Here is a 72089-nt window from a genome sequence, read left to right on the forward strand (position 1 = left end):
TTTTGGTAGCCGTAAATCTTTCTTACATTTTAAACTTTTAAACAACATGCCAAATGGATGTCAAAGTTGACCGCTGAACAAAATTGCAGGTGCAATCTGATCAAAGATGGTGGATTGTGCTTTTGTTTAACATCAGCTTTTAGGGCATCAAATTATCGTTTTGCTACGAACACACATCATGTAAGTCGATGATTATCACGCCGTAAAAGACCAATCATTTTGATGGATCTTTCAGAGACCTCTGTCAACGTTTAACAATTCAACAAGGCAACGAAGTAAATCGAATCTGGTACATTGTTGACATAATGGCTACTTATCTAGCAAATGATATCAAGCCAAAAGATGCATCTGAGGCACCACAGAGACATGTATGTAGTATCGAGTTTCTTCCTAGATTTCTTTTGTCAGAAAGTTCGACTACATGCGCCCTTTATGTTCATCATCAACCGCTTCGTTTCCTCAAGAATAATCCAAATATGGATGCGGAAAAAGTTCTCAAAAAGGGCTCATCTTGCGCTATTGAAAGATACTCTCCTCGTTCATGTTTAAACGATACTCTCTGGGAACTTCCTAGTAAGTTTCAAGTTATTTTAAGTTGATAAAACAAAGATGTGGTGTACGGAATTTTGATGATATAGACTAAAAAGAGGGAGGTAGATGTAAATTTTGCATCAGCACGGGTTATGAAATAAATTACCCAAAAATTGTATTACTGATTTTGGAATTCCGGTGATGGCTTTCACTGACCATAGAGGAATAATGATCAGAAGTGGTTGGTCATCGGAGATATTGAACCTTAAAATACCCTTACATTTGTACTTTGTTAAAAACAGAAAAAATCGTGTTTACTTAAGCGAGAGGTACGGGAAAAAATGAAATGAAAAAGTTAAAATAATTCTATTTTCTTAAATGAATTTTCAGTTTGTCACAGCAGCAATGCAAAATTAGCTAAATACTTATGCAAAAACTGCAGGAAATGAGGGTTTTCCCGTAGGGACCCTATATCTCCTAGGAAATTAAATATTATGACCTATTATTTTCACACATTCGTTAATTCATGATACTTAGCATTTGTGCCAAGTTTGAGCCAAATCGGTGACTTGAGGTTTATGGCCCCTGCCCGGTTCTGCCCGGTTTTCTCGTGTGGACACGCTTTTAAGATGGCTGGATATTGGCCGAGTTTTTTTTTGCGTTTTTGTGGGACTAAACAAAATTGGAGTACATAACACGGAAATTGAACGAGGTAAATATCTAGCCATCTTGACCGCACAAGTAGGCGAAGAAAGGGTTTCTGAAATAGCAAATGTATTTCGCCGCATAAGAATAGGGAAAAAAAGCCAACTATTGCAGCACAATATAGAGGATCGTTTATGTTTTCTTTGTTTTGACTGTCTTCCGCCACTTTTTGCAACTACATTGCCCAAAAATCACGAGCTTAGCAATTCCCTTCTTGCGCGGGATCGAAGCGAGTCCATCATAGGCTTATCTTGCCCGCTCGGGTAGCCAATCAGAACATAGAATTTGCGTCGTATTGCCCACGGACACTACCAGTGATATAGACGTCTTCTCCAAGTTGTCTTTCATTGATAGACTTCTTTGGCCGCGGTACCAAGCATCAGCTGCTGGAAAATCCCAACAGGCAAAGCCACATAATTCTGCTATCATCCGTAGCTATAGAAACATTTCTAATCGTGTTATGGGTGCGCAAGTCGACGCATTCAGTAAAAGTGCTGCACGTTTTTTATCCTTTCTTAAATCTAGTTCTCCTATCACAAAAGTGCTTGTTTCTTCATATAAGTTGTGCTCGCGGTAGGCTCTTCCCAACGAGGTCTTTGCGTTTTCCGTTGTTGAGAAATTGTTTGCAATTTTCGCTTGATCGTTTTAAAGGCTATTTCATTTCACTGGTGAAATTTTTTCTTTACTAGCACTCTCCATCAAATCAAACAATAGCGTATGATTTCTTATAATAGATATTAACAATTTCCATGATTCGAGCAGTGAAAAGTACAAATTTCACAACGAAGCCGTTTACTGTAGATGGCAATCAAGGTTCGTTGGGATCTTGATAATGTTCAATCACCACCTGTTTGTTTTCAAGTGTCTTTGCTGATGTGCATTGAAAATTCCGGCCTTAAGTCTCTATTTTTGTGTTCTTTGTTTATTAACTATGTCTTTTTAAAGCGTCATAAAACGGCAAGGTTAAGAATCGAAAGAACTTTGTGACAGTACGCTACCTTGGAACTTACCCATGATGCCTTGCAAGTTTGAATTCATAGTTTCGCTCAAGTTTTCTTTCAAATCAAATGAGAAAATCCTGGCTTTTAGCCAAAACATTGTTTTGAAATGCTGTTAAATGTCACATGTACTGACTTAATTGCTATAATAAATAAAGAAGGAATTGGAAGTAACCGTTTTATCGTCAGCCTCGTTTCCATGTTAAGCGTTAATTTTTCAAAAATAAACGAGTACAACATAAAAATTAGGAAAGCTACCATTTCACGATTGCTATCAGGTGAATTTGTAAAGTCTTTCACATACATAACACTCGCATGTCGTCAGATAACACTCAGATAACACTCGCATGTTTTCCCCCTGAGTGGTACCGAGAAGCTCTCTGCCCATGGACTAATCGTTGAAAGTCTTCAGGTGTTCAGTTATGACTTTACGGCACGACATCAGCTGAAGTAATTTTAGCCGAAGTATCAGAAGAGTTACCTTTTTCTCGACTCATTTGTTTCAATTTGCGAAGTTTCTAGCCCAACCAATTTCCGTGAGTTTTGTAACTGAAACTCTCAATTTCAAGTTGGGAAGAACGTTCTTAACTCAGCTAAGACTCTTTGTTTGTATTAGTGATTTCAAATGGCACATCGTTTACCGTACATTTATCCTCAGGTCTAGTTCACCCTATCTATTTCATTCTGTTGCCAGCTCCATACTTGGTATTCTTCTTATATTTCAATCATTTTGTACTTTGCCTCTGTCTCGCCTTTACTCTAACCCTTGATCTATTAATCTATTTGATCCTTGATCCTTGATCCTTGATTTGACCCTTGATCCTTAATCTATTTTCTATAGCTCTTTGTTGTCTTGTGTTCTGCTAATTGGTTCTTCTAAGTGATGTCACTAGTACATTCAACTCTGCATGAGATCCCTGCTTCGAAGTTAACAAGTTTCATAGGAATGATTAACTGATAAGAAAAATTATCATCTAAACAAGTTAGTTAAAAACGTTATTCATGGATATTCGTGGTCGTAAAATTACAAGATCGGAACAAGACTGAAACAATTTGAGTGAGTCACGTCTGCGCGTAGAATCAGATTGTTTCCCTCTTCAACGTCTTCGGCAAAGAACATTTGACTTATCGATATAATTAAATTGTCCTCTTTGAAGTCCACAATGAAGCTCAATTTTAACCCACAACTTTTTTAAAACTAATAGGTGTTCGAGTACGCAAAGAAAAACAGACACCCTCCACTAGCTTACAGAATGCAAGTAAGTAAGTAGGTAAGTAAGTAAACGTTATCCAAGTGTCGTGTAACTTTAGCATGGTGTTGCTAATTAGAGACACCGAAACATAAATAGCAAAAAGAGACTAATACACATTCTATGAGTAGTAGAAATAAAGAGTTATGTGTATATGCACAATGATAAAAACTGTAGGAATATAGTTTAGGAATGACCAGTGAATGAATGATTGTAATACATGAGTGATTATAGTTTAAGAATGACATAGAACACAGCCAGTTGGACATTTCTCAAGCAAAAGGCTTCCTAGGTTTATTTTCTTAATTTGTCTTTTAAAACTGTTCAAGTCACATTGTGTCTATCATTTTCCGATAATTTAATTTACGACTACAAATAAGGCCCTAGATGTCTGATAGAATGCTTTTCATAGGTTACTGTATTATATCTCGGTATAGCAAAGTCTGGTGTGCGCAAGTTATAATTAGTTTCCATTGCTTGGGACAATTCAGAGATGTACTTTGGAGAGTCCATTTTTGACGTTCAACATTAACGCGATCAGGTCTTGCAGTCTTCTAGTACGTAATGTAATCCTGCTTTCTTTAACAGATGTTTGTATGTTGATGCACTGTCTTTGGAATCCGCTCTCAGTCATTTTTCCTGTATCCTCTCCAATTTCCGCTGGTCAGATGCTTTAAGGAATAGCCAAACGAGTGAGCAATCGGTTTAGCTTCGGGATAGTTACCGCTTTAAACGATGTAACTTCGTCTTTTCGGGAAGTAGGTTCTTTATCATACATAATTTACATACTTATATTGATGCTCCCTAAATGGGTTTTTCAGCTCAATAAAACTACAAATTTAGAATTTAAGTTAATTAAGGATATAAATACAATAAGATCGTAAATTACAAAATATATATATATATAAGTAAGTGTAAAACGATGAAACATGAAGCAAACTTCTAACTGTTCCAGCTTTAATGTGGCGACGTTTCGGCCTTCGGCCTCTTCCAGGTGGAAAGTATTTACATAGAAATTAAAAACTAAAAATCCTGGTAGGTTTATAGAATGACCTGAATTTATACTAAACGTAAGAAATAAAAATAGTATTGTGTAATGCATTCCAGACCTAAGTAATAGGATATAATAATGAGTTAAAGGCAAGAATGTGCAATAGGCGAAATAACCACGAATGGTTGCGAAGAACTCAATTACATTGTGTAAATGATGCCCTAATTAGGTATTATAGCGGACGCGATTTTTGGATCTGAATTCGCGTCTTTTGTTAAGTCCGTGGGGACTGAGTGTACATAGTTGTGCGGTCCAGTAGGCCTCTCTCGTAAGTAATAATCTATCAATATAAGCTGCGTTCCCTTGGCTGATAATTTTCTCAATAACAATAAAATTAATTTCAGAAATTTCGTGTGTGGTACAATTGAAGTGGACTACAAGCTCGCAGGTTTTTTTGTTTGTTCGCATAGATGACTTGTGATTACGAAAACGCACTTTGAATTCAGTGGAATTCAAAGTGCGTTTTTTCCAGCATTAAAGCTGGAACAGTTAGAAGTTTGCTTCATGTTTCATCGTTTTACACTTACCTAACATTTTCATTGAGGCACTGTATCCTCCGCGGATTCTTCTACTGGGAGCTCATCATTTGGTTTACCTTTTTATTCTGTTTATATATATATATAAATATATATATAACAAGTTAAAAGGCCTCGAGCCAACAGTGACGCCGCGCCAGAAGGATCCAAAAGGATTCACAGTCCAAACCTCGATAAATAATAGGAAAAATATTGGGATCAATGCTGCCATCTGGGCACGGCACACGAAATCGAGTATAACGAGGACGTTAAAAAGAACGAGCGCGTTCTACACGAAATCGAGTATAACGAGCACGTCAAAAAGGACGAGCGCGTTCTACGCGAGATCGAGTATAACGAGCGCGTTGAAAAGAACGACTACGTTAACCTTAAAATCCAATACAACGAGGACGTTAAAAAGAACGTCCTCGTTTATACGATTTCATCGTATGGTTCAACGATCTTTCGTAACATCGTGCTCGTTGTCGAAGAACGTGTTCTTAGACAACGAGCACGAATCAGATCGTTAACGATATTGATCGTTACGAATCAGATCGTTGACGATCTAATCGTCGACCTTAAATCGTGTCAACGGAGCAGAAGTACAGAACGTGGGTTCTACGAAATTCCAGTTAATATCTCGGTTTATTTTCAAATCAAAATATCTTTGTGCAATTACAGAACGTGGGTTTTATGAAATTTCAGGTCAATATTTCACTCGATTTTCCGGTCGTAATATCGTTAGATAACCCACAAAAGGAGGAAATAGAGTAAATAGGGCGGGAAAAGGAAGAATGTAGCTTTGATCATGATGGATGTTCTAAGCGATCATTTGGGAAAGAAAGAGAAAACCACAGTAGATAATTCTTCAAAGACCAGCATTTTATTAAACATTGATCCTTAGGTATTGATCCTTAGGCCAATTTACATCAGCACGTTTTCTTAATAAGATTTTCCCTAACAGGTTTTTTCCAAATATTGGACATGTTCACGGAACAACGCATGACGGGTAATTGCTCGACAAAACCCCTTTTGGGAAAAAAATTCAATGCTTGTTTTAAACTTGCAGAGAATTATTTCATCAATTAAACTATCAACAAAATCACTATGTCTAATTCTCTCCTTTGCGACTCATCGTGATTAAAAAATTGACACATGATACTTCAAAGTTATCTTTATTTAATTGTTTTCCAGCCTCAGGAGAATTTGTTTGTCATTTCCAGCAATATCCCTAAATATTGCACTTGGCGGGACTCTAACTGAGACGTTTTCTCCACTATACATCCGGACGACGACACCAGCGTCTCTTTCTTGGGCAGTGAGTATGCTCTGGTTTGAAAAATAAATACAAAACATATTATATTCCTGCGTTTTATTGAAAACAACATGCAACAATCATCATAAAAACATCCACGAGGCGCAACTTGTGACGATTAAAAGTTCTAACAGGTACGGGCATTCATCACGATCGCAATAAATTCAGAGATTCCTAGCTCAAATAAAACAAATGTTGAAGGTCTAAGTGGATAAAACGTGTCAGTTTAAGAACTGAAAATCGAGTAGTATCAACATATCAAAAGGGAGGAAATTCGTGAAATAAAGCAATCAGTAGGCATCAGAGTAGGATCAACGAAAATTACAGATTAGAGCTTACAACAAATCTTCGTCACAGCCTCTGAAATATGCAGGGCTGTATTAAATAACTGAATAGAAGGTACTGAAAATATTTGACTTTTCTGCGAATACTCCCATTTCGACTCCGCGTGGTCCTATTTTGTCCAAACCTTCGTTTTGTGTTAGAAATCTCGCCATACATAACTCACCTCAAGCTTAAATCTAACCCAGATACAGTTGTTTACGCTTCTATGAAAAATATGGGATACTCTGATAGAAAGTAAGTCTTAATAAATTACCTGCGGAAAAGAACAATTATATTCGGAAACGGCGCATCCAACTGCTTCTATTTCTGGTGCTGGTGCTGCCGTTGCATGACCAGCTGCTGGTGGTATTACTGTTACTGGCGATGCATGCACTTATCGGTACAATTAGTTTGTATCAATGTAGAGCTTTACACTCAAACATAAGAAAAACAAATGTCGGCGAATCTTTCTCAAAAACAAAATGAATCTGGTATTCTTATTTGGTGGATTTAGGCTTGCGAGAAAAGGGTTGGATGGTGAAGCCATGGCATTAAGTTATCACAGAATGTCAGTGTTGAATAATAACAATAATAACTGTTATACCTCTTTCTGTGCATCAGCTGTTTCCTGTAACAAAATAAATACGATGTTAGCTGTAAGCTTCGTTTTGAGTAAATGGACCCTACTTCATCTGAATAAATTAATTGTAAACAAAATTCAAGTGCATTGTAGGTAATGTAATTAATCTTGATGTTAAGCAGTGACATCCTGTAGCCTTTTTCAGTTAATACTTTACCGATGCTTGTAACGCTTCATCTTGTTGGCGTCGCAGTTCTCTATGTGTCCTCTAATTATTGCCGGTCATAAATGGGGTCAGATTGGCCCCATCTCTCAAACAAGCATGTTCACCTGTTTTTTCTATTGTACTTTTCGAAACAGACATTGTTCGTGAACATGTAAAGAAGGTTAAGAAAATAATTGTTCGACAGCTTTTTTTTCTTAGGAATCACCTTTCTTTCTTAAGAATCACCTTTCTTCAGTAGCCAAGTCGGGCTACTGCTATGCACGTTCATAGCGAGTAATTAAAATCGCTTAACATGCCAGCATTTGTCTAGCCCCTTTGAAAGCTACCTGACGATTTTGCTAGCCATGTCATATTGAACGGCACAAACTGACGAAACAAATCTTCTGATATATTTAAAGTACAATGCCACTGGTTATGAATCATGAGCATTGAAAATGCTTTTAAAAAAATACCTCGTGGGGTTTACTCCCGCTAAAGTTGAAATGTTCGTCGCCAGTAGGTTTGCAATCTGACTAGAGGTGTGCCTGGTAGAGAATTGCATATCCTTTTCCTCTCCTTTCCTGTATCAACGTTTCCATACGCGATCTTCGAGGAATTGCTTTCTTCGAGACATCCTCTTGTCGCAAGAGGACAAACGCTCTTGTAACAGATGTGTTTCTGTTTACATTATCTCGCTACCTTTGCAGCAGGGTTGAGGCCTGTGCGTCTACTTCAGATTAATCGATTGGAGCAGAAACTTGGTCTTCAGACATATTCGAATTCCTTTTGAGTAAGTCTCGGCCTTGCGAACGTTTCGCACTGATCAGACGAGGAGAGGGAGGAGACTTGAGTTAATGTCAACTGAACAGCCTTTTTTTTTAAGTGCGACTAGGATATAGAGTAGTCGGAAATTCACGTGGTCGGTAGGAAGAGAAAGGAAGCTTTGTTTTTAAAATGAAATGTGACATTTGAATGAGGGAGTATGCTGATATGAGAGCCTGCAGAGCAAGGGTTTTGGTTTAAGAACTTTCATTTTTCCGGAAGCTTATTGGAAGGCACCCAATTTTAGAGGTTGAAAATAGTTCGTTTGCTTTTGTTTTACGTTGCGTTTTTCACTTTTTGTTTTTTACTTTTACTGAAATTTCACAATTCTTCCTTTTGTGCGAGAGAAGTGTTGTTTGTGACTCTCAAGGACTCAGAGGAAACTGTCATTAAATTTCCTGCCACAAAGGCGAAAGAATCCATTTTTTGTCGTCAAACCAGCTTGCATTTTCGGTTCGCCAATCACAGAACGAGTTGTCGTACTCTTCCGTTGCATTCCAACGGAAATCGGCGAAATTGCGCCATCGGTTCTTGTTGCTCCACCACCTCGAAATAACCTCACGCTGGAGAATAGCCTGTTAAAACCGGCTCGCCAAACACCCAGTTGTCTCCTCTTGCTCTTTGTCCACGGTTTCCCTGTATCTAGATAAAACCGTTGATAATTTATCCTGCTAGGAATATCCCTTGGAGGATTCTCTTTTGCCGTGGGTTTGAATTCTATGTTATCAAAAAATGTCTCATTTGAATTCCTACACGGTCTTTGGAGAATACAGAGCAGTTATATTTCACGTCACTCGATATGTTTTCAGAATTAGCATACATGGATAAGCTTCACTAAAGCAGGCAGTTCCTTCAATATGAAATGTTACCAAAATTTACAAATTTACAAAATATTATAAATATTAAGTATGTTTTAAACAACGTTCAATCTTTGACCCGAGTAATGATTCATTCACTACACCATTAAGTCCTGTTCCCCATGTTTTCTATTTCATTGACGTGTTTTACATGTCGCTATCACCCTTGCTTTGTGGTTGAATTTTTATCTGTACCTACAGAAAAGTCTTTCAATAATGGAAAAAATGTGGCATCTTGGAGGCCCTAGAGAATATTGTCCCTTCGTATACCTGACTTGCTACGTTTTTCTTCCAAAAAAAAAAACCCGAAACAATCTTGAACCAATGATGTACTTAAGACGTGACACTAAACTCCAGTTGTAACAAATTTGAACTCTGGTCAATTTCTAATTTTTGTTCAGATACTTCCGCTCCCCACAGATTGTCCCTGGTGTATTGTTCCTTTAATTGTGTTGTCAGCTAAATTAAGGAAGAAATAACCGGAATTACAGCGAGAAGAGTTAATGTTTTGTCAAGCAAGTTTAACAATTCGTTCCAGACCGATACTTTCTTGTTTAATTGTTAAATGTTAGCATCTTATATTACTCGGAATTCGAGCGGCTAAATCAAGTCTTATATTTACCAAAGCACCCAACTAGCAGCGAACAAAGCTTTTTTCTGATTTCTGTTATGTTGATTTTCGCTAAATTTCTGGTCGATTTTCTTTCAGAGGATTCGGTCAATTTCTCTACAAATGCGGAGGAGGCGACGTTGTGATCAAGTCTTCAGCTTGAGAATAAAGGTGAAGACAGACCGGCACGGACTACCCATGTCGCTTTCGTGGTGGCGTCGCATTATCGCCTTCAAATTGTATGAATGCTCTCACAAACGTGACTTATAGGATTTTCTTTTTTGGTCAATGATCTCATTAACCCTTTCCTGTGTGTTATATTTTACTATCGGTGTTTCGAAAACAAAATATTACAAAAACTTTGGAATATAACAGCCTTTTGCAAATTGAGAGGGCAGCCAGAAAGCATCGTAGAAAGGTCTCTTTCAGGGGTCAACTTTGCCCCAGACAATCGGCTCTTACACATACAGAAAAGGTCACGAACGTTTATTGTCATTTGTCACACCATACCCCCGGCAGTTAAAACAGTTTACACATCCCATCAATGTGTTTGCCCTCATTACTGCCCTTTTGTCAATGATCTCATTGACCCTTTCCCGGTGTGTGTGTGCGGTATTTTACTATCGGCGTTTCGAAAACAAAATACTACAAAAATATTTGAATATGACAGCTTTTCGCAGTTAAGACAACCCAACAACGCGAGAGGGCACCCAGAAAGCATCATAGAAAGGTCTCTGTCAGGCGTTAACTTTGTCTTAAAACTATCGGCTCTTACACATACAGAAAAGCCAAAAGGTCACGAACGTTTACTGTATTTTGTCCCACCACACGATAGTTAAAAATTTAAAAGCACTGGAGTCTGACGTACAATCAGACCTTGCAGAAAACAGTTTTCATAAACCTCCCATCATCTTTTACAAAAAGAAAATATCCCTTCAAGACAGGCAAGTGAGAGGAAAATTGTCATTTAAAGGTGATAATGATAATACCACGCGACCACAACAGCCAGAAAGGGAACCGTGCCGTTCTGTCTTCATCTTTTTTCTCATATACCTTGAATAAGGGACCAACCAGTTAACTCTTGAGGGGGGGGGGGATTTTGAAAAAAATTTCCTGCAAGCGCTTGTTGGAAGAAAACAATTGCATGCAGCCCAAATGTAACAGAAAAAAAAAAGAGCACTTAGAACGGAAAAAAAATATCCTGCCCAGCAGATTGCTAGAAAAAAAATTTCTTGATGACCAGAAATCACCCACCCGCCACCCCTCAAATGTTAAATGGTCGGGCCCCTAACGCTACACTGCAAATTAAACGTAAACAATCATGCATCTTGTCGTCAGGAGAACCTATTCTTATTTACTCAGCATGTTGTTCTTCCACGTTTACGTTAGAACAAGGTTGCGATCTCACGGCTGTAACGAAGAACTTCAGGGAAAGTAATGTGTGTGCGAGTGAGCCTAGTGAACTCGTTCGCAATGACCCTGTGGGTAGCAACTTTCCCTGAAATCAGCAAGAGCTTGTTCAACTGTTGTTACGAGAAAATACAGGTCAAACAATTTTCCAATTATCCAGATCTCCTTAAAAAATGAGTTCTATTGCCCGAAGACACAACTACAACAGAGTCTCCAGGCCGCGTTTAGCTCGATAGATTGCAACAGATGATTGGTCACTGTATCACATTACGTCAGAGGACATAGCTACAATAATTAATAAGGGGACATGGGTACAACGGTACAGATTATTAGGGTGTAAAAAGTGTCCCTCCCCAGTCTGCTTTCGATTATCTCTCCTCGCTCCAGTATCACCTCGCTGTTAATGGCTTGTGCCGCAAAATGAAACCGTTATCCGAGCTCATCAATTTTTGCATTTGCATGGGTCAGATACAAATGGCTAGGTAACACATGTCTTCAAAGGTAATGAACACCTAGATAAAGGAAATTATCCATCCATTTTGGTGTTATCCGTCTTTTGATCTTTGACGCAGTTTTTGGTAATTGTCTCTACCACATGCACCAGTTGAACAAATAGTTATATGTACCACTTGTGAGCCAACTCTGGTCGGCTATTTGAAGTATTGGAAATAAAGTCTTGATGGGAAACGTTCATTGGGTGTTGTATCATGAGATCTCGTTTGGGATTTCGAATTCGACACCCTAACCTACTAGACAACCATATTCTTTATTGTCTGTCATTACAAAGTATTTGCCTGACTAAGAGCCTTTTGGTTCGATGCAGACAGCGTGATAAAATTGTGATAGATTTTTTGATTGGTCTTTGATCTCTTTTTGGGCCCCTCCCTTTTCAAAAGTTTTAAAAGTAACGATGAGTCATGAATGTCGCATGCCACTGAAGCCACTATGTGAACGATGATTTACAGTGATCTCCGTCAAAGTAATTTTTCCCAGAATTCAAACCCTTGGGTGACTCCCGCCAGATGTTTTGCAGATTTCGATTTCCATGCATCAAACCAAAAACTTGAGAAAGAAAATGTTATGAAACTTATGGATGTTACTATTCACACAAATTTAATTTTCATGAACCAATGGCCTGTCTATGTATGCGTTCACTAGTTTATTCCTTTAGATGCTAAACTGAACAATAATTGGTTTATTCTGTCCCATCCAAGCTACTGTTCTTCTGTCTGATACTTTCGTTTGAAAAGTGACTCCGACAAGCTTGAAAAGTTAAGTGATAAGGCACTAAGGAACGTTTTCCATGAAATTCTGATATTCAAGTCTGAGGAGATTATGCTTCATAATAAAATAAGTTATATTATACTATTTCATTAAATATTTTTCAGTTTATTAATATTTATCTTTCAACTTTCAGAAAATGAGACGTGAAGATCATGACAAATGTCCAATTATTTTGCCAACATTTTATCAAACTACGACAACTTATATACCATAATAAAGATCTAAGTAAGGGAAACACATCGGTGTATTTATATTCTCTAAAGGTTTGAATCCACATGTGCTGGAGACGCTAAGAGATTGAAAGGTTGAGGTAGTTAGCCACTAGCCCTGATGCCAAAAAAATTCATTAAAAAAATTAGGTTTTAAGTAAAGAAGCCGCACTTTCACGTATGTGTAGACATGGTTACTTACTATATTTGTACAAGGTTTCATATCATTTGATTAAAAAGTGTAGAAATTATCGCAGTTAGGGCTAAATTTTGGGTAACGACATTAACATCTCTGGAGAATCAGGCAAAAAAAAATATCTCAAAGAAGCCCAAATTTGGTGTGTACATAGTTTGCACCATTCCCTATTCAGTGATTTTAAGTAACGTCCATTCCCTCTAATTTTAGAAATCTGACGTAAAGCAAAAAACCCTTGGTATAGGTATATATCCTACACAAGGCTTGACACAAAACTCAACCTTGAAACTAGGGCTAGATCGCAAAACTGCTAAAACCTTTATTCTTGGGAGTTGAGAGCTGAAATTTTCAGAGGATGTTTATGGCATACTTTCTATTACGTGCACCAAGTTTCAAGTTATTTCAATTAATATTTTGGATTTTTTAGCCCTTTTTCGTCAAATTTGCATATTTTGAGAGAAGTGAGGGTTGGGGCTTAAGGGCTTTTCGCGTTTTTTAAGCACCATCTCATTGAATGTAGACAAGCTATACATCGTTGGAAAGGTCGTATTAAGGACTACAACTTGATGTATTCAAAAGTATTGAAATAATTACTGGGCATGCGCTGGAGACCAAAAAAGCTCGAAAAAAGGGGTTTTTTGAGTCTGTTTTTGTAGGGCTAAGAAACCTTAAAAATCAAACCAAACTGACACGAAATGATATACACATAATTGTCCATTTCCTTAACAATGGTTTGCTGTAATTGGCGTAGAAAAGGGTTGATGTGAGATTTTTTTATGAATTTTCTTGCAACACGAGTCTCATATGTACGCTATGCGGATCTATGTTTTTTGTCTTAAAAAATTCGTAAAAAATTCACTTTTTATCGGTTTTTCGTTACACTTACACCAATGTCATTATAATTGAAAGTACTTTTGATTAAAATTAAAAAAAAGGGATTGATTTTTCCAACCTTTTTCGTCTTCTTTTACACGCCATAAATCTTAAGCGTTTCTATCCATTCAGCTAATACTTACACATACAATGGAACAGTTTCCGTACTTAATGCCTGCTAAGTTTGAAGGCCGGCACAATGAGGGCTTTTGAGTAACAGTAGATTTAACGAGTGCCTGTCCGTTTCACGATTACGCTATTTTCGCCTAACTCCTGACGTTTGAAAAATTCTAAAAAATTAACAAAACATTAACTGTACCTTATTTGACCAGCATAAAATAGGAAATAAAACGACGTTATCTACTATGTTAAATTTTGTTTCCAATTTTAAAACTAAATATTTGCTGTGATTGACAGAAGTCAGCCTAAATTTACAGGTAGCAATCAACATAATTTGCATAAATTAAGAATACCACAAGAAAGACAAATGTCTCATCTCTTATGCCTGTAGGTTTGAAGTTGTTCAACAATAAGGTTATTGAGTTACAGTAGAATGAATGAATGCTACCCCTTGGCCAAAAAATCCAAGATGGCGGACATGAAATAGGATTCCCTCATGGGTACTGCTCTAACTCCTCAATCTGTGATGCTCTTCACTTGCGATTTATGAGAGTACTACAAGAGGTATAGAACTAGGGCGCTGGCTATTATTTTCACGGGGATAGACTACAGCGATACTTTAGTCAGCAATAAACAACCAAGCATTGAACGTTACAATGAAAATATTTGTAAGAAGACCTTTAATTCTATTTTACATGGTAAGAGTAACCGGTTAAATAATCTTTTACCCTCAGCCCATAAGTCGTCTTACCATCTAAGACGATGCAGGCGTTTTGAAACACCACGGTGGAAAACAAATAGGTTCAGGAACACATTTTTAATGAGATCTTGTATTGAGCATGCTTATTATTATTCTTACATTAGTCATACTATTAGATATCTGTTACAATTTTTGTAAATACGCAATTCAGCCCCTTAGAGGGCTGCCATGTATTTATTTGTGAAATAAACCTTTACCTACGCGGTCCATGTGTGGCTATTATGGTCGCGTGGCGTTATCACCTTAAATGATCTTTTTGCTCTCACTTGCATGTCTTGGAAGGATTTTTCCTTTTTGTAAAAGATGATCGGAGGTTTATTGGGGTGCTTATTTCAACTTAACAGCCCATGCACGAACTGTCCAGACCCACCGAGTTGTAGTGTATGCTGGTAATTTTGTGGACCCGGTTACTGGCGTGCATACGCAAGAGGTGGAATCGGCTTGGTCTAGATTAAAATACAAAGTTAAGATGAGGAAAGGCGTCAGGAACTATGATTTGCGATTTTTTCTCAATGAGCATATGTGGCGAGACTGGAGAGGAGAGGCTCACGTTTGCAATAACATTACTGAAGTTCTCTCACGATATCTCACCAACAACCCAGTTTAGGGAATATTGTGACTAATTTTAAAATATGATCTTCTCTCACTTCAATCAAGAACATTCCTGGATAAAATATTAACGAAATGAAGTATAACAACACTCCCCAATCCGCTTGTTCATCGGTGAATTCGTTCGGTAGCATTCCATTGTTTTTAGACAATATACTATTACACAGTAAGCTTCAGTAGTTTGCGTTAAATTAAAGTTAATATTTTTAGGCTCAAAGAGTAATAACTTGTTTTAGTACTGGATGTCTATACAGTTCAACAGTCATTCAAGACTTCTCTTTCAGGAGAGCGGCTAACTCGATTACGCGGCAATTCACTCGCAATTCTGTACCCTCTGCAAACTCGGGAGGGAACATGAAGCCGTGCCCTCTCCGTTCCTTTAACTTGATGTGACTCCGACTGATGATAACTTTCTTGCCATTGTTTCTTATCTTTTCAATGAAGAACCTTGAAAAAATAAAATAAAAGTTTAGCCTGTTTGTCTATTTATTCAACAATTTGCCAAAGTCAGGTAAATTTACAATAGGACAAGGTTATCCCCTACTAGGTAAATTGTTTCGAGTTATTGAAGCTAATTCAAATCTTTGACGAACAACTTGAACTATACGTTAGTGTACAATAATGGACACCGAATCGTTGTTCAACAGTATGAGAAGAACACAGCCTGCCATGATTCATGAATTCTGTTTTCAGTGATATGCAATGTCCTTTTTATCACTGAGAAACTAAAGGGATTGCCTAACCATACGGGTACTATTGAATGGCCGTTGATATACTCACGCGAAAGCAATTCGTATAGATTCGACACCTCTGTAATATTGGAGCCAAAGCTTTCCTCTAGCCAGAACAAGTCTCCACTTCCTAGCAAACGCCTCTATCGGAGGAGAAGCGATGGGCCACTTCCAGTCATTCGGCACCACCCAAGTCAGAACGACAGCATCTTTACTCTCTATTTTCACGTAGACTGTGGCCTGTTTAAAAGAGTGCGCCGATTAGTTGTAAAAGAATCTTCGAGCATTGAAACATTGATTGCACACCAACGTTTTTTCCTAACAATTTTTTTAACGAAATAGTGCTCGTGTTACTCAGATGAAACTAGCAGTTTCTATTTTTTTTTTTATTTCACAAAAGTGGTGAGCAACCCATTAAAGGAGATCGGGATAATTGGAAAATTGTTTGACCTGTATTTTCTCGCAACAACAGATGAACAAGTTCTTGCTGATTGCTAACGTAAACGTGGAAGAACAACATGCTGAATAAATAAGAATAGGTTCTCCTGATGAAAAGATGCATGATTGTTTAAGTTTAATTTGCAGTATAGCTTTAGGGGCCGACCATTTAACATTTGACGGGGGCGGGGTGGGTGGGTGATTTCTGGTCATCAAGAAATTTTTTTTCTAGCAATCTGCTGGGCAGGATATTTTTTCCGTTCTAAGTGCTCTTTTTTTTTCTGTTACATTTGGCCTGCATGCAATTTTTCCCTTCAAACAAGCTGTTGCAGGAAATTTTTTTCAAAATCCCCCATCCCCCCTTAAGAGTTAACTGTTAAATGGTTGGCCCCTTATTCAAAGTCTATGAGAAAAAAGGTGAAGACAGAACGGCACAGTTCCCTTTGTGGCTGTTGTGGTCGCGTGGTATTATCATTATCACCTTTAAATGACAATTTTGCTCTCACTTGCCTGTCTTGAAAGGATTTTTCCTTTTTGTAAAAGATGATCAGAGGTTTATGAAAACTGTTTTCTGCAAGGTCTGATTGTACATCTGACTCTTGTGTTTTTAATTTTTTAACTATCGTGTGGTGTGACAAAATACAGTAAACGTTCGTGACCTTTTGGCTTTTCTGTATGTGTAAGAGCCGATTGTTTAAAGGCAAAGTTGACGCCTGACAGAGACCATTCTATGATGCTTTCTGGGTGCCCTCTCGCGTTATTGGGTTGTCTGAATTGCGAAAGGCTGTCATATTCCGATATTTTTGTAGTATTTTGTTTTCAAAACACCGATAGTAAAAAAACCCACACACGCACACACACACCGGGAAAGGGTTAATGGAATCATTGACAAAACGGCAGTTATGAGGGCAAACACATTGATGGGATGTGTAAACTGTTTTAACTGCCTGGGGTACGGTGTGACAAATGACAATAAACGTTCGTGACCTTTTGGCTTTTCTGTATGTGTAAGAGCCGATTGTCTGGGGCAAAGTTGACCCCCGAAAGAGACCTGTCTATGATTCTTTCTGGCTGCCCTCTCGCTTTGTCGCGTTGTTTGATTTGCAAAAGGCTGTTATATTCCAAAATTTTTGTAACATTTTGTTTTTGAAACACCGATAGTAAAATATAACACACAGGAAAGGGTTAATGAGATCACTGACCAAAAAAGGAAAATCCTATAAGACACGTTTGTGAGAGGAAAAATACAATTTGAAGGCGATAATGCGACGCGACCACAAAAGCGACATGGGTAGTCCGTGCCGGTCTGCCTTCACCTTTATTCTCAAGCAGAAGACTTGATCACAACGTCGTCTCCTCCACATTTGTAGAGAAATTGATCAAATCCTCTGAAAGAAAATCGATAACATAGAACTCAAACACACGGCAAAAGAGAATCCTCCAAGGGATATTCCTTGTAGGATAAATTATCAACGGTTTTATCTATATACAAGGAAACCGTGGACAAAGAGCAAGAAGAGACAACTGGATGTTTGGCGTGCCGGTTTCAACAGGCTATTCTCCAGCGTGAGATTATTTCGAGGTCGTGGAGCAACAAGAACCGATGGCGCAATTTCGCCGATTTCCGTTGGAATACAACGGAAGAGTACGACAACTCGTTCTTTGTTTAGCGAACCGAAAATGCAAGCTGCTTTGACGACAAAAAATGGATTCTTTCGCCTTTGTGGCAGGAAATTCAATGACAGTTATCTGCCAGTTGGCTTGAGAGTCACAAACAACACTTCTCTCGCACTAAAGGAGGAATTGTAAAATTTCAGTAAAAGTGAAAAACAAAAAAGGAAAAACGCAAACTAAAAGAAAACCAAACAAACTATTTTCAATCTCTAAAAAGGGCTGCCTTCCAATAAGCTTCCGGATAAATGAACGTTCTTAAACCAAAAACCCATGCTCTGCAGGCTATCATATCAGCATACTCCGTCGTTCAAATGTCACGTTTCATTTTAAAGACAAAGCTTCCTTTCTCTTCCTACCGACCACGTGAATTTCCGACTACTCTATATCCTAGTCGCACTTAAAAAAAAGGCTGTCGAGTTGACATTAACTCAAGTCCCCTCCCTCTCCTCGTCTGATCAGTGCGAAAGGTTCGCAAGGCCGAGACTTATTCAAAAGGAATTCGAACATGTCTGAAGACCAAGTTTCCGCTCCAATCGATTAATCTGAAGTAGACGCACAGGCCTCAACCCTGCTGCAAAGGTGGCGAGATAATGTAAACAGAAACACATCTGTTACAAGAACGTTTGCCCTCTTGCGAGAAGAGGATGTCTCGAAGAAAGCAATTCCTCGAAGATCGCGTATGGAAACGTTGATACAGGAAAGGAGAGCAAAAGGATATTCAATTCTCTACCAGGCACACCTCTAGTCAGATTGCAAACCTACTGGCTACGAATATTTCAACTTTAGCGGGAGTAAACCCCACGAGGTATTTTATTAACAGCATTTTCAATGCTCGTGATTCATAACCAGTGGTATTGTAAGAAACATATCACAAGATTTGTTTCGTCATTTTTTGCCGTTCAATATGACATGGCTAGCAGAATTGTCAGGTAGCTTTCAAAGGGGCTAGACAAATGCTGGCATGTTAGGCGATTTTAATTACTCGCTATGAACGTGCATAGCAGTAGCCCGACTTGGCTTCAAACGAATTAGGAAAAAGAAAGGTGATTCCTTAGAAAAAAAAGCTGTCGAACAATTATTTTCTTAACCTTCTTTACATGTTCACGAACAATGTCTGTTTCGAAAGGTACAATAGAAAAAACAGGTGAACATGCTTGTTTGAGAGATGGGGCCAATCTAACCCCATTTATGACCGGCAACAATTGGAGGACACATAGAGAACTGCGACGCCAACAAGATAGAGCGTTACAAGCATCGGCAAAGTATTAACTGAAGAAGGCTACAGGATGTCAGTGCTTAACACCAAGATTAATTACATTATCTACAATGCACTTGAATTTTGTTCACAATTAATTTATTCAGATGAAGAAGGTGCATTTACTCAAAACGAAGCTTACAGCTAACACCGTATTTATTTTGTTATAGGAAAAAGCTGATGCACAGTAAGAGTAAGAGTTATTGTTGTTAGTATTCAACACTGACATTCTGTAATAACTTAATGCCATGGCTTCACCATCCAACCTTTTCCCCGCAAGCTTAAATCCACGAAATAAGAATACCAGATTCATTTTGTTTTCGAGAAAGACTCGCCGACATTTGTTTTTCTTATGGTTGAGTGTAAAGCTCTACATTGATATAAACTAATTGTACCGATAGGTGCTTGCATCGCCAGTAGCAGTAATACCACCAGCAGCTGGTCATGCAACGGCAGCAGCAGCAGCAGAAATAGAAGCAGTTGGATGCGCTGTTTTCGAATATAATTGTTCTTTTCCGCAGGTAATTTATTAAGATTTACTTTCTATCAGAGTATCCCATATTTTTCATAGAGGCGTAAACAACTGTATCTGGGTTAGATTTAAGCTTGAGGTGAGTTATGTATGGCGAGATTTCTAACACAGAACGAAGGTTTGGACAAAATAGGACCACGCGGAGTCGAAATGGGAGTATTCGCAGAAAAGTCAAGTTGAGGTGGCTGCTTCAGGTTTCCAGAATTTTCAAGCTATATCATTTTGATGTATCCATACTACCAATTTATATACGCATGGAATAACAGCTTACCATAGAAACACTATAGCGTCGTAAAAACACCCTTTATCTTGGCTTAAATAACAAGTAACTGAAGCACTAGCACGGCCCCCCGTTTTTTTCCTTGAAAAGTAATAAGCATGTCAAGAAAGAACCTTATGCAAATGAAAAAAAAACTTTTAAAAAAATTAATCAAGCGACCTACTTGTAACAATCTGTTGCTCACTGACAATACTTTCTTTCAGACACAAAAACACCAATCTCCGTGAAGGTGGTCAAACCCTCTGGAAACATAATCATTTTGACAGTAGACAATTCAAGATGCGTTGAGGTGAGCAAATTGATGGTAATATTTTCAGTACCTTCTATTCAGTAATTTAATACAGCCCTGCATATTTCAGAAGCTGTGACGAAGATTTGATTTGAGCTCCAATCTGTAATTTTCGTTGATCCTACTCTGATGCCTACTGATTGCTTTATTTCACGAATTCCCTTCCTTATGATATGTTGATGCTACTCGACTGTTCAGTTCTTACACTGACACGTTTTATCCACTTAGACCTTCAACATTTGTTTTATTTGAGCTAGGAATCTCTGAATTTATTGCGATCGTGATGAATGCCCGTACCTGTTAGAACTTTTAATCGTCACAAGTTGCGCCTATACTATTACGAGCCTCGTGGATGTTTTTTATGATGATTGTTGCATGTTGTTTTCAAAAAAATGCAGGAATATAATATATTTTGTATTTATTTTTCAAACCAGAGCATACTCACTGCCCAAGAAAGAGACGCTGGTGTCGTCGTCCGGATGTATAGTGGAGAAAATGTCTCAGTTAGAGTCCCGCCAAGTGCAATATTTAGGGATATTGCTGGAAATGACAAACAAATCTTCCTGAGGCTGGAAAACAATTAAATAAAGATAACTTTGAAGTATCATGTGTCAATTTTTTTATCACGATGAGAGTCGCAAAGGAGAGAATTAGACATAGTGATTTTGTTGATAGTTTAATTGATGCAATAATTCTCTGCTAGTTTAAAACAAGCATGGAATTTTTTTCCCAAAAGGGGTTTTGTCGAGCAATTACCCATCATGCGTTGTTCCATGAACATGTCCAATATTTGGAAAAAACCTGTTAGGGAAAATCGTATCAAGAAAACGTGCTGATGTAAATTGGCCTAGGGATCAGTACCTAAGGATCACTGTTTAATAAAATGCTGGCCTTTGAAGAATCATCTTCTGTGGTTTTCTCTTTCTTTCCCAAATAATCGCTTAGAACATCCATCATCAAATACTGTAAGCTACATTCTTCCTTTTCCCGCCCTATTTACTCTATTTCCTCCTTTTGTGGGTTATCTAACGATATTACGACCGGAAAATCGAATGAAATATTGACCTGAAATTTCATAAAACCCACGTTCTGTAATTGCACAAAGATATTTTGATTTGAAAATAAACCGAGATATTAACTGGAATTTCGTAGAACCCACGTTCTGTACTTCTGCTCCATTGACACGATTTAAGGTCGACGATTAGATCGTCAACGACCTGATTCGTAACGATCAATATCGTTAACGATCTGATTCGTGCTCGTTGTCTAAGAATACGTTCTTCGACAACGAGCACGATGTTATGAAAGATCGTTGAACCATACGATGAAATCGTATAAACGAGGACGTTCTTTTTAACGTCCTCGTTGTACTGGATTTTAAGGTTAACGTGGTCGTTCTATTGAACGCGCTCGTTATACTCGATCTCGTGTAGAACGCGCTCGTTCGTTTTGACGTCCTCGTTATACTCGATTTCGTGTAGAACGCGCTCGTTCTTTTTAACGTCCTCGTTGTACTCGATTTCGTGTGCCGTGCCCAGATGGCAGCATTGATCCAAATATTGTAGTACACGAGGACGGAAAACTTCGAGCTGAGAAAGACATATACTAAAAAAAAAAAGTCTAAGAAAGTTTAACAAAAACGTTTCGGTCCGAGACCTTCATCAGTTGTAATACAATGACTTACAAATTCCTTAAATAGATTTATATAGGGCGTGATGACAAATAGAAACAAAAACAGTAATTACTACGCGAAAAATTATCACAACAAAAAGAAATGGAAAAATTGTCGAATCCACTGAGAATGTTAAGGAACCAGCGTTGACTTAAAAGGCGAGAATTGTACTAAAATTCCCAATTAACGCTGGGACTGGGACCTTTGATGCATATCAAAGCCAACTGATAGTGACCTGTATCTCCCACCATCAAGTGCTCATCCTAAACACGGTTTCAAAGCTATTCCTTACAGCGTGGCGACGAGGTTACAAAGAGATTGCTCCGAACAAGCTTTTCTTGTCCAGAGAATAACCGAATACAAGGGTTATCTGGTTACTCAGGGTTACCCTTCCAAATCAGTGGACGACCAGTTTCGTAAGGCCTCTACCATACCTAGAAGGGATCTAGTTAGGACTCATGCCAGATCTAAGAGGAAATAGTTCCCATTTGTGACCACATTTAATCCAAATATACCTGATGTAAGTCGCATCATTAAAAAACATCTGGGTATTTTGGAATCTAATCCCAAGTTAAAAGAGCTTTTTCCTTCAAATTCCATCATAGCATCCTTTCGCAGATCTAAAAACCTTAAAGAATTGTTGGCGCCATCCCGTTATGGCCCTAACGCTGAAAGCGAAGGGGTTGCTGAGGTCAAGGGATGTTTTAAATGTAATAGAACAAGATGCGATCTTTGTCGCAACTTCTTGGTTGAATCTAATTCCTTTTTAAATTTTCAAACAGGCAAGAGTTACAAGATACGATCGAAACTTTCCTGTGATTCTAAGAACATAATTTATTTGGCTTCGTGCAAGAAATGTCGCCTACAATACATTGGTTCTACAACAAATGACTTTAGAGTTAGATTTCGCAACCACAAGTCTGCTATGGTCACTAAGACAAAGACCTGTGAAGTAGCGGTACATTTTAGCAAAACACCACATGATTTAAGCGATTTCTCATTCCAATGCACTGATCAAGTGCAGGCGACAGTAAACAATTCAGGTAACATCGAGAAACTTCTAATTACCAAAGAAGCATATTGGAGCGCACAGTTGTTCTCTCTGGCACCCGTCGGCTTGAATAAGTAAGCGCCAGGAATTTCACTCCAAATTAATGTGAAGAATTTTTTTCAAATTGGGCTGGCATCAAAGGTCCCAGTCTCAGCGTTGATTGGGAATTTTAGTACAATTCTCGCCTTTCAAGTCAACGCTGGTTCCTTAACATTTTCAGTGGATTGGACAATTTTTCCATTTCTTTTTATTGTGATAATTTTTCGCGTAGTAATTACTGTTTTTGTTTGTATGTGTCATCACGCCCTATATAAATCTATTTAAGGAATTTGTAAGTCACTGTATTACAACTGATGAAGGTCTCGGACCGAAACGTTTTTATTAAACTTTGTTAGACTTTTTTATTTGAGTATATGTCTTTCTTATCTCGAAGTTGTCCGTCCTCGTGTACTACAATATTTTTCCTACTATTTATCGAGGTTTGGACTGTGAATCCTTTTGGATCCTTCTGGCGCGGCGTCACTGTTGGCTCGAGGCCTTTTTAACTCGTTATATATTTATGTATATATACCTCAAGGTTTAGGTTATTTGAACTTTTACAGCAACTCTGAGTTTCATGCCTCTTGCGAAGCAATCGTCAGGCAACTGTTTATATATATATAAACTCTACCGAACTCAGCAAGCACATCTGGACCCTCAAAGACAACAACATCGATCACTTTATTTCCTGGCGCATTCTCTCATCGCACTCACCGTATAACAGCTCAACTAAAAGATGTAACCTCTGCCTCAAAGAAAAATTCCTAATCATCTGCCGGCCCGAACTATCAACACTAAACAAACGTAATGAACTCGTGTCTTCATGCCGCCACAGAAGCAAAGCCCTCCTACGCAACAACTAAACTGTCAATTTCGCGCTGCATAAATTAGACTAGTTAGATCATGCAAATTATATTGTATATAAGCAATGGTAAAGTTTATTCTCACTAAATCCCCTGATGAGTGGGCGACCACGAAACAGGCTTGTAGGGATGAACTTGTAGTTTACTTGTCTTTTTCCTCCCACAATATATACTTCGCTCTACTTCTATGTATTGAGCACTGTTCTACGAAAATCAAGTCATCAACTTAAAATACCTCGATAGCTATTCGGTCAACTTAAAATACCTCGATAGGTTATTCGGTCATTTATTCGCTACTCTGAGTTTCATGCTTCATGCGAAGCAATCATCAGGCGGCTGTTGATCATCAACCTAGTAAGACATTCGCAAAATGACGCCTAGAATTTTAGGGGCATTTTAAGGATTTCATATTATCATTCAAAGAATTCCAGAGTTTGGCTCCTCTGAAAGCAAAAGAGTGCTGCCCTGTTGACAGGCGACATAGGGGTATATCCAAAGCACCAGACGATCGAGTTTGTTTATTATTGACTTGGGAACGTAGTTTAAACATATCAATAGGATAGTTCGGAACAAGTTTGTTAACACATTTATGCATCGTTTAGAATAAGTTTCTCTCTAATAGGAAGCCATTTCAGTGATCGCAGTCCATCCGAAATATGGTCATACTTTCTCAATCTCAGAATAATTCCTCCAGCGAAAGTTTGGACCCTTTGTAACTTGTCAATATTGCTGTTGCTGGTGGTACTCCAGACAGTTGAACAATACTGAAGTTTACTAAAAACAAAGGGATTTATTACTAACAAAAGCGTTTTCCTATCCACGAGATGCTTGATTCTCTTAATTTGCATCAATGTAAAGAGACAGTAGTAGGAAAAGGGGGTTTCTGGCACATTATTTTTTTCAAAAATACCCTGAAAAACAGGGGAATTTTGAAAACTGATTTTTTTCATTTTTTATCTCATTTAAAAAAAAAGAACGATGTTTTTCAGGCAAAATGATTGACGCATTTTTTTCTTTCAAAAATCAAAGAAAAATAAAAGCAAAATTGAAGATTTGATTCAGTGGGTTTCTGGCACATTTTCAAAATACCCTGAAAAACAGGGCAGTTTTGAAAACTGATTTCTTTTCATTTTTTATCTCATTTAAAAAAAGAAAAAAATCAGTTGTGAAAACTGATTTTAATTTTTATCTCATTTAAAAATGAACAACGATGATTTCAAGGCAAAATGATTGGCGCAGTTTCTTTCAAAAATTAAAGAAAAATTGAAGAATTTTGACATTACATTGATTCTCAAGACAATCTCAAAATTCGTTGGAACCATCAGAAAAAACTAATGACAATATCTCAGAAAAAACACATGATCGCGTTATTAATAGGTCACACTTTCTAGCTCTCTGTTGACGATGTTGAGCTGAGCATCAGAAAGAATGAAGATGTGACATTTAACATTTCCTGAACCCGATCCTTTCCTGTTAATTGCAAGATGAACTCCATCTTTTGTATTCACTAATCTCAATCCTGAACCATGAAGATCATTGTCTCTCATGCTTCTAAGATCGATAAAGAGACCGAACCTGTCTCCAGCATAAAAGTCTGTTGCATTCATCGCGCTGTTCTCCTTCCCAAATCTTCTAAAGACTTCTTCCCACATATCTCTTGCCTGCATTCCTTGGCTGTAAATCTTATTTGGAATACCATCAACAGTCAGCTTAACATCAGTGATGTTGGGATTAAACGTCTTTTCACTATTTCTTATTGCTGCTGTGTATGTCTCATAAAAGAGAAGAGGAAGCCCCTTCATAGACCTCCTTGGAACATTGATGCTCTCATTGATGATTGTGTCGGAACCTTTATCTATTGAGATTGCCTTGAGATGAGTGATATGCTCGTACATGAATCTCTTTCCATTTTTGTAGTTAGAAAGGGCTTCATCGGCGAGTTTTTGACTGTGAATGACTTCATACTCAAGCTGGATGTCAGTCAATTTATAATAAAGTTTTGTTGGGTCGGATCCCTTTAGAACACTACAAGCAGGTGCAAGCCTGAGCTCGAAGAGAAGCTCATCCGAAAGAGCTCTCGGAAAAAAGGCTCCATGATCTTTCAAAATATCATGATCCAATGGAATCCTGTACATTTTCCCATTTTCCAGCGCTGCATCTGATTTTCGAAAGATCTTCAGACTGAATACCTTCTCTGAACATGTTTGCCCTCTCATTCTCAGTCAAGAAGAGGTCCTCCCAAAGCTTGAATAAATCATAACCATCAGTGTCTTGCACAATTTCTCCTGCAAACTTCAAAGTCAGTCGATCGACAAGAGCTCTTGCTACATTGTTCACGAGGAAATTGTTTGCATGCCCAGCGACTTCCAAGTTGAAGACGAGTGCAAGCGATCCAGGCACAAGTACTACCCCATTATCAAGTTTTGGAAGTGGAACCCTAAGGACTTCCCTAGGGAAAGCACTATTCGTGTTGAATGTTACTCTGTGAATCACACGGTCTGCCTTGAGAGCGTTTGACATCTTTTTTTCAAAACTCGGGCCAATTCTTTCACTGACTTCCATTTTCATAAAAGATATTATTAAAAAATGGCAGATTTTGGAGATACTGATCCTCTGTTAGAAAATAATGATGATGATGATGATGGTGATGATGATGATGAGGGTGACACAACAACACTTTTTCAACCAGACAAGAATTCAACTCCAGGGCCCTCATGCGAAGAAATTTCAATGACGACAGTGAACAGAGAGCAAGAAAAGGGCTCAAAAACTGCTGAGACATCTTTTATTGAAGGTGATATTTTTGGTTCGCGAGTTTTAACTTCAAATGAGAATGTATGGGAATCACTTACTACAATTTTTCCTGGGGCAAAAGCTTCAGAACTTGAAGTTTCTTATAGCAAGAAAGGAAGGTTGCAGGTGAAGATGTTTGGTCAAGGCAAGAAGACATATCCTTTGTTTACTGAAGAAAGAGGCACAAATGAGCAGAGGTTGAATCCAAGTCTCTCAAAAGAAATTAAAAAATCACCTGGTCCAGAGCGAGAGGTTTTGATTGCACAGAAAGATAAAGAAATTGAGAAGTTGCAACAGTCAATTCAAGATGATCGAGATATTGCTGATGATGAGAATGAAAACCCTGCTGTAAGAGAACGAGCAAGAGAAAAGATAGCAGAAAATCAAGAGCAGATTGATGCTCTTGAGAATGAAAGAGAGAGACTAGAAGAAAGATTATCGCTCCGTGAGAGAGTTAGAAACATCTTCAAAAAGTATGGTTTTACAGTCTCTGCTGTTGTTTTGGCAGTTGGAACAAAGATTGGAGTGATTGTGAGCACATTGACAAAAGGCTTGAAGACTGTTGCAAAAGGGGTGGGGAACGGGCTGAAGACTCTTGGAAAAAAGATCGCTGGAATTTTACCAGGTCTCATTGGTTCAATAGTCGACTTCGTTTTCAGAGCTGCTGGCTCAGTGATCAGCTTTCTCGGACAAAATGCTTGGGTTCTGATACTGGGTGTTACCATATTCATGGTTGAGCGATTTCAAAACAAAAGGCGATGAATCAGGAAGGCAGAGACCAGTCCAACTGAAATCAATCCAACCTTAATTTTATCATGATTTGTATCGCTGTCGCTGTCGCTCACGCTCACGCTATCGCTATCGCTCTCGCTCTTGCTCACGCTTGTCTTCGTAGCCTCAAACTGAACCTCAGTTGAAGTCTTTTGAGAAGTAGGTCTCTTGATTTTTGATGAGCCCCCATTCGTACGCTTAACTCCGACTGATTTCATATCCAAATTCACTGATTTATTGACTCCAAACTTCATCTCAGAACTTGCCTTCTTCAGCTTGTTATTATACCCAACTGTGCTCTGTGTGTTCAAAAGAAGATTTGAAGGCATCAGCCAATTACCTGGTGAGATTGCAAGATCAAGTCTGACTTTCGCCTCATCAACCGCGAGCTGAAACCTCTGTACGCTCTTTGAGATGTCTGTCATTCTGATCGCATCCTCAACTAAAACAAGGAACTCACTCTGTGCCTCTTTCGCACTTCCTGATAAACCCAAGATGGACGATCTTACATTAACTTGTGAACCAAGAATACAATAAACAAATGCCTCAATCGACTGATTCAATCTCGCCATCCTGGCTTGAGCCAAACCTTCTGACCTATCTGCCATGAAAAACTCAAACTGTTTTTCAACTTTAACATTGTCATTCCTTATGAGATAAATCAGATTGCCTTTTTCAGCTTTTCCACCTTCATCGCTGAACTTGTTGTCACCAGGATATGGGATTGCAGTTGCCATAGGTCCAGTATTTGTGACATGAATGAAGACAGATCCGAGACCGTGATTTTTTCCTTCTTTGAAGCGGAAGTCTGTGCTTGACGAAATTCCAAATTCTGAACACAATCTTTTGAACGACGGCTGATCGTAGTTATTTCTCATCTGACTAAAAGTTGTGTCGCCCGGGAGAGCCGATTCACTCTGTATTCCACCCATCTCAGAGAGAATTCTTCTGGTTGTGAAATAAATGTGAAACTGCAGAAACGATTTGATCTGTTCTGGAACCATTTCAAGCAGTTCACGAGAGATTCCACAGCCTGAAGTAGCGCACCACACAGCAAAGTTGAGTTGTTGAGGCCAGTAGCTCATATTCGGCCCAGCAAGCCATCTCTTTGATTCTGCGCCTGAGCTGAGCAGAATCTTCATTCAATTTTGCTTCGAAATATTGATTTGGGGTGACAAATATCTTTATCTCTTCATTAAGGTGACTTTTCAAAGTCTCGTGAAATGGAACTGCTGGAACCTCCTTAATTGCAGAAGGATTCAAAGTGAGCTCGATGGGAAATCCTGCTATTCCAAGCGCACGCTTCATTTCATCACCCCAGTCTTTTCTGATTGATCCTGAGACGCTAGTTTGAACACCATCAGCTCGATTTAAGTAAACTTCTGCTCTCCTTTTTGCTAAAGAATGTTACCTGCACTTTGAACTTGCTCAAATCTGCATACGGATATTGTGCTTGGAAATCATTCCAGGCTTTTGTTCTTTTTTTCTCAGCAATTCTTTTTGCTTCATCTGATCTTAACCACGCAATGAACATTTTAATTTGTTTTTTTAAATCAAAATGGTTTTGTTGACAATTATTGAAGTTTCAAATGATTTCACAGTTCTCTTCAAAGAACCTCTTTTGAATCTTGGCAAGCACATCAGGCTGGTGAACTGTTCTCTTTACAACTCATGGCACAACTTGAGTCGCTCTGGAGAAATATCTATATTTGATGCTCAGGACAATTCATCTGTAAAGACAATTCCTGAAGGAAATTATTCACTGAAAAGCCTTTGCGAAGCCCTTGAGGATAGATTGAAAAACGAAAGAGTCAAAGTACAACTGAATGCCTCAAGGGCAAGTTTGGAAATTAAAAATACTCAAAACAAAAAGATTCTTCTTGATAATGATCTGGCTGATCTTGGAAGTAAACGGTATTTGCAAAAAATAAATTTTGTCAAAACTTTTTCATCATTTAACAACTATCTTGTCCGCTGTGATCTTTTGGATGAGAATGAAAACCTTTTCAATGGAAAGCCGTCACAAGTTCTTGCGTGTTTTGACCCTTTAAGAGGGTTCCCCATCACCGCGAAAAATATCTCAAAGGAATGACATCACATCAATGAAGATTTCTGTGACTGATGAAAATGATAAAATAATTTATTTTAATAGAATGCCAATGAGATTTGAGTTTGAGATAATCTAATTATAAAAAATGTCTGCTGAAAATATTTTACCAAGTGCTCCACCGCTGTATCCTTCTCTCCCAAATTCAGGCTCTGATTTCAGGTTAAAAAGATTTGTGATTGCCAGAAGGAAATTGAAAATGAGATTTCACATCACCAGAAAGTCGCAAAAAAATACAAGAGAGTAAAAGCTGTGTGCCGCATAACATCGTCAGTCACATCCATCACGGCAGCTCTTTTGTCGATAGGTGGTTTCGCAGGTGCTTTGAGCGGTGTGGGAATTATAATTTCTGTGCCTTTGATGAGTATTGCGGGTTTGCTTGCTTTAACGTCTGCCGCGACGACTCTCGCGAACAAAACTCTCGTGAAAAAGACTGAAAAACATGAAAAAACCGTCTCTCTTGCTGAAGCGAAGCAACGAACAATCAGCCGACTCGTGTCAAAGGCCATGAAAGACTCTTCGATAACAGATGATGAATTCGCTTCGATACTGAGCGATCAATATTATTCTCTGAAAAAAGAACTCAGACGAAATTCTCCAGAGAAAGTTGAGGAAGCGAAGCGGGTAGAGAATGCAACTCTCAGAGAGGAAATAAAAAAAGAATACCAAAACAAATTAGGCTCTCTGCTCACACTGGTGCCCCCTACACTCGCAAAGAATTGAGAGTTGAATTCGACAAAAGACCGAGTGGGTTTTCTTTGTTTATTTCAAGACAAAAATCATGAAATTAAAACTTGGTTTCTTCCGCTGTTTCTGGTTTGTTCTTCCGCGACGAGGATGTAAACATGACAAAATTTGTCTGATGCATCAGACAAATTTTCATTGGTGGACGATTTCCATAACAACTCTGACGTCTTTGCGTTGGCTTTTGAAAAAAAACAAAGAAACATTGCAGTTTTCGATACAAAGAGACTTTCGAGAGAAAGATATGCAAATTCGTGTAAAATACAAATAAAGCTATGAAAAATCTAAAGGTGAATTTAAATTATTCAAATTCGCCATCTTTCATCATGTCAAATTTCTCTTACAAATAATTTTTTCTGGTCTGATCTTCTTTTGATGAAATTTCTTTGATTATCCAGCGCATATTTAATAGCAGAAGAATTCGATATTCCACAACCTTTTGCGGCTTCTCCGAGTGATTGATATTCTTTGCGAAAACCGGTTTCATCACTCACTTCAACTTTCCGTTTGTTTTTCAAAGGACAATAGCCGAGCGTTTCTTTCAATTCTTTGCTTGGAATCTTGTTTCTGTATTTTATTCCGCAGCCTTTGGCAATTTCTCTGAAATGTTTTGTGCTTATTGGTAGCAACTGCGTTAGCGACTGCGTTCTCAAATTTGTCTTTTCTTCAATTTTTGAAATTTTTTTTTAAAAATATTTTTAAAATTATATAAAATGTCAGGAAGTCGAGAAGCGAAGCGACAAGAATTAGAAATGGCTGAAGCAGACAAAGAAATCCGCTTTTTCTGTAAATTTCGAGATCCAACAAGAAAAATAAAAACACAAACAGTGAGAAGATTATTAAAACCATTCGAATGGACTCTTGATGATTATGATCTTCTTAGCGACGAAGAAAAGAGAGAAGTTGACAGAAGACTCAGGAAAAGCAAAACTTTTCTCGTTCAAAGGTGCCTTGAAGACAAATATTTTGAACCGAGAAAGGAATATCAAAAATGATTGAGAGACGAGCGTGAAAAGATAACAGGCCATCAATTCACAATGATGTACACAGATTTTGATCTCATTCACAAGATAAAAAATAAATTTTGGAAAAACAGAATAGAAGAAGATAAATTAAGACTGAAGAAAACTTATCGCTTTCCAAAAGATATTGATGAAGACTTCTTTCTGCTTTTGACAGATGAAGAAATAAATAATCAGACCAGAAAAGTTTCACAATGTACTTTGAAAAGAAAAGCAGATTTTTATAATTACTACACTGATCTTATTCCAGCAAATTTCCAAAGCTGAAAAAAATTTATAAAGATATAAATTTTTTATATTTTTATTAAAAAAAATAGAGAACTGGAATGTTAAATAATTAAAAGCCGAGGCAAAACGACTCGGGCTAAAAAAATATTCAAGCCTCAGAAAGCAAGAGTTGATTGAGTTTATAAGAAACATTATTGACCACGCAATTCCAGCAGATTTCAATGCTCCAAATCTCAGACCAACAAGAAATTCTGAGCAGTCGCTGTCGCTTGATCCGCAAGAACAAAGGAGAAGAGAAATAGGAGAAATTGAAGAGATGCTTGGATTGAGACCATACGTCACCAGGAATTCGTGGAGGAATCTCAATGATCCCAAATCGCTATGGAAAAGCAAACAACAAATACATGAATTGAAAGTTTGACAGAGAAAAACCATCAAAATATCTGACTTATCTTGACGCAAACAATCTTTATGGATGGGCAATGTGCAAACCTCTTCCTGTCAGAGGTTTCAAATGGATGAGTCGAGAAGAGATTGGAGACTGGAGAGCGAGCGACTGCATTCTTGAGGTTGATCTTGAATATCCAAAAGAGCTTCATGATCTTCACAACGATTATCCTCTTGCTCCAGAGAGAATCATGATCAACTCAAACAAAGTCGAGAAACTTGTGCCAAACCTGAACGATAAGAAGAAATATATCATTCATCACCAGAATCTCAAACAGTGCCTTGAACTCGGCTTGAGAGTGAAAAAGATTTACAGAGGAATCAAATTTGAAGAAGAACCTTGGCTGAAAAGTTATATAGAGCTCAACACAAATTTGCGCACGAATGCAAAGAATGAATTTGAAAAGGATTTCTTCAAGTTGATGAACAACTCTGTGTTTGGAAAAACAATGGAAAACATCAGGAAACGAGTTGATGTGAGGGCTTCTCAACAATGAAAAGAAAGCACAAAAGCTTTCAGCAAAACCAAACTTCAAGCATTGCACAATATTTGACGAAAATCTCATTGCAATACATATGGGGAGAACATCAATAAAGTTTGACAAGCCAGTTTTCTGTGGAATGGCTATTCTTGATCTCAGCAAGACTTTGATGTACGATTTCCACTACAACTATATAAAAAAGAAATATGAAGATAAAGTCAAGCTTCTTTTCACAGACACTGACAGTCTCATGTATGAGATTGAAACTGAAGACTTTTATAAGGACATAGCAGCAGATGTTGAAGAAAAGTTTGACACCAGCAACTTTCCGAAGGACCACATTTCAAAGATCCCAACTGGTTGTAACAAAAAAGTTGTGGGCATGATGAAAGATGAGGCTGAAGGAAAGATTATTGAGGAGTTTGTTGGATTGAGAGCAAAACTTTACAGCTACAAGATTCTTGAGGGCAAAGAAGAGAAGAAGTGCAAGGGAATCAAGAAGACTGTAATAAAGAAGAATATAACTCACGAAGACTACAAAAAGTGCTTATTTAGCGGAAACATACAAATGAGAAAGATGAATGTAATTAGATCACACAGACATGAGATATTCACTGAGACCATCAACAAAATTGCTCTGAGTGCAAATGATGATAAGAGAATCATAAAAGAAGACAGGATCTCAACTTTTTCACATGGGCACTATAAAATATGAATCCTCAGAATATTCCTTTCAATGCATTAATAGTTGGGCCAACAAATTCAGGAAAGACAAAATATGTCGTCAATCTTTTAAGCAATAAATTCAATCAGAAATTCGATTACACTTTTTTGATTTGTCCAACATTCATCCACAACAAAACTTATGATAAGTTTGGGGATTTAGACAAAGACCTCTTTATCTTGACTCCACTTCAAAACCAGATTGATTTTTGTCTCAAGCTCATTAGTTTTGTTTATGAGGGAACTAATACACTTATCATCCTTGATGACTGTGCGGCTTCAAAGGATGTGAAGCAGAGGACAAATGAACTCGTGAACTTGCATTTAGTGCAAGACATAAGGGAATCAGTGTTTGGGTGCTCACACAGCGCGCAGATGACAAGCATCGCAAAACCATTCAGAGAAAACATTGCTGCACTGGTTCTATTCTACACACCTTCGGCCAAGGATATGAAGGCGACATTTGATGATTATGCAGGTGATTTGTCAAAAGAAGAGCAAATTAAATTAATAGCAAAGCTGAAGAATGAGAAATATTCTCATCTGATTTTATCACTTTGCCATACCTTCGATATAAAATTTGAAAAAGAAATAAAATAGAGATGAGCGAAGCGAGCAAAGAACAAGAAGCAATCACAGATATTATTGCTATGAACATTCTCGAAGCAGAACCCACAAGTGATTCAGATCACCGAGAGCAACTTGATGTTCTCGTTGCGAGTGGAAGAGCAAAGGAAATGATCGGTGTCTCTCTCACCCAGGATCAAGTCAAAAGGCTTTCTGAAAAAGATGTTGAGAAGTAGTTCAAAAGATATGAGGCCACAATCTCTTCAAAGACTTGCGATGCGATAGTCGACACATTTATTCAGCTTTCGTGTAAAGCGTTGGCGTATTTTCTCCCTGTTGATGAAAGAAAACTCATGAAAGACCTGAACGATGACTTCATTGTGAAGAGAGAACTCGGAATGATTGGAGGAAGGTTGAGTTTGAAGTATGGAAAGTACATGGCGATTGCAAGTGCTGCTCTTCTCACTGCCGAAAATGTTGAAGTTCCCTTAAAACCAAATGTGGTTAATGTTGAAGTAGAAAGTAATTGTGAAGAACCTGAAAAAGAACTTGAATAAGAACTTGAATAAGAACTTGAATAAGAACTTGAATAAGAACTTGAATAAGAACTTGAATAAGAACTTGAATAAGAACTTGAATAAGAACTTGAATAAGAACTTGAATAAGAACTTGAATAAGAACTTGAATAAGAACTTGAATAAAAACTTGAATAAGAACTTAAATAAGAACTTAAATAAGGACTTAAAAATAATGACAAGAAATAAAATGGAAGAAAAAGAAACTCAAGATCCAGCAGAGCCGTCGCAGTCGCAGTCGCAGTCGCCGCCAGCACAACAGGTCACTTCAACTGATCAAAATAAGACGAAACCGAAAAAAGATCCAGGGCGTGTCGCTGCTGGGAAATAACTTGCTGAACAGAACAGAAGAGTTAGACAGCAAAGAAAGGTGAGGTCACCAAACCTTGAGCCAAAACCAGAACCAAAACCAGAGCCATCATCATCATCATCATTCTCACTCACTCAAATTCTTTCAGTAACAAGTATTGTTCTTTCCCTGGCTGGACTGTACTATAAAAGGAAAGAGTTGATGGAGCTCGTAAAATCACAACCAAACCCAGAACCAAGGCAAATTGAGCGCATCTCTGCGGGAGATACAGCGGAGTTGCCTCAAATTCCAAAAAGAGTAAAACCAATGGATTGATTTTTTTTGTCTTCCAAATAAAAATGTCTCATAATACACTTGTGAAAACTTTGACTGATTCAGCTACATTGACTGGATTGGCTGCTGGAATTGGATGGGTGGCAAAGAGAGTTATCAAAGAACCGATGACTTCTGATCCGAGTTCAAATCTCATGAACTATGCAAAGTTCACTCTCGTGATCGCTGGATCAATGGCAGCAAAAAAATATCTTGAAAAACAGAAGATTTTGCCATCTGAAGAAATGCATTTAAGTTTGCGGACTAAGTCAATATTCTATGAGATTAATCTCATGATAAAAACTTGCCAGCGATTAATAAAATGGCAAGCATAGCAATAATGATCGGAGGAGCACTCATCAATGCAACTGCATTTGTAGGCGGGAGCTATCTCGCAAAATATTTGAGTGGAGATAAAAATAGTGTTGAAGAAGAGAAGAAGAGACATGATCTTGCTGTAGAAAAGTACCAGGCAGCTTATGAGAAATATCAAGAGAATCGAACAAAGCTTCTCGATTGGATTGCAGCAAACAACCGAATCAAAAAAGAGACAAATCAAAATTTTGTTGATACAGATTATGCTTTAAAGCTTTACAACGAGGCACATAGTGAAGAGCTTGATATGAAAAAATCACATTTTTCTAACTTCTACAAACCGAGCACACAACAGAAACAAGGTGAAATGATTTATGCTGGAGGAATGGCTTTCGCTTTGGGATTGGCTGCAAGTCGATTTTTGTGAAAGCAAAAGAAAATGGAGAGAGAACTTTCAAGGGTTTACTATAGCCCGAAGGGAGTTTGGAAGGGATTGGGTGCAGTGAAAAAGTTGGCAGAAGAAGCTCGGGTTCCTGAAGATGTTGCAAAGCTTTGGCTGATGAGACAAGCCATCTGGTAGATTTATTTGCCTGCACCTAAGCATATCCCACGGCCAACGTTTGATGTTGATTTTCCAAATGCAGTTCATCAGGCCGATTTTCTTTTCCTTCCTCATGATAAACTTTTTAGAAAGGTCTATAAATATGCATTGACAGTGGTCGATGTTGCGAGCAGATTCAAGGATGCTGAACCTCTCACCTCAAAAGAATCTTCTGAGGTCTGAAAGGCTTTCCAGACAATCTACAAGAGAGGACCATTGAGATGGCCAAAAATTCTTCAGGTTGATCCTGGACGTGAATTCATGGGTGAAACAACTAAAGAGATGGCAAAGCATGATGTGAGAATTAGAAGAGGAAATGTAAGCGTTCATAGAGATCAAGGGATAGTTGAGCGATTTAATCGAACTTTGGGTGAGCGCTTTTTTTAGTTTCCAATACAGCCAAGAGATGAACTTCAAAGACAGAACGAGATCAACAGAATGGGTGAAGAGGCTTCCAGAAGTTGTTTCTGCATTAAATCGGGAGGAGACAAGATTGGCTGGAAAGAAACCAATTGACGCAATCAAAGAAAAGGTGGTTAACGCAAAGAGTTCAACTTCTTATTCAAGACCTGTTGGCTTGAAAGAAAAGAGACTTGACTATTAAAAAAACCTGAGATATCTCTATTCTCCTGGCGAGTTAGAAGGTGGAGAAAGAAGAGCAACAGATCCAATCTGGTCTCTAAAAGTTTTCAATATCGAAAAAGCACTTGTGAATGAAAAAGAACCTGTTCTTTACTGTCTGAAAGATGGACCAAAGCGGGGATTTGTCAGAGAAGAGCTTCAGATTGTTCCACCTAAAACTGAGCTACCTCCTGAAGGAATTCGATGAGGAGAATGCTTCATAAGCCTCTATGTGTTTTTTCTGAGATATTTTCATTACTTTTTCTGATGGTTCAAACGAATTTTAAGATTGTCTTGTGAATCAAATCTCAAAATTCTTCAATTTTGCTTTGATTTTCTTTAAAGAAACTTCGCCAATCATTTTGCCTAAAGACATCGTTGTTTTTTTTTGAATGAGATAAAAAATGAAAAAATCAGTTTTCAAAACTGCCCTGTTTTTCAGGCAATTGTGCCAGAAACCCACTGAATCAAATCTTCAATTTTTCTTTGATTTTTGAAAGAAAAAAATGCGTCAATCATTTTGCCTGAAAACATGGTTTTATTTAAATTAGATAAAAAATGAAAAAAATCAGTTTTCAAAACTGCCCTGTGTTTCAGGGTATTTTTGAAAAAAAATGTGCCAGAAACCCACTGAATCAAATCTCAAATTATTCTTCAATTTTTCTTTGATTTTTGAAAGAAAAAAATGCGTCAATCATTTTGCCTGAAAAACATCGTTCTTTTTTTTTTAAATGAGATAAAAAGTGAAAAAAATCAGTTTTCAAAATTGCCCTGTTTTTCAGGGTATTTTTGAAAAAAAAATTTGTCAGAAACCCCCTAGAGACAATTCGAAGCAGTCTTAGTGATATGTTCGTTGTAACTGAGGCATGTGTCGAGAAGAACACCCAAAGCTTTAACAACAGGCACAGGTGTTAATTCTTTATCAAATAGTGTTATTCTGAATGATGACAGTTTCTTCAAAAGTTGTGGTACTCCAACAGCTAGAACTTTGGTTTTGTCCTGCTTGATCAAAAGGGAGTTTTTACAGCACCACGGAGATATTCTCATAAGATCTTTGTTCAAGGCAGAGATAGACCTGGTTAATTCAGCAGGTGAAAAGGACAAGTACAGTTTGCAATCATCGACATAGGAGGCAGATAGACAACGTTAGGAACAGAAAGGAGGTCGTTAACGGAAATTGTGAACAGAACTGGACCTAACATAGAACCTTGCGGAACTCTGAACTCAAGTGGGAGTACTTTAGAAACTCCATCACCAATTCGAACGCACTGTTGTTGGTTAGAAAGGTAACTCTGGCACCAATGCAACGCACTCTGTGAAAAGTCGAAATTTTGTAGCTTGGATAACAAGATGTCATGTCGAATGCTATCAAATGCTTTGGACATATCTAAAAAGACCATGATGGAAACTTTCTTGCTATCCATAGCCTGGAGTAATTAATCAGTAACGTGGAACAGAGCTGTTTCTGTTGAGTGAAGTTTTTTGTTTCCACTCTGATGTACTGCCAATTTATTGTTTCTAATTAGATACTCCATAAGTTGTCCATATACTAACCTTTCAGTAATTTTCGATACAATTGGCAATAATGAGATAGGACGGTAATTGTCAGGGAGGTCTGGGCTGCCGCATTTAAGAAAAGGTGTGACTTCTGCTGTTTTCCATGCACGTGCAAACGTATCGGTGACAAAAGAGTTATTCACAATGCGGGTAATCGTTGTCAGTGTACTGGGTAGACTGTCTTTGAGAATTTTAGAAGATATCTTATCCAATCCTGGAGCCTTGTTAGATGGTAGTCTTCTAATCACCTTTTCCACCGGATTTTCTGTGACTTGGTGGAGCACAAATAATTCGGTGCCAACCTTGGTGGATATACGTAGAGGAGGCGGCGTATCCAAATTTAAGTCTATGACGTAAAGACAAGTCACTAGCTTTTTGAGCAGTAGTGCTGCCAACAGAAGTGAAGAGATCTTTTCATTCGTTAGCTAACCCAGTGAGATCCTCGGAGGCCATAAAACGATCTTGCTGTTTACGTGGTAGACCTCGGTTAATGATTTTCCAGATTGAGTTAGAATTTCCGTTACTATCCAGGATTTGAGTCCTGACGTGAACTTTTTCGGGCACACGGATCTCCCTTTTCACTTCTTGACGAAAAAAATCTGTATCCGTTCCAATGAAGAGAATCATTTCTTTTTCCCGCAAGCTTGCGCCATTGGTCGCGTGTTTTCATTAGTTGACGAATTTCTGGTGTGATGAAGAAGTTAGGTTTAGATGTAATTTAACCCTCTTAACTGGAGCATGTTGATTTAGTACTTCCAAAAACAGTTCGTTGAATACATCAACTTCATCGTTGAGATCGTCAAATAGGCTTATTATGTGAAAAGGCGTATATGACAAATCACACAGAATATTGTCGGCGCTGTAATTAGTATAGCTTCTGATAGTTACGTAACTGGGCTTTATCCTTGGCTTTTTTAACTTCAGCGAGATATGTACGAGGTTATGATCGCTAATAGTTGACATAAGGACGTCGTTTGAGGAAGTCAATTTATCATTCGTAGTCATCATAACATCAGTTAACGATTCGCCATACTCCGTAATTCTGGTTGGTTTATTCATGAATTTAGTGAAGTTAAAGGTCGAAAAAAAAAAACGTTTAAAGCACGAGATTCTACGTCCTCTTGAGAGAGGGTGCAATTGAGGTCGCCCAATATAATGACATAAAGACCTAACAGGAAAGATTCGATAAGACTGTTGGCCAGATTATCTATAAAATCTAATGGGGTACTCTGTGATACACTGTACAGATGAGAAATGACTTATGACAGCGGCTTTGCACTTTTAACCACAGTTGCTGAAAGTTATTATCAGAAACTGAGGATACATTCTCCATTGACAATACTTTATAGTTTTTCTTGATGTAAGCACAAAGTCCGCCACCAGGTTTGTGTGGGCCACGGTCTTGTCTATACAAGGTCCATGTCTCCGATATCGTAAAGATGTCGAGACTATTTGAGACAACAGATTCCTTCAGCAAAATCGTCGACTCCAAGGAATGGATGTTTAGGTGAGCAATCCTGAGGTATGATTTCATGTTGCAATGAAAGCTAATGTTTGCGTTCGTCAATGTTGATGAGGAATTAGAAGTAGAGTTTGGTCCAGGTTGTGGATGAATGTCGCCCCTGAGATTGTTTTCCAGGATAGATAGATTAAAAGGAGCTGTTCCGTTAGCTGAGTATGGAAGCCGTCTTCGAAAAAATCACTTCCGTTTCGTTCTTGTGTGCCATGGTTTCAGTTCAAAATAGCGCTTTCGGCAAAAAAATGCTAAGATCGAGATAAGGCATCGAAGAAGGTTCTAGGGCACCTAGGGTTTTAGGGAAAATCGCCAGTTGAGGCAGTAGCTTTGGCTCTTCAAGTAGCTGAACGGTAAAAACACAAGCAAATCCAGCATAAAAGCAGAGCTCAAAATTAGGCGACCGGCCGCCATCGCTGACCCGCTGACCCTTCATCGACAAGAGGACACCAATTTTGCAGTTTGCTTTCTTACAGAATTGTTGACTGTGTGCACCAGAACTAAGTTTATTATCCATAAGGACTCCTAATAGTGATGATGAACTCGTGTATTCAATTTCTTCATTGTCAATGACAAACATGACCCGCTTGCGCATTCTTTGCTTTTGACGCCAGAAACATTGCCTGGAATTTGCCTTTGTTTGCCAGCAGCAAATTATTTTTATACCAGTCGGATACAATCTTAGCCTCGTTGTTTAACAGAGCAGCATCGTTTTGAATCAGCTGATTAGAGGCACACATTCGATAGTCGTCTGCATACATAGAAAAATCACAGCTTTTAATGCTATAACCTAAGTCATTCTGAAACATGTTCCACAGCAGTGGTCCGAGACATGACTCTTGTGGGCAGTCTTTTCTTATACCGTGCCAAGAGCTGTTAACCCTTCCTTGCCGGTCTGGGAAATTCGATGACACGTCAGAGAAATTATAGGCTTGTAGTCTCTTGACCATGAGCTATGGAAGGACGGAGTCAAATACTTGGCTAATATCAGGGTGTGTTGAGATGGATGAGAATTTGAAACGAGAGCATGAATAAAAACCAATCTGCCGTCGTTAGCTATGCAAGGTTTGCTTACTGTATTGAAAACCTGATCAAACACGGTGCTAACTTTTAAAATGTGCTTGCAATTCCGGATTTAACTACTGGGTGCCTAATTAGATTACGTCGTGACGTAAATGACGATGTTGAGATTTTCACAAAGTTCACCCTGGTTTTTCCTAGTGGATATGAAAAGCCCCAAACTAATTTTTATATCCTCGAAAGTAACACTATCTCCACTTATCATGAGCTTAACCTGAACCAATTCTGAGTTATACAGCATGGGGAAAATAATACTTGAAAATTTGATACGAAATGCCATATTTGGATTTTGAAATATTGGTGATTTTTAAAAGTGCGCCGTGAGCTCAAAATTAAATGAAGTGATCCCGTTTTAGACTCAAGCCATACCTCGATCCCCCCCTATACAAATCTGGAAAACTGATATCAGTTGGCTTTCCTTTGCGCTTTTCATGAGCAAAGTTCATTTGCGTCTACTCCGGGCACATCCTCGGAGACCCAGGGCCTGAGTCGATTTCAAGTTAGTGCATGAAGAGCCCCTGGGGACATTGTCTTACAAGACTAGTTCCAAACGGTCGCAGTCGTTCTGCCATCTGATTGGTGCCAGAAAATCTTTGTGTTTTTCTGCCCAATCAGAGTGAAGTGTGCTTTAGAGTCCTTTCGTGTGTTTTAACATATACTAGTAGCTCAGTTGCTCGCTTGGTTTGTTTGGACCGTGCGACGGAGATTTACTTGAGGTGAAAAGTTTCAGTCTCAGCGCACAATGTAAGAGAAATCGATCATGTCCGCGAAAATCTTACCGGAAATTGTACTGAATACTTTCGCAGGTATCACTAGAGAACGTGTTAAAGTTTGCGAGGTTTGTACACAACACGATGGTTGCAGTCATTGATATGTCGCTTTAAACGTTAAACGAGATTCAAGCTTAAATCTTTCTAGATTTTTTGCATAATTTGCTGTGACTGAAACTTTGCCAATCCCGGGAAGTTATTTCGTCGCACGAGCCACGCAGGTATGTCGAGCAACTGGTTCTTGCGCAACTTTCCGTGCGTGCCAAAATCTAATCTCATCTTCGCTTGATAAAAAAGAAAAGCTGAGCGTGGGAACTTTTGCTGATTAGATGTGGGTAGATGATCCTGTTCTACGAAGCTGACATTTGCAATAAAGTAAACCCGCCCTTTCCATCCAAAATTTCTTGGTCTTTGGTTTTGTTTTTCCCACTGAAAACAGCATCGGATCGATTCCCAATGATCAAAGGTATTTAACTTGGTCTTAAACAATCGACGGAAGAGGTGAAATGACAATGACCAAGGGACAAGAAGAGAATCTGTGGCCTTCCTGGCTCAAGAATTTCAACACTCTAGGCAGCAGTTGAAAGATTAAACTCTTTCCAAAGCCCTTCGGTAACTGCTTGAAAACATCTCTCCTTCCCGCGATGTTCTCGTTAATAAGTTTTTGTTCAGATTTTAATTAGCTGACCGAAAACACAGCTAAGCTTTCTCTTAGCACTTGCTCGAGGTCGTCCACGAACTCAACGTTCTCTGCAACCTTGGCCGTATTGTCTTTGCAACTAAGATTAGATTTTGGTGCGCACAGAAAGCAGAAAGCTACGTAGGCGAATGCGCCAGTTGCTCGACATACCTGCGTGGCCCGTGGGACGAAATAACTTCATGGGATTGGCAAAGTTTCAGTCACAGCAAATTATGCAAAAACTCTAGAAAGATTTAAGCCTAAATCTCCTTTAACGTTTAAAGCGACATATCAATGGCTGCAATCATCGTGTTTTATACAAACCTCGCAAACTTTAAAACACGTTCTCTAGTGATACCTACGAAAGTATTCAGTATAATTTCCGGTAAGATTTTCGCGGACAATCTGATCGACTTCTCTTACATTGTGTGCTGAGACTGAAACTTTTCACCTCAAGCAAATCTCCGTCGCAAGGTCCAGACAAACATAGCGAGCAACTGAGCTACTAGTATATGTCCGTGTTAAAACACACGAAAGGACTCTAAAGCACACTTCACTCTGATTGGGCAGAAAAACACAAAGATTTTCTGTCACCAATCAGATGGCAGAACGAGTGCGACCGTTTGGAACTAGTCTTGTAAGACAATGTCCCCAGGGGCTCTTCATGCCCTAACTTGAAATCGACTCAGCCCTTGGGTCTCCGAGGATGCTCCGGGCACTGATCTCCGCCATTTTACGGCTACTGACGCTCACTTCAATTTTAATGAATTTTCTAGGATAAAGAAGCAAGTCTGGGGAAAAGAGGCCTTGCCACGTTTCTAAACTCCCTATAAGGCATCTCTGACAGGAATATGAGGATAGTCATTTTTCGGTCGATGTACCACTTCTCACGTGGTCTTGGAAAAAAGTCGCTCACAAGAAGACTCAGCACTTTTCACCTTTTGGCCAAATTTTTATGAAACATTGCATTTCACCTAGACTTAATGTTTTCTTACAGATTTCACCGCAATCTAATGGAAAAAGTGCGTTTTTGCCTGTTGACAGATATTTCTTGCAAAACCGGCGCCAATGAGTAAATTGCCTAAGACTGACTGACAGGCTGACTCTTTCACTGATTGACTTGTTGACTTAGAGGCAGACCGACTGCCCAGTTAGTCAGCCAATCAGTCACTGCTTGGCTGACTGACTGGCTAATTGACTGGTTAACTGACCTGCTGGCTGACTAGTAACTGACTGGCTGACCGACTGGCTAACTGACTGACTGACTGGTTACTGACTGGCGACTGACTGGCTGACTGACTCACTGGTAACTGACCAGCTGACTGACTGCCTAACTGATTGGTTGATGACTAACTGCCTGACGGGCATGCAGACAACTGAATTGGCTTGTATGACCTAGAAAATTCCATCTGCTTTAAATGAGCTGGTCACTTCCAGTCAACTCAACTGCCCCAAATGAGCCAATCAGTTCCAATGACCAAACTCCATTAAGTGCCCCAACTGGCTCAAATGACTAAATTGCCTCAAATTACCTAATCAGTAACAAACTGTCCCAAATGACTCAGTCGAATAAGGGAACCCGTTCCAGTGACCCAACTGACTTAATTGACCCTACTGGCTCAAACGACTAAATTGCCTCTGAGTGGCTGACTAAATGGTTGACTGACAGCTTGACTTACTGACTTACTGACTGACTACTTACTTACTTACCTACTGGGGACTGACCAGCTCACTGGTATGTTGACTGACTGGTTGATTGACAGCCTGACTGACCGTTTGAGTGACTGGCTGACTGACTCGCTGTCCGACTTTGCTACTGACTGAATGTTTCGCTGACTGATTTGCTTACCAAGTAGTTCACTGTGGGTGGAATGACGCGCTAACTGACTTTTTGTTTTCAGATACCTTTACAAAATCGTGTTTTTGAGCCCGTTATAGGGCAACCTTAGCACTGGATTTTGTGTTTTATTACCGATATCATCGTCATGTGATAAGAAAATGTGCGTTTCGGCTTGTTTGCACATACTCTTTTGCAAAGCCGTGTTTTTGAGCCCTATTAGGGCGTGTTTTGACCAAAATGAGCGAGTTTTTCGCACTTTCGGCTTAATTTCGTTAAAAACGTTCTTTTCTCGCCTGATTTTTGCCTTTTACTGGTGTTTTCTTGTAGATTCTGTATTAATGTAACTGAAGACATTGCGTTTTGGCCTGTTTCCAGCGTTTTTAGCTGGAAAACAGCTGACTTTACTAAAAGTACAAAACTAGCGCGCTTTAGGGTAAACTTAGCACTTTTTACTTTTTGGCCAAATGTCGCTGAAACATTGCATTTAAGCTGGATTTGACTGTTTTCTTACAGATTTCAACGCAATCAACAGCAGGAAAGGTTTAACTATGGTGTTAAAGATCCTGAGTTTGATGATAATCCTCAGGTTACGCTACGCCCAAATGTTCTCCAATTGGAGGAAGACTGCTCTCACCCTGCCAATTCTCACTTTTACATCGGCATCTGTGCCACTGTACTTCAGTTTTGAAAAATGCCACCTTGGTAAGTAATACTTGTCATGTCTTCTAATTTCTCACCCTTCAGTAATATGGGGTTCTTTTGTTTATGAGGCGCTTGCTCTTAACCCGGTGGACCCTGAGACCAAGACTGGCTGAATTTTCCGCAACCGTGTTAGTCCTCTGTTACATCTGTCGCTGGGTATGGGAGAGACTGAGTGACTGAATAGTGAGTAACTGGCTAACTGACTGCTTGACTGACTGGCTAACTGACTGACTGACTGAGTGAGTTGCTCAATGACTGGGTGACTTGCTAGCTGACTTGGTGGGTTATTAAGTGGCTGACCAACTTGCTAACTGACTGGTTAGCTCATTTCATTTAATTTGAGCTCACGAAACACTTTTAAAAATCACAAATATTTTGAAATCCAAATAGCGCATTTCCTAGCAAATTTTCAATTATCATTTTCCACATATAAAAATTATTTTGGGGCTTTTCATATCCGCACGGAAAAACTAGGCTAAACTGAAAATCGCAACATCGTCATTTAAGACACGACGTGATTTAACTAGCCACCCTGTGGTTAGATCGGGAATTGCAAGCACATTAAGAAGATAGTACAGTGTTCGATCAGAGATTCAATGCAGTAAGCTAACCCTAACCCTAAGATCAAAATACTGCAAAAAGGTTAGTGAAACGGAAGTGATTTCTTCAACCCCAACCCTAACCATAGGTTTAAGTCGAGACTCGCCATAGCTGTCTCCTGAGAGTGTCAAATACCTCAGTCAGGTGATTATAACTTTTTTCTTAAGGAATTAATTGATAAAATCTGCCTATTGTCACTTTATTGCTATTTCATGTCTCTAACTATGGAAGCTTTTATCTAGTTATGGTATTAGTAAAACTAGAAAGTTTTGTGTGAATCTTAGAAAAGAATAGGGATTTAGAAGGGTAGGGTAGTGGTCAAAAGCCTTGCAGGGCTTAATTTGGGATTAGAAAAGAAAGTGCTGGTAACATTTTTTAAACTATTAGGTTAATGAAAAATGTGTTGGGCTCAGCAAGATAATTGCCATCTGGCCACTTGCCCAAGGAAACTGCAGGGCAATGAGAATGCTTCTGACGTGACTTGCTGACAGACTAATGACTGCCTGACCAACTGACCAGTGACTGACTGGCTCACCGATTGATGACTGACTTGCTCACTGACCGGTGACTGAATGACTGATCGACTAACTGGTGCCTTATCCACTGACTGACTTTTGGCTTACCTTGCTGACGGACTAGTGACTGATTGGTTAGCTGACGAGTGACTGACTGGCCGACTGACGAAGGGGTTATTGGCTGTCTGATTTACTGGTGCCTGACCGACTGATAGACTCACTGGTACCCTAGCTGCTGACAGACTTATTGATTGCCTTGATGGCTGAATTAGAAATGACTGGCTAACTGATCAAGTATCTTACTGGCTGACTGATGGTTGACTTCCTCCCCTGGTAACTCATCAGCTGACTGACCAGTGTACTGACTGACTTGTGCCTGAATGGCTAAGTCACTTGTGACTGATTCATTGCCCGACACATTGGTAGCTAATCCGCCGACGGAAATCTTAAGGGCCTTGCTAAACTGCTGGTTACTGACTGGGTTAGTGACTAGTTGGCTGACTAGTAATTTACTAACTGATCAGCTCAGTGGTACCTCAACTACTGACTGGCTCCTTAAGTGCCTTCTTGACGGAATACTGACTGGGTAATTAAGTAGTGACTGACTGCCTAAGTGACAAATGACTGACTGACTGACTAACTCACTGTTACCTGACCCGATGACCTACTCCTTGACTGCCCTGTTAAGGGAATAGCGACTGACTGGCTGACTGACTGACTAACAAATGACAAATGACTGACTGACTGACTAACTCACTGTTACCTGACCCGATGACCTACTCCTTGACTGCCCTGTTAAGGGAATAGCGACTGACTGGCTAACTGACCAGCGTGTTTATGACTTGCTAACTGACCAGTGACTGACTGACTGGTCAACTATCACAGAATAGATAGGGTATCGTACAAATTTTAAAGCAAACGAATTAAAAAATGCTGTTTTGCCTTGTTTCCAGATAGTTGTTGCAAAACCATATTCCTATAGCGAGTTGAGCAAGATCTGGCGCATTTCACTCTTGCCAAGTTTCCAACAAAAGATGGGGTATTGACTGGATTTTCGTTGTTTCTTACGAATTTTAAACCGTAATCAATGAAAAGATGTGGTTTAGATTTGTTTGCAGATAGTTTTTCCAAAACAGTATTTTTATCGTGAGTTGAGAAAGACGGCGCATTTCAGTCTCTGGTCACATTTCGCAGAAAAGATGGGGTATCGACTGGATTTTGGTTGTTTCTAACCAATTTCAACAGAAATTAGTGCAAAAGTGCCATTTTGTGTTATTTCCATATAGCTTTTGCAAAACTGTATTTCCAGCGTGAGTAGGGAAAGACTTGGCGCATTTTACTCTCTGGCCAAATCTCACAGACTGAATTTTAGTGTTTTCTTAGCAATTTGAACCCAAATCAATGAAAAATTGTGGTTTTCGCTTGTTACCAGATAGTTTTTATAAAACCGTATTTCTACCACCAGTTGAACAAGATTTAGCGCATTTCGCTCTGGCCAAGTTTGGAAGAAAAGAGGGATATCGACTGGATCTTCATGTTTGCTGACGAATTTCAATCCTAATCAATAAAAAACTGTGGTCTATGCTTGTTTGCAGATAGTTTTTGCAAAACAGTATGTCTATTGTGAGTTGAGAAAGACTTGGCGCATTTCGCTCTCTGGCCACATTTTGCAGAGAAGATGGGGTAATGACTGAATATTGGTGGTTTCGTACGAATTTCAAATCAATGAAAACCTTTTGTTTTGGCCTGTTTGTAGATAGCTTTTGCCACCCCGGATTTCCAGCGTGAGTTAAGCGAGAGTTGGCCCAATTTCAGTCTCTGGTTAAATCTTAGAGAATAGATGGGGTATCGACTGGCTCTTAGTGATTTCTTAACAATGTCAACCCTACTCGATGAAAAAATACGGTTTAGGCTTGTTTGCAGATAGTTATTGCAAAACAGTATTTCTATCGTGAATTGAGAAAGACTTGGTGCATTTCACTCTCTGGCCACATTTCGCAAAAAGCATGGGGTATCGACTGGATTTAAGTCGTTTGTTACGGATTTCAACACAGATCAGTGCAAAGGTGCCGTTTTCTCTTATTGGTTGATAGTTTTTGCAACACTGTATTTTCGGCGTGAGTTGAGGAAGATTTGGCACATTTGATTCACTGGTACTTGACTGGCTATTTCACTGGTTAACTGACTTGCTGAGCAACTGATGACTGTGGGTAATTTCACTGGTGACTGACTGGTTTGTTGTCTGACGTGCTGATCGACTGACGACGGGCTAATTGACTGGTGGCTGCCTGGTTAAGTAATTTGTTAACCTGCTCACTGTTGGCTGACCAGGTAACTGACTAGTTGCCTGACCGGATGACTGGCTTGCTAACTGAATGGTTTACCGACTCACTGGTACTTGCCTGATTATCTGACTGGTCAACTGACCTGCTGACCAGTCAGTGAGCGGCTGATTCATTCATTAGCTGACTGATTGGTTGACGGCTTTGCTGGCCGAATGGTGATGGAGTGGCTAACAGACTGGTGCCTAACTGTCTGCCTGGTTGACTAACTGACTCACGTGTAGTTGACTGAGTAACTGACTAAATTCCGTTTGAGTTACTGAGTGCCTGACTGAATGATTGACTGACAGGCTGACTGACTAACTAACTGACGTTTTGACAAACTAGTGACTGACTTGGTAACTGACGGGTGATTGACCGGCAAACGTATTTGCTGACTTACTGGTGACTGACAGGTTGACTAACACTTGTACCTGACTGGATAACCGACTAGGGCGAATGACTGGTAGTTAACTGACTGAATGACTGACTGGTTGACTGCCTTGCTGACTGACTAGGAGCTGACTTGCTCAACTGATTAGTAGACTGACTTAATACCGACTCACCTACTGGTGACTGCCTGGCTGACTGAGTGACTGGTTGACTGACTAACTCGTACTGACTGACTAGGTGATTGACTCGTACTGATTGACTAGCTGTCTGAGCAGCTGACTGGCTGACTGACCTACTGACAGGCTGGTGAATGAATGACCGGCTTGTTGACAGTGTGGTTGAATCCCATGTTGAGCGACTGGTTGACTAGTGACTGACTCACTGTTACCTGAGCAGCGGAAACTCTGGTTGACTGCCTTGCTAACCGACTGGTACCTGGACGGCTGAGATGGTGGTTGACTGGCTGGTTGACTGACTGAGGTAATGATCAATGACTCAATTTTTGACTAACTCACTAGTACGTGGCCGCCTGACTGACTGGCTGACTGCCTCACTGGTAACTGTAAAGCTGACTAACTGGTTGGTTGACTGACTGGTTCACTGACTGACTGACTGGCTGACCAACTCACTGCTAAGTGACTGCCTGACTGACTGCTTGACTGACTCACTGTTAGCTGACCGTTTGACTGACTGGTTGATCAACTGCTTGACTGACTGGTCAGTGACTGGTTGACTGACTGGTTGAGTGACCCACGGATATCTGACCAGCTGACTGACTGCTTGACTGACTCAATGTTACCTGATTGGCCCCTATGAGTTGTTGACTCCTTTTTGACCGATTGGTCACTGATTGGCTAACTGACTGGTGACTGACTGGTTGATTGGGTCACTGGTACTTGACCGGCTAACTGACAAAATTTCCATTCACTGACTGAGTGAACTGTTGCCTGACAAGTTGACTCACTGTGTAACTGACATGTTAGCCGGCTGGTAACAGACTGGTTAACTGACTGGGTAACTGACTTTTGACTGACTAAACAACTGTTTGGTTAACTGAATCTCGGGCATCTGAGCGACTAGTTCAGTGCATTACTGACTGACTGTTGATTGCTTGTCTGAATAATTGGATGACTGACTGAATAACTCACTGGTTGGCGGCGTGATTGACTGACTGGATGACTGACTGGTTAACTGAATTACTGACCATTTGATGAGTTACTGACTGGTGACTAACTAGTTGACTGACTTACTGGTACCTGACCTGGTGACTGACTACTTAAGTGCCTCACAGACCAACTGGTGATTTGCTTGGTAGCTGAATAGCTGGCTGTGTGACTGACTGCGTGACTGACTAACTGAGTAGCTGACTTACTGCTTGACTGATTTAGTGGTACCTGACCGCCTGACTGACTGATATTCAGAATGATTGGTTATTTACTGGCGTGGGACTGTGTGGTGGATTGGTTGACCTACTCCCTAGTGCTCAATTGTCTAGACTGTCTGACTGTCTGAGTAGATTTTCTAGACTGTCTAGACTGTCTCGATGGTCTGACTGGTGACTGAGTGGGAATCTGACTTGTTAGTGACTGGCCAACGGACTTGTAGACTGAACTCACTGGTACCTGATCGGCTGTGTGACCGTTTAACTGACTGACTTGTTCTCTGAATGATTGAATGACTCACTCAACGGCTAGCGACTGAAGAGTGACTGGCCAAATGGCTGGCTGACTGGTTGACTGACTTCTTGACTGACTTGTGACTAAGTGGTTTTTTGACTGGGACTGAGTGACTCACTTACTGGTTGACTTGAGTTGCCCACTGACTGGTTGACAATGGTACTTGAGTCACTGACTGCCCGGTTGAACTAGTGGTTGACTGGCTGGTTGAGGGACTTGCTGAGAGACGTATTGGTGGCTAACTAGTCGCTGACTTTTTGTCTGATTGGCTGACTGAATCGCTGGTACCTGACGGGCTGACTGACAGGTTGACCTTCTTGCTAACCGACTGGTAACGGAGAGACTGATTGGTGACTGACTGACTGACCTGTTGACTGAGTGACTGAGTGGCTGACTGACTTGCTGGTACATGAAGGGCTGAGAATCTGGTACATTGCCCGGCTAATCCACTAGTAATTGTCTCAGTGACTAGTTGCCTGAGTGATCGAGTGAGTTACTGATACCTGATTGTCTATCCGAATGGTTGACTGACTTGCTGACCGATTGGTGAATGACTGGCTAACTGAGTGTCCGAATGACTGGCGAGTGACCGGCTGATTGATTGGTTTACCGCCTTGCTGACTGACCGGTGACTGACTTAATAATCGGACTGGCTAACGGACTGGTGATTGACTGGCTGACTGACTGGTTGACTTCCGCGTTGATACCTGACCACTTGACTGAATAATTGACTGACTCACTGGCACCTGTGGGTTGTGTGATTGGTGGTCTAACTGGTTGAGTTACTGACTGGTTAAGTGACTTGCTCACCGACTCATGACTGACTGGCGTACAGATTTACTAACTGCCTGATGACTGATTGAATGGAAGACTAGTGGACTGACTTACTAAGAACCTGACTGGCGGACTGACTGGTCTACTGCCTTGCTGAGACTGTCCTGTGTCTGACTGGGTAACGGAATTGTGACTGAGTGGCTAAATCACTAGCTAACTGACTGGTCGCTGACTGAGTAATTGAAGAGTTGATTTACTGCTTACTGGTGATTGACAATTTGACTAACACTGCTACCTGACTGGCTAACCGACTAAGTGACTAGGGCGAATGGCTGGTAGTTCGCCGACTGAATGACTGACTGATAGACTGACTGTCTGGTAGGTGACTTGCTCAAGTGATTAGTAGACTGACTTGGTACCGATTCACCGACTGGTGACTGCCTGGGTAACTGAATGGCTTACTGACTGACTAGTTGACCGACTAACTGGTACCGAACCGGCTGATTGACTATCTGTGTGGGTAGCTGACTGGCTGAATGAGTTACTGGTAGGCTGGTACCTGGTTGACTGACTGGTGTATCGTCTGGTTGAATACCTTCCTGAGCGACTGGTTGACTAGTCACGGACTCATTGTTACCTGAACAGCTGAAAAGCTTGTTGACTGCCTTTCGAAGCGCCTGGTACTTGGACGGCTGAGATGGTGGTTGACTGGCTGGTTGACTGACTGACTGACTGACTGAGTTACTGGTTACTGACTGATTGTTTGACAACTCACTAGTACGTGGCCGCCTGACACTCTGCTTGACTGACTCACTGGTACATGAGCAGCTGACAAACTGGTTGACTGACTGGTTGACTGGCTGACAAACTCACTAGTGAGTGCCTGACGTACTGTTTGACATACTCATTGGTACGTGACGAGCCATCTGACTTGTTGACAGACCTGCTGACCGACTAACGACGAGCTAGCTGACTGGTGACTGACTGGTTAACTAACTGGTTGACTGACTCACTGTTAGCTGACCAGCTTACTGACTGGGTGCTTGACCACTTGACTAACTGGTTGATTAGCCTGGTGACCGACTGGTTACTTACTGGCTAGCTGACTGGCTGACTGACTATTGACCTGGTGACGGACTGATCGACTGACTCTCTGGTACCTGATCCACTGACTGACTGGTTGCTTGACCAGCGGACTGACTGGTCTACTGCCTTGATGACTGTCTGGTGTTTGACTGGCTAACTGACTGTTGACTCAGTGGTTAACTGACTAGCTAACTGACTGCTCACTGACTGGATAATTGCAGAGTTGATTTACTGGTTACTGGTGACTGACAGGTTGAGTAACACTACCTGACTAGCCAACTGAGTAACTGACTAGGGGGAATGACTGGTAGTTCGCCGACTGAATGAGTGACTGGTTGACTGCTCTGCTGACTGACTGGTGGGTGACTTGCTCAGCTGATTAGTAGACTGATCTGGTACTGACTCACCGACTGGTGACTGCCTGGGTAACTTACAAGCTGACTGACTGACCAGTTGACTGATTAACTGGTAAGTGAGCGCCTGACGTACTGTTTGACTGACTCCCTGGTACGTCACGGGCAATCTGACTTGTTTGTTGACAGAGGTGCTGACCGACTTACATCGAGCTAATTGCCTGGTGATTGACTAGTTAACTAACTGGTTGACTGACTCACTTTTAGCTGACCAGCCCTCTGACTGGTTGCTTGACTAATTGACTAACTGGTTGACTAGCCTGATGACCAACTGGTGACTCAATTGCTAACTGAATGGCTGACTGACTAGCGACCTGGTGACTGACTGGTCGACTGAGTCACTGGTACTGACTCTTCGACTGACTGGTTCACTGACTCATTAGCTTCTGAAAGCATGACTGACTAGCTCACTAACTGGTCAACTTACTAAATGAGTTCATGTTTTCTGACTGGCCACTGACTGACTCAATGGTCGTTTGACTGAGTCATTGGTACCTGAGCTGACTGGTCAACTCACTTGTGACCGATTAGTGACTGACTAGGGACATGTTGATTGACTGGTCGACTGACTCACTGATACCTGATCCGCTGACTGACTGTTTGATTGACTGGTTGACTGACTCATTACCTCCTGTAGGGATGACTGAGTGGCTCACTAACTGGCCAACTGACTGAATGAGTTTATGGTTACTCTCTGGCGATTGACTGACTCGGTGACTGTTTGACTGAGTCATTGGTACCAGAGCGCCTATCGATGAGTTACTGAGTTACTGGCTGGTGACTAACTAGTTGACTGACTTACTGGTGTCTGACCTGGTGACTGACTACTTAACTGCCTCACAGACCCACTGGTGATTTGCTTGGTAGCTGAATAGCTGGCTGTGTGACTGACTGCCTGACTGACTAACTGAGTAGCTGACTTACTGCTTGACTGATTTAGTGGTACCTGACCGCCTGACTGACTGATATACAGAATTATTGGTTATTTAATGGCGAGGGACTGTGTGGTGGATTGGTTGACCTACTCCCTAGTGCTCAATTGTCTATTTGACTTGTTTACTGACTTGTTGACCGACTGGTGACTGAGTGGGAATCTGACTGGTTAGTGACTGGCCAACGGACTTGTAGACTGAACTCACTGGTACCTGATCGGCTGTGTGACCGTTTAACTGACTGACTTGTTCTCTGAATGATTGAATGACTCACTCAACGGCTAGTGACTGAAGAATGACTGGCCAAATGGCTGGCTGACTGGTTGACTGACTTCTTGACCGACTTGTGACTAAGTGGTTTTTTGACTGGGACTGAGTGACTGACAGTCTGGTTGACTGACTCCCTGGTACTTGAGTCACCGACTGCCCGGTTGAACTACTGGTTGACTGGCTGGTTGATGGACTTCCTGAGAGACGTATTGGTGGCTGACTAGTGTCTGACTGTTTGTCTGATTGGCTTACTGAATCGCTGGTACCTGACGGGCTGACTGACAGGTTGACCTTCTTGCTAACCGACTGGTAATGGAGAGACTGATTGACTTGTTGACTGAGTGACTGAGTGGCTGACTGACTTGCTGGTACATGAAGGGCTGAGTATTTGGTACACTGCCTGGCTAGTCTACTAGTGATTGTCTCAGTGACTAGTCGCCTGAGTGATCGAGTGAATTACTGATACCTGACTGTCTATCTAAATAGTTGACTGACTTGCTGACCGATTGGTGAATGACTGGCTAACTGAGTGTCCGAATGACTGGCGAGTGACCGGCTGATTGATTGGTTTACCGCCTTGCTGACTGACCGGTGACTGACTTAAGAATCGGACTGGCTAACGGACTGGTGATTGACTGGCTGACTGACTGGTTGACCTCCGCGGTGATTCCTGACCAGCTGACTGAATAATTGACTGACTCACTGTTCCTTTCGGTTGTCTGATTGGTGGTCTAACTGGTTAAGTTAGTCACTGGTTAGGTGACCTGCTGACCGACTCGTGACTGACTGGCGTACAGATTTACTAACTCCCTTGTGACTGATTGAATGGATGACTAGTCGACTGACTCACTGAGAACCTGACTGGCGGACTGACTGATCTACTGCCTTGCTGAGACTGTCCTGTGTCTGACTGGGTAACGGAACTGTGACTGAGTGGTTAACTGACTAGCTAACTGAGTGGTCACTGACTGGGTAATTGAAGAGTTGATTTACTGCTTACTGGTGATTGACAGGTTGACTAACACTGCTACCTGACTGGCTAACCGACTAACTGACTAGGGCGAATGGCTAATAGTTCGCCGACTGAATGACTGACTGGTTGACTGACTGACTGGTAGGTTACTTGCTCAACTGATTAGTAGACTGACTTGGTACCGACTCACCGACTGGTGACTGCCTGGGTCACTGACTGGCTCACTGACTGACTAGCTGACTGACTAACTGGTACCTAACCAGCTGATTGACTATCTGTGTGGGTAGCTGACTGGCTGAATGACTTACATTCAGGCTGTTGCCTGGTTGACTGACTGGTGTATCGTCTGGTTGAATACCTTCCTGAGCGACTGGTTGACTAGTGACGAACTCACTGTTACCTGAACAGCTGAAAAGCTTGTTGACTGCCTTTCGAAGCGCCTGGTACTTGGACGGCTGAGATGGTGGTTGACTGGCTGGTTGTCTGACTGATTGACCGACTGAGTTACTGGTTACTGACTGATTGTTTGACAACTCACTAGTACGTGGCCGCCTGACACTCTGCTTGACTGACTCACTGGTACATGAACGGCTGACAAACTGGTTGACTGGCTGGTTGACTGGCTGGCAAACTCACTGGTAAGTGAGCGCCTGACGTACTATTTGACTGACTCACTGGTACGTGACGGGCCATCTGACCTGTTGACAGAGCTTCTGACCGACCAACGACGAGCTAGCTGACTGGTGACTGACTTTTTAACTAACTGGTTGACCGACTCACTTTTAGCTGACCAGCGTACTGACTGGGTGCTTGTCCACTTCACCAACTGGTTGACTAGCCTGGTGACCGACTGGTTACTCACTGGCTGACTGACTATTGACCCGGTGACTGACTGATCGACTGACTCTCTGGTACCTGATCCACTGACTGAGTGGTTGCTTGACCAGCGGACTGACTGGTCTACGGCCTTGATGACTGTCTGGTGTTTGACTGGCTAACTGACTGTTGACTCAGTGGTTAACTGACTAGCTAACTGACTGCTCACTGAGTGGATAATTGAAGAGTTGATTTACTGGTTACTGGTGACTGACAGGTTGACTAACACTACCTGACTAGCTAACCAAATAACTGACTAGGGCGAATGACTAATAGTTCGCCGACTGAATGAGTGACTGGTTGATTGCTTTGCTGACTGACTGGTAGGTGACTTGCTCAGCTGATTAGTAGACTGACCTGGTACTGACTCACCGAGTGGTGACTGCCTGGGTAACGTACTAGCTGACTAACTGACTAGTTGACTGAATAACTGGTAAGTGAGCGCCTGACGTACTGTTTGACTGACTCATTGGTACGTCACGGGCAATCTGACTTGTTTGTTGACAGACGTGCTGACCGACTGACGTCGAGCTAATTGCCTGGTGACTCACTAGTTAACTAACTGGTTGACTGACTCGCTTTTAGCTGACCAGCTCACTGACCGGTTGCTTGAGCAATTGACTAACTGGTTGACTAGCCTGATTACCGACTGGTGACTCACTGGCTAACTGACTGGCTGACTGACTAGTGACCTGGTGACTGACTGGTCGACTGAGTCACTGGTACCTGAGCGGCTTACTGACTCTTCGACTGACTGGTTCACTGACTCATTAGCTTCTGAAAGGATGACTGACTGGCTCACTAACTGGTCAACTGACTGAACGAGTTCATGTTTGCTGACTGGCCACTGACTGACTCAGTGGTCGTTTGACTGAGTCATTGGTACTTGAGCTGAGTGGTCAACTCACTTGTCACCAATTAGTGACTGACTAGTGACATGTTGATTAAATGGTCGACTGACTCACTGATACCTGATCCGCTGACTGACTGTTCGATTGACTGGTTGACTGAGTCATTAGCTCCTGTAAGGATGACTGATGGTTACTTTCTGGCGATTGACTGACTCGGTGACTGTTTGACTGAGTCATTGGTACCCGAGCGCCTATCTGACTTGTTAACTCACTTGTGACCAGCCAGTGACTGACTCCCTAACTGACTGCTAAGTGACTGGCTTAATGACTGATTGGCTGACTCACTGGTAACTGAACGTCTGACTGACTGGTTGATTAACTGGTTGACTGACAGCTGACTCACTGGTTGAGTGACCCACGGGTATGTAACCAGCTGACTGACTGCTTAACGGACTCAATGTTACCTAATTGGTCCCTATGAGTTATTGACTCCTTGTTGACCGATTTGTGACTAATTGGCTAACTGACTGGTTGACTGAGTCACTGGAGCTTGACCGGCTAACTGACCAAATTTCCATTCACGGACTGAGTGAATTGCTGCCTGATGGGTTGAATCACTGGCTAAATGACATTTTGGACGGCTGGTGACTGACTGGTCAACTGTCTGGCTAACTGACTGGTGAGTGAGTAAACGACTGATTGGTTGACTGAGTCACTGGTACCTGAGCGGCTGACCGAATGGTTCAGTGCGTTGCTGACTGACTACTGATTGATTGGCTAACTGACTTTTGATTGATTGTCGAAATAATTCGATGACAGACTGAATAACTCACTGGATGACGGCGTCATTGACTGACTGGTTGACTGAGTAGTTGACTGACTACTTAACTGCCTCGAAGACCAACTGGTGACTGGCTTGGTAGCTGATTGGCTGACTGGCTGACTGTCTGACTGACTGACTGACTGACTGACTGGTTGACTGACTAGCTGACTTACTGGTTGACAGACTTAGTGGTACCTGACCGATTGAGTGACTGATTGACACAATTACTGGTTATTGACTGGCGAGAGACTGTGTGGTTGAGTGGTTGACTGACTCCCTGGTGCGTGATTGGCTATTTGACTTGTTTACCGACTTGTGGACCGACTGGTGACTGAGTGGGAAACTGACTGGCTAGCGACTGGCCAATGGACTTGTTGACTGAACTCACTGGTACCTGAACGGCTGTGTGACCGGGTAACTGACTGACTGATTCACTGAATGGTTGAGTGACTCACTCAATGGCTAGGGACTGAAGAGTGACTGGCTGACTGGTTGACCGACTGAATTCTTGACCGACTTGTGACTAAGTGGTTATTTGACTGGGCCTGAGTTGCTCACTAATTGGTTGACTGACTCACTGGTACTTAAGTCGCTGACTGGCTGGTTGAATGACTGGTTGACTGGCTGGTTGATTGACTTGTGGACAGACGCATTCGTGGGTGACTAGTCTCTGACTGTTTGGCTGACTGAATCGCTGGTACCTGACCGGCTCACTGACTGGTTGACTTTCCTACTGGTAATGGAGAGACTGAGTGGTGACTGACTGGCTGACTGACTTGTTGACTGAGTGACTGAGTGGCTGACTGACTTGCTGGTATATGACCGGCTGAGTATCTGGTACACTGTCTGGCTAATCTACTAGTGATTGTCTCGGTGACTAGTTGCCTGAGCGATTTAGTGAATTACTGGTAGCTGACTGTATATCTGAATGGTTGACTGACTTGCTGACCGATTGGTGAATGACTGGCTAACTGAGTGTCCGAATGACTGGCGAGTGACTAATTGACAGATTGGTTTACCGCCTTGCTGACTGACCGGTGACTGACTTGAGAATTGACTTGTGAGTGAGTGGCCAACGGACTGGTGATTGACTGGCTGACTGACTGGTTCACCTCCTCGGTGATACCTGACTCGCTGACTGAATAGTTGACTGACTCACTGGTTCCTGTCGGCTGTCTAATTGGTTGACTAATTGGTTGACTGACTGGTTAAGTGACTTGGTGACCGACTTGTGACTGAGTGGCTTACGGATTGACTAACTGCCTGGTGATTGATTGAATGGATGACTAGTCGACTGACTCACTACGTACCTGACCGGCGGTCTGACTGGCTTACTGCCTTGATGACGGTTTGGTGTCTGACTGGCTGACTGACTGATGACTGACTGGTTAACTGACTCGCTAACGTGGATAATAGAAGAGTTGGTTTACTGTTTAACTGACTGACTGGTAACTGACCGACTGACTGACTTGTTCATTGCTTGCCTTACTGACTGATTGAGTTACTGGCTACTGACTGGCGACTGGCTGTCTAACTAATTGGTAGACTGTCTCTCTGGTACCTCGCTGGCTAACTGACTTACCGACGAACTGGTAACTGAGCGGCTAACTTAGCGGTTACTGAGTGGCTGACTGATTGGCTGGCTGACTTACTGGCGCCTCACCGGCTGAGTGACTCGTTGACTAACTGATCTAATTACTGAGCTAAGCTACACACGCCTTGATTAAGGCGGATAACTGCTGTTTTCCTCTGACGCTGGAAGCTGAAGAATCAGTCTTGGCAAATGATTTTCATTGTACTTTGCGAGAAGCATTAGAGCTGTGATCGCGTACTGAAACGGATCGAGTCTTTACAGTGTGCTCATAAGCACGCTGGTTAACACCATGGTAAGCGTAATTAGTAGTCGTTGTTTACAGTTTCAAATTCAAGAGGAGTTCTTTTCACATAATCTGAATCCGTTTAGGTGATCTAACGGTTATTTTGCATTCAGTTCATTGAGTTACACCCAGGAAATTTCATAAGTGATCATTAACGATAAGTTCGTACCAACATCACAAATACAGAAAGCCGAATTCCAGTAAACTTTTTTCACATGTATTACTAGTTTACAATTCATGAACCATGTCCATAACCTGCTTGAATATTTTCTTTTGGATTCATTGACTTACACCCTTGCAATTTGAATAAGTGATTCGTATCTATACCACAAATGAGGCACATTTCAAAATTTTCGTACGATTCTAGGCATTTAAATGAAGTTAATATCCTTCTGCTCTATTTTATTTTAATGAGGTTCTTTTGATGTAAACTGCTTGCAAATAATTAATTTTTTTTTTTAATTCAAGTGTGTGAAGATAAAACATAAGTGTTGCAGGGGTCTCTTTCCAAGGTAAACTCACCTGAACAGGTGTCATTAGTCTCCCTGACATAGTATGATTCTCAGAAATCTGCAATGTGACTGCCCTGGGTCTTTACAAAGCCTCTTCTATATATCTGTGTGCCAGCCAATGATTAAAGTCTCATTAAAAAGATATGCCATATTTTAGTAGCTCTATTGTAGTTAAATTCCATCTCTAAGTTTTTTGGCATTTGCTGTTTGAAAATTTGTAAGTGGCATTGCTGCCTGGTCCTAATAAAGAGGTATTACACATTTCTATTTCTAAAACCTGAATTACAAAGTCAACTTTATTTCAATGATTTTGGAATGTTATCCTACAGAGTGGAGTATGATACAGTTTTACTTATTTGCCATCTTCCTTATACCTATGACTATGTGTCTTAAAGTGGGGCAATAATTTATATCATAACGATTAAAATCTACCAATGCTTTCAAATACATGTATGAAATAATGATGTGATGAATATCTGATGTTATGAAACCTACAGTTACAATGAGAAAACCTGCTGCTGGTAGCCTTTGTGTTTAATTTCTAAGCTGTCACAGAGAAGGAAGTGAATTATTGATTTCAATCTTCTCATAATTCTTATTGTTATTATTAAGTTTTATGAGATTGATTTGTGATAATAGAATGGTAGTGGTGAGAAAAACACAGTCAGGTTTTAATTTTCCCATTCAAAGACAAGTTTATTAGATCGTGGATGCTACAGTTAAACTTGGTGAGATAATCAGATTAAATTTATTCATATCTTATGTTTCAATATGGCTTGCTTACATGAAAGGTAAATTGTAATTATAGCTTCACAGATGTCTTTCTTGTAAGATAGAATGTGTCAATAGCTTTATTCCTGAATTTTGAAAATATGAAAGTCATATATGTGTACTTATCTAATGGGTGGAAATAGGGCCTGAAAAAAAATTCAGACCCATACTACAATACCGGGACCCATACTACAATACCGGTGCAGTGCTCTATCAACTGAGCTAACCAGCCAACTGGGAGCTGGTCATTATGTTGGTTGAAACCCGTTAAAGTGATATATATCAATGAATTTTGAATATTTGAAAATCATATATGTGTACTGCAGTTTCATGATGGTAACATGTTGTATACATACTATAACAGGTTACTTGGATGGCATTAAATACTCAGGCTCAAGGTCTCAATAGTGCCTGGTGTTCTTACAACTGCTGATATCTAGAGTAAACATTGCTATACATGCCAGGAATTGGCCGCAAATTGTGTGAGTTTTAAAGGTTGGGAATCTGGAAAAGCAAGGATCCATCCACAATTAAAACTGAAGTTAATGCGCATCCCCCCTTTTAATTTATGTTTTCACTGCCTTCTCTTTAATGTTTAGGGGCACACATGTAGAGAATGGTTGGGTTGAAATATATATTACAAAGATTTTCCAGCTTGTTACAACATTAGTGGAAAAATGGAAGACAGCTGTGAATTTAATGTATAACCTAAGTTGTGAGCATGAGTTATCCAATTTCAACAAATATCGAAGCCCTTTTAAAAACTTTCATGTTAAAATTTTGTCTTAGTGAACCGGTGAAAGTCTTAGCAGATGGTCAAATTAATACTTTTTTCGGATCAATATAGTTTCTTGTTGTGTTTCATGTTAAAATGTTGCTTTAATCCAGGAGGTTCATCTATAGGCTGACATGAGATAGCATTTACAACCACTTTAAGGCCAATAACAACGTCAACTCAACTTTAAAACTAACGAGAAAACTTTATTGATGTTTTGTAATTAATTTCTGTAACTTACATGTACGAATGAGATCTAGTTATTTTTTCTCGGTTTCTACAAAAATCATCGTTATTGAATCCTTAAACATCAAGTTTGAAATATAATCTTGTTCTAGCTTGGCTTTGTTTAAATCAAACTTTCGCAGGGAAAAAAAAAGATGCAAGATAAATTTCGTATTTCAGTAGCTAGAGTTGCCAAGATCATGTATCGAACAGTGACATTATATGCAGAGGTTACCGAGAAAAATAACAGAAAACTCTTAAAAGGACGCCGTGTATGAATAACGAGACGCAGATTGTCCAAGGACATCTAAAAAATAACAGGTTTACCTCAAGTTAAAAGTTAAAAGTTGCTTCTTTTTAAGTTTCTACGCTTACCAGCGGAGGGTGAGACGTTGGAGAAATTTGTCGGAGCGGTTCCCCACCTTTCTCTCCTCTCAAACATAGACTGGTCCCCTAGTCACTAGATAACGTCCTCGACAGCCAGTGTTGAGAATTTTGAATAAAGTGAAGGGCTAGATATACATTTACGGAAGCTCCGCTAAATCTCTCGATTAAAAGAATGCATCTCTTCTTGTTTGCAAAGACTTCTGGCTAAACCGTGTTTTTGAGCCCTATTTGAGCTTGTTTTAGAGCAAACTTAGCACTCTACTTTTTCGCCAAATTTCGCTAAAAAGATTGCATTTCCTCTAAAATTGATGTTTTCTTACGGATTTCAACGCAATCTAATGAAAAATGTGCGTTTTTGCTTGTTTTCAGACACCTTTAGAAAGCCACGTTTTTGAGCCCGATTTGAGCTTGTTATAGGGCAACCTGAGCGTTGGATTTTGTGTTTTATTACCGATACCATCGTAATGTGATAAGAAAATGTGCGTTTCGGATTGATGTTTTCTTACGGATTTCAACGGAATCTAATGAAAAATGTGCGTTTTTGCTTGTTTTCAGATACCTTTAGAAAACCGTGTTACTTGAGCCCGATTTGAGCTTGTTATGGGCTTGTGTTTTATTACCGATGTCATAGTAATGTGATAAGAAAATGTGCGTTTCGGATTGTTTGCACATACTTTTTGCAAAGCCGTGTTTTTACCAAAATGAGCGAGTTTTTCGCACTTTGGGCTGAGTGTCGTTGAAAACTTTCTTTTTACGCCTAATTTTTGCCTTTCACTGCTGTTTTCTTGTAGATTGTATATATCAATGTAACTGAAAACATTGCGTTTTGGCCTGTTTCCAGCGTTTTTAACTGGAAAACAGCTGACTTTACTAAAAGTACAAGACTAGCGCGCTTTAGGGTAAACTTAGCACTTTTTACTTTTTTGGCCAAATGTCGCTGAAACATTGCATTTAAGCTGGATTTGACTGTTTTCTTACAGATTTCAACGCAATCTACAGCAGGAAAGGTTTAACTATGGTGTTAAAGATCCTGAGTTTGATGTTCTCCAATTGGAGGAAGACTGCTCTCGCCCTGCCAATTCTCACTTTTACATCGGCATCTGTGCCACTGTACTTCAGTTTTGAAAAATGCCACCTTGGTAAGTAATACTTGTCATGTCTTCTAATTTCTCACCCTTCAGTAATATGGGGTTCTTTTGTTTATGAGGCGCTTGCTCTTAACCCGGTGGACCCTGAGACCAAGACTGGCTGAATTTTCCGCAACCGTGTTAGTCCTCTGTTACATCTGTCGCTGGGTATGGGAGAGACTGAGTGACTGAATAGTGAGTAACTGGCTAACTGACTGCTTGACTGACTGGCTAACTGACTGACTGACTGAGTGAGTTGCTCAATGACTGGGTGACTTGCTAGCTGACTTGGTGGGTTATTAAGTGGCTGACCAACTTGCTAACTGACTGGTTAGCTCATTTCATTTCATTTGAGCTCACGAAACACTTTTAAAAATCACAAATATTTTGAAATCCAAATAGCGCATTTCCTAGCAAATTTTCAATTATCATTTTCCACATATAAAAATTATTTTGGGGCTTTTCATATCCGCACGGAAAAACTAGGCTAAACTGAAAATCGCAACATCGTCATTTAAGACACGACGTGATTTAACTAGCCACCCTGTGGTTAGATCGAGAATTGCAAGCACATTAAGAAGATAGTACAGTGTTCGATCAGAGATTCAATGCAGTAAGCTAACCCTAACCCTAAGATCAAAAATACTGCAAAAAGGTTAGTGAAACGGAAGTGATTCCTGCAACCCCAGCCCTAACCATAGGATTAAGTCGAGACTCGCCATAGCTGTCTCCTGAGAGTGTCAAATACCTTAGTCAGGTGATTATAACTTTGTTCTTAAGGAGTTAATTGATAAAATCTTCCTATTGTCACTTTATTGCTATTTCATGTCTCTAACTATGGAAGCTTTTATCTAGTTATGGTATTAGTAAAACAAGAAAGTTTTGTGTGAATCTTAGAAAAGAATAGGGATTTAGAAGGGTAGGGTAGTGGTCAAAAGCCTTGCAGGGCTTAATTTGAGATTAGAAAAGAAAGTGCTGGTAACATTTTTTAAACTATTAGGTTAATGAAAAATATGTTGGGCTCAGCAAGATAATTGCCATCTGGCCACTTGCCCCAGGAAACTGAAGGGCAATGAGAATGCTTCTGACGTGACTTGCTGACAGACTAATGACTGCCTGACCAACTGACCAGTGACTGACTGGCTCACCGATTGATGACTGACTTGCTCACTGACCGGTGACTGAATGACTGATCGACTAACTGGTGCCTTATCCACTGACTGACTTTTGGCTTACCTTGCTGACGGACTAGTGACTGATTGGTTAGCTTACGAGTGACTGACTGGCCGACTGACGAAGGAGTTATTGGCTGTCTGACTTACCGGTGCCTGACCGACTGAGAGACTCACTGGTACCCTAGCTGCTGACAGACTTATTGATTGCCTTGATGGCTGATTTAGAAATGACTGGCTAACTGATCAAGTATCTTACTGGCTGACTGATGGTTGACTTCCTCCCCTGGTAACTCATGAGCTGACTGACCGGTGTACTGACTGACTTGTGCCTGAATGGCTAAGTCACTTGTGACTGACTCATTGCCCGACACATTGGTAGCTAATCCGCCGACGGAAATCATAAGGGCCTTGCTAAACTGCTGGTTACTGACTGGGTTAGTGACTAGTTGGCTGACTAGTAACTTACTAACTGATCAGCTCAGTGGGACCTCAACCACTGACTGGCTCCTTAAGTGCCTTCTTGACGGAATACTGACTGGGTAATTAAGTAGTGACTGACTGCCTAAGTGACAAATGACTGACTGACTGACTGACTGACTAACTCACTGTTACCTGACCCGATGACCTACTCCTTGACTGCCCTGTTAAGGGAATAGCGACTGACTGGCTAACTGACCAGCGTGTTTATGACTTGCTAACTGACCAGTGACTGACTGACTGGTCAACTATCACAGAATAGGTAGGGTATCGTACAAATTTTAAAGCAAACGAATTAAAAATTGCGATTTTGCCTTGTTTCCAGATAGTTGTTGCAAAACCATTTTTCTATAGCGAGTTGAGCAAGATTTGGCGCATTTCACTCTGGCCAAGTTTCCAACAAAAGATAGGGTATTGACTGGATTTTCGTTGCTTCTTACGAATTTTAAACCGTAATCAATGAAAAGATGTGGTTTAGATTTGTTTGCAGATAGTTTTTGCAAAGTTTTTTGCAAAGTTTTTGCAAAGTTTTTTGCAAAGTTTTGTGAGTTGAGAAAGACGGCGCATTTCAGTCTCTGGTCACATTTCGCAGAAAAGATGGGGTATCGACTGGATTTTGGTTGTTTCTAACCAATTTCAACAGAAATTAGTGCAAAAGTGCCATTTTGTGTTATTTCCATATAGCTTTTGCAAAACTGTATTTCCAGCGTGAGTAGGGAAAGACTTGGCGCATTTTACTCTCTGGCCAAATCTCACAGAAAAGATGGGGTATCGACTGAATTTTAGTGTTTTCTTAGCAATTTGAACCCAAATCAATGAAAAAATGTGGTTTTGGCTTGTTACCAGATAGTTTTTATAAAACCGTATTTCTACCACCAGTTGAACAAGATTTGGCGCATTTCGCTCGGGCCAAGTTTGGAGGTAAAGAGGGATATCGACTGGATCTTCATGTTTGCTGACGAATTTCAACTCTAATCAATAAAAAAATGTGGTTTATGCTTGTTTGCAGATAGTTTTTGCAAAACAGTATGTCTATTGTGAGTTGAGAAAGACCTAGGGCATTTCACTCTATGGCCACATTTTGTAGAAAAGATTGGATAACGACTGAATATTGGTGGTTTCTTACGAATTTCAACCCAAATCAACGAGAAAGTTTTGTTTTGGCCTGTTTGTAGATAGCTTTGGCAAAACCGTATTTTGAGCGTGAGTTAAGGGGGAGTTGGCCCATTTCACTCTCTGGTTAAATATTAGAGAAAAGATGGGGTATCGACTGGCTTTTAGTGATTTCTTACCAATTTCAGCCATATTCAATAAAACGAATACGGTTTAGGCTTGTTTGCAGATAGTTATTGCAAAACAGTATTTCTATAGTGAGTTGACAAAGATTTTGCGCATTTCGCTCTCTGGCCACATTTTGCAGAGAAGATGGGGTAATGACTGAATATTGGTGGTTTCGTACGAAATTCAACCCAAATCGATGAAAACCTTTTGTTTTGGCCTGTTTGTAGATAGCTTTTGCAACCCCGGATTTCCAGCGTGAGTTAAGCGAGAGTTGGCCCATTTCAGTCTCTGGTTAAATCCTAGAGAAAAGATGGGCTATCGACTGGCTCTTAGTGATTTCTTAACAATTTTAGCCCTACTCGATGAAAAAATACGGCTTAGGCTTGTTTGCAGATAGTTATTGCAAAGCGGTATTTCTATGGTGAATTGAGAAAGACTTGGTGCATTTCACTCTCTGGCCACATTTCGCAAAAAGCATGGGGTATCGACTGGATTTAAGTCGTTTGTTACGGATTTCAACACAGATCAGTGCAAAGGTGCCGTTTTCTCTTATTGGTTGATAGTTTTTGCAACACTGTATTTTCGGCATGAGTTGAGGAAGATTTGGCACATTTGATTCACTGGTACTTGACTGGCTATTTCACTGGTTAACTGACTTGCTGAGCAACTGATGACTGTGGGTAATTTCACTGGTGACTGACTGGTTTATTGTTTGACGTGCTGATCGACTGACGACGGGCTAATTGACTGGTGGCTGCCTGGTTAAGTAATTTGTTAACCTGCTCACTGTTGGCTGACCAGGTAACTGACTAGTTGCCTGACCGGATGACTGGCTTGCTAACTGAATGGTTTACCGACTCACTGGTACTTGCCTGATTATCTGACTGGTCAACTGACCTGCTGACCAGTCAGTGAGCGGCTGATTCATTCATTAGCTGACTGATTGGTTGACGGCTTTGCTGGCCGAATGGTGATGGAGTGGCTAACAGACTGGTGCCTAACTGTCTGACTGGTTGACTGACTGACTCACGTGTAGTTGACTGAGTAACTGACTAAATTCCGTTTGAGTTACTGAGTGCCTGACTGAATGTTTGACTGACAAGCTGACTGACTAACTAACTGACGTTTTGACAAACTAGGTGACTGACTTGGTAACTGACGGGTGACTGACCGGCAAACGTATTTGCTGACTTACTGGTGACTGACAGATTGGCTAACACTTGTACCTGACTGGATAACCGACTAGGGCGAATGACTGGTAGTTAACTGACTAAATGACTGACTGGTTGACTGCCTTGCTGACTGACTAGGAGCTGACTTGCTCAACTGACTTAATACCGACTCACCTACTGGTGACTGCCTGGCTGACTGAGTGACTGGTTGACTGACCAACACGTACTGACTGATTAGGTGATTGACTCGTACTAATTGACTAGCTGTCTGAGCAGCTGAGTGGCTGACTGACCTACTGACAGGCTGGTGAATGAATGACCGGCTTGTTGACAGTGTGGTTGAATCCCAAGCTGAGCGACTGGTTGACTAGTGACTGACTCACTGTTACCTGAACAGCGGAAACTCTGGTTGACTGCCTTGCTAACCGACTGGTACCTGGACGGCTGAGATGGTGGTGGACTGTCTGGTTGACTTACTGACTGACTGACTGACTGAGTTAATGGTCAATGACTGAATTTTTGACTAACTCACTAGTAGGTGGCTGCTTGACTGACTAACTGGTAACTGTACAGCTGACTAACTGGTTGGTTGACTGACTGGTTGACTGACTGACTGACTGGCTGACCAACTCACAGCTAAGTGACTGCCTGAATGACTGCTTGACTGACTCACTGTTAGCTGACCGTTTGACTGACTGGTTGATCACCTGGTTGACTGACTGGTCAGTGACTGGTTGACTGACCCACGGATATCTGACCAGCTGACTGACTTCTTGACTGACTCAATGTTACCTGATTGGCCCCTATGAGTTGTTGACTCCTTTTTGACCGATTGGTCACTGATTGGCTAACTGACTGGTGACTGACTGGTTGATTGGGTCACTGGTACTTGACCGGCTAACTGACAAAATTTCCATTCACTGACTGAGTGAACTGTTGCCTGACAAGTTGACTCACTGTGTAACTGACATGTTAGCCGGCTGGTAACAGACTGGTTAACTGACTGGGTAACTGACTTTTGACTGACTAAACAACTGTTTGGTTAACTGAATCTCGGGCATCTGAGCGACTAGTTCAGTGCATTACTGACTGACTGTTGATTGCTTGTCTGAATAATTGGATGACTGACTGAATAACTCACTGGTTAGCGGCGTGATTGACTGACTGGATGACTGACTGGTTAACTGAATTACTGACCATTTGATGAGTTACTGACTGGTGACTAACTAGTTGACTGACTTACTGGTACCTGACCTGGTGACTGACTACTTAACTGCCTCACGGACCCACTGGTGATTTGCTTGGTAGCTGAATAGCTGGCTGTGTGACTGACTGCGTGACTGACTAACTGAGTAGCTGACCTACTGCTTGACTGATTTAGTGGTACCTGACCGCCTGACTGACTGATATTCAGAATGATTGGTTATTTACTGGCGTGGGACTGTGTGGTGGATTGGTTGACCTACTCCCTAGTGCTCAATTGTCTAGACTGTCTGACTGTCTGAGTAGATTTTCTAGACTGTCTAGACTGTCTCGATGGTCTGACTGGTGACTGAGTGGGAATCTGACTTGTTAGTGACTGGCCAACGGACTTGTAGACTGAACTCACTGGTACCTGATCGGCTGTGTGACCGTTTAACTGACTGACTTGTTCTCTGAATGATTGAATGACTCACTCAACGGCTAGCGACTGAAGAGTGACTGGCCAAATGGCTGGCTGACTGGTTGACTGACTTCTTGACTGACTTGTGACTAAGTGGTTTTTTGACTGGGACTGAGTGACTCACTTACTGGTTGACTTGAATTGCCCACTGACTGGTTGACAATGGTACTTGAGTCACTGACTGCCCGGTTGAACTAGTGGTTGACTGGCTGGTTGAGGGACTTGCTGAGAGACGTATTGGTGGCTAACTAGTCGCTGACTTTTTGTCTGATTGGCTGACTGAATCGCTGGTACCTGACGGGCTGACTGACGGGCTGACAGGTTGACCTTCTTGCTAACCGACTGGTAACGGAGAGACTGATTGGTGACTGACTGACTGACCTGTTGACTGAGTGACTGAGTGGCTGACTGACTTGCTGGTACATGAAGGGCTGAGAATCTGGTACATTACCTGGCTAATCCACTAGTAATTGTCTCAGTGACTAGTTGCCTGAGTGATCGAGTGAGTTACTGATACCTGATTGTCTATCCGAATGGTTGACTGACTTGCTGACCGATTGGTGAATGACTGGCTAACTGAGTGTCCGAATGACTGGCGAGTGACCGGCTGATTGACTGGGTTACCGCCTTGCTGACTGACCGGTGACTGACTTAATAATCGGACTGGCTAACGGACTGGTGATTGACTGACTGACTGACTGGTTGACTTCCGCGGTGATACCTGACCACTTGACTGAATAATTGACTGACTCACTGGCACCTGTGGGTTGTGTGATTGGTGGTCTAACTGGTTGAGTTACTGACTGGTTAAGTGACTTGCTCACCGACTCATGACTGACTGGCGCACAGATTTACTAACTGCCTGATGACTGATTGAATGGAAGACTAGTGGACTGACTTAGTAAGAACCTGACTGGCGGACTGACTGGTCTACTGCCTTGCTGAGACTGTCCTGTGTCTGACTGGGTAACGGAATTGTGACTGAGTGGCTAAATCACTAGCTAACTGACTGGTCGCTGACTGAGTAATTGAAGAGTTGATTTACTGGTTACTGGTGATTGACAGTTTGACTAACACTGCTACCTAAGTGACTAGCGCGAATGGCTGGTAGTTCGCCGACTGAATGACTGACTGATTGACTGACTGTCTGGTAGGTGACTTGCTCAACTGATTAGTAGACTGACTTGGTACCGATTCACCGACTGGTGACTGCCTGGGTAACTGAATGGCTTACTGACTGACTAGTTGACCGACTAACTGGTACCTAACCGGCTGATTGACTATCTGTGTGGGTAGCTGACTGGCTGAATGAGTTACTGGCAGGCTGGTACCTGGTTGACTGACTGGTGTATCGTCTGGTTGAATACCTTCCTGAGCGACTGGTTGACTAGTCACGGACTCACTGTTACCTGAACAGCTGAAAAGCTTGTTGACTGCCTTTCGAAGCGCCTGGTACTTGGACGGCTGAGATGGTGGTTGACTGGCTGGTTGACTGACTGACTGACTGACTGAGTTACTGGTTACTGACTGATTGTTTGACAACTCACTAGTACGTGGCCGCCTGACACTCTGCTTGACTGACTCACTGGTACATGAATAGCTGCTCACTAATTGGTTGACTGACTCACTGGTACTTAAGTCGCTGACTGGCTGGTTGAATGACTGGTTGACTGGCTGGTTGATTGACTTGTGGACAGACGCATTCGTGGGTGACTAGTCTCTGACTGTTTGGCTGACTGAATCGCTGGTACCTGACCGGCTCACTGACTGGTTGACTTTCCTACTGGTAATGGAGAGACTGAGTGGTGACTGACTGGCTGACTGACTTGTTGACTGAGTGACTGAGTGGCTGACTGACTTGCTGGTATATGACTGGCTGAGTATCTGGTACACTGTCTGGCTAATCTACTAGTGATTGTCTCGGTGACTAGTTGCCTGAGCGATTTAGTGAATTACTGGTAGCTGACTGTATATCTGAATGGTTGACTGACTTGCTGACCGATTGGTGAATGACTGGCTAACTGAGTGTCCGAATGACTGGCGAGTGACTAATTGACAGATTGGTTTACCGCCTTGCTGACTGACCGGTGACTGACTTGAGAATTGACTTGTGAGTGAGTGGCCAACGGACTGGTGATTGACTGGCTGACTGACTGGTTCACCTCCTCGGTGATACCTGACTCGCTGACTGAATAGTTGACTGACTCACTGGTTCCTGTCGGCTGTCTAATTGGTTGACTAATTGGTTGACTGACTGGTTAAGTGACTTGGTGACCGACTTGTGACTGAGTGGCTTACGGATTGACTAACTGCCTGGTGATTGATTGAATGGATGACTAGTCGACTGACTCACTACGTACCTGACCGGCGGTCTGACTGGCTTACTGCCTTGATGACGGTTTGGTGTCTGACTGGCTGACTGACTGATGACTGACTGGTTAACTGACTCGCTAACGTGGATAATAGAAGAGTTGGTTTACTGTTTAACTGACTGACTGGTAACTGACCGACTGACTGACTTGTTCATTGCTTGCCTTACTGACTGATTGAGTTACTGGCTACTGACTGGCGACTGGCTGTCTAACTAATTGGTAGACTGTCTCTCTGGTACCTCGCTGGCTAACTGACTTACCGACGAACTGGTAACTGAGCGGCTAACTTAGCGGTTACTGAGTGGCTGACTGATTGGCTGGCTGACTTACTGGCGCCTCACCGGCTGAGTGACTCGTTGACTAACTGATCTAATTACTGAGCTAAGCTACACACGCCTTGATTAAGGCGGATAACTGCTGTTTTCCTCTGACGCTGGAAGCTGAAGAATCAGTCTTGGCAAATGATTTTCATTGTACTTTGCGAGAAGCATTAGAGCTGTGATCGCGTACTGAAACGGATCGAGTCTTTACAGTGTGCTCATAAGCACGCTGGTTAACACCATGGTAAGCGTAATTAGTAGTCGTTGTTTACAGTTTCAAATTCAAGAGGAGTTCTTTTCACATAATCTGAATCCGTTTAGGTGATCTAACGGTTATTTTGCATTCAGTTCATTGAGTTACACCCAGGAAATTTCATAAGTGATCATTAACGATAAGTTCGTACCAACATCACAAATACAGAAAGCCGAATTCCAGTAAACTTTTTTCACATGTATTACTAGTTTACAATTCATGAACCATGTCCATAACCTGCTTGAATATTTTCTTTTGGATTCATTGACTTACACCCTTGCAATTTGAATAAGTGATTCGTATCTATACCACAAATGAGGCACATTTCAAAATTTTCGTACGATTCTAGGCATTTAAATGAAGTTAATATCCTTCTGCTCTATTTTATTTTA

General features: G+C 40.8%; 4 protein-coding genes and 4 long non-coding RNA genes across 16 annotated transcripts; 5 read left to right on the plus strand and 3 right to left on the minus strand.

The window, feature by feature from the left end:
• Positions 1-6209: 6209 nt before the first annotated feature.
• Positions 6210-8317, minus strand: LOC148717734 (uncharacterized). The gene is made up of 3 exons (XR_015994796.1): positions 7948-8317; positions 7294-7317; positions 6210-6379 (listed from the first exon to the last, which is right to left on the minus strand). It is a non-coding gene; the product is annotated as an uncharacterized LOC148717734 (long non-coding RNA).
• On the plus strand, positions 6253-13813 carry LOC148717735 (uncharacterized). The gene is made up of 2 exons (XR_015994807.1): positions 6253-6368; positions 12591-13813. It is a non-coding gene; the product is annotated as an uncharacterized LOC148717735 (long non-coding RNA).
• Positions 13814-14518: 705 nt separating this feature from the next.
• LOC148717736 (uncharacterized) lies at positions 14519-17683 on the minus strand. The gene is made up of 2 exons (XR_015994806.1): positions 16005-17683; positions 14519-15671 (listed from the first exon to the last, which is right to left on the minus strand). It is a non-coding gene; the product is annotated as an uncharacterized LOC148717736 (long non-coding RNA).
• Positions 17684-18379: 696 nt separating this feature from the next.
• LOC148717737 (uncharacterized) lies at positions 18380-21386 on the plus strand. Of its 9 annotated transcripts, none has more exons than XR_015994803.1 (5): positions 18380-18872; positions 19493-19530; positions 19724-19843; positions 20338-20423; positions 20858-21386. It is a non-coding gene; the product is annotated as an uncharacterized LOC148717737 (long non-coding RNA). The 9 variants fall into 9 exon arrangements; XR_015994799.1 differs by having other exon boundaries at positions 18388-18872; positions 19493-19515; positions 20858-21384; XR_015994798.1 differs by lacking the exon at positions 18380-18872 and adding an exon at positions 18915-19110 and having other exon boundaries at positions 19493-19515; positions 20858-21384.
• Positions 21387-26634: 5248 nt separating this feature from the next.
• On the plus strand, positions 26635-27579 carry LOC111335889 (uncharacterized; the record flags this gene model as incomplete). The annotated part of the gene is made up of 1 exon (XM_088743626.1): positions 26635-27579. A coding segment is annotated over exon 1 (945 nt), but the record flags the coding sequence as incomplete, so codon positions are not given.
• Positions 27377-31102, minus strand: LOC148717738 (uncharacterized). Its single transcript, XM_088743965.1, has one exon. The coding sequence runs from the start codon at positions 28752-28754 to the stop codon at positions 27585-27587; it is 1170 nt and encodes a 389-aa protein (XP_088600091.1). The 5' UTR covers positions 28755-31102; the 3' UTR covers positions 27377-27584.
• Positions 31103-32736: 1634 nt separating this feature from the next.
• LOC148717739 (uncharacterized) lies at positions 32737-34123 on the plus strand. The gene has a single exon (XM_088743815.1). It carries the CDS (start codon positions 32737-32739, stop codon positions 33355-33357), a length of 621 nt encoding a protein of 206 aa, XP_088599941.1. The 3' UTR covers positions 33358-34123.
• Positions 34124-35394: 1271 nt separating this feature from the next.
• LOC148717740 (uncharacterized) lies at positions 35395-36031 on the plus strand. The gene has a single exon (XM_088743904.1). It carries the CDS (start codon positions 35452-35454, stop codon positions 35869-35871), a length of 420 nt encoding a protein of 139 aa, XP_088600030.1. The 5' UTR covers positions 35395-35451; the 3' UTR covers positions 35872-36031.
• The last annotated feature ends 36058 nt before the right edge of the window (positions 36032-72089 follow it).

This window comes from Stylophora pistillata, chromosome 13 (assembly GCF_964205215.1).
Source record: "Stylophora pistillata chromosome 13, jaStyPist1.2, whole genome shotgun sequence".
Lineage (NCBI taxonomy): Eukaryota > Metazoa > Cnidaria > Anthozoa > Scleractinia > Pocilloporidae > Stylophora > Stylophora pistillata.

Bases quoted from the DNA above. Each gene is read 5' to 3' on its own strand.
- LOC148717739 (XM_088743815.1), top strand. From the start codon at position 32,737: ATGGGGAGAACATCAATAAAGTTTGACAAGCCAGTTTTCTGTGGAATG.
- LOC148717740 (XM_088743904.1), top strand. From the start codon at position 35,452: ATGGCAAGCATAGCAATAATGATCGGAGGAGCACTCATCAATGCAACT.
- LOC148717738 (XM_088743965.1), bottom strand. From the start codon at position 28,754: ATGAAGATTCTGCTCAGCTCAGGCGCAGAATCAAAGAGATGGCTTGCT.